Genomic DNA, 72,089 nt, shown 5'->3' with positions numbered 1-72,089 from the left:
ATGATTGCCTTTGTAGAGCATCTCTGAACAAAATAATATAAAAATAGGACAAGCATTAATCATTGTTTGTTATAGAAACTAACAAAATGCCATGAATGGTGACAAAAGAAAGAGGAGGAGGAGAAGGACAGATGTTTGCAAAAGCATCAGGACATCATGTCTTCTTAGAAGTAATTGATTTAGCTCTATAAGCTTTCATAGCTTAGAAAAATTTATCCATCTCTTCAACACTTGGAATGAGGACATTATCAGCTCGAACTGTCTAGTAGTCATGCATTTCTACCAATTCATCAATTCTGGAAACACTTGATTAGAATTTCTCTGCTTCCCTCTTTATGATTGCATCTGCTACTGATAGTTCTTAGATTTTGGACACTTGGAAGATGAGTAGGTCAACAGATTTGTCAAGAAATGCCAAGAGCTTGGATTTCATTCTTTTGATGTCCACCATCTTGCCATTAGTAGACATGAAGGACTCTATGTGCAAGATCTTCAAATGCTGAAATAAATTTTCAATGATCTATTGCACCAGGTCGTGCACATCCTTGAGTTCATTTGTAGATCTCACAAAGCTTTTTATGATAAACTCCGAGGTTTTCTTTCAGTGGAATAGTGATTCCTTACTAGTCTTCAAAATCTCGTGAGCAATGGCCACATTGGTCTTCATGTCTATCACTTCTTGCAGAAGGGCTACTTTCTCTACTAGCTTGTTTGTTTCCTTCTATACAATTTTTTGATGACATGAAGTCACTTCTCTAAGCTTGTGAGCATCCAACACTAGGCTTCCCAAATTCTCAACTAGTGGGGGACCTTGAGCCTTTATCTGATCTACCCAAGCTCGGCCTAATTTCTTGAGTTGTCTTTCTTGTTGCAGCTTTAGGAGTAAGTTCTTGTTCTCCTCTACATTCAGGTCAAATTGACTCAAAGAAGTGCTTCCAAGTGTAGACTTTATGTAATCCACTAGCTCTCTATTTGAGGCCTTCAATATTTCCTTCTTCACTTTAGGATCTTCTAGCTTATCCTAGATCTTTTCATTAGTTGACTTCCACATGTTTACCATGGAGTCATGAACTAGGATGTCAAGATCAACTATCTTGATTTGGAAATCATCCTTTGAGAGCTCATGAAATTTCTCCTCTTTCTATGGCTCAACATCTCAACTAGCATCTGGCCAGTTGTTGAATTAGTTGCCAATGCAATAATTATTTTTTCCTTCTTTGTCTTGTTGGATGGATGAGAGGAGGTGACTTGTGTGATTAAGTTCTTTGATGGGGTTGCATCCTTGTATCTCCTCTTCTTCCCATCAATGGTCTTTTCGATCCAAGACTCTCTAGAGAACACATTGATAGCAGATTGTAGTGTTGAGGGATCAAACAACTTCCTTGAGATCAATGGAGTTGGCTTTCTCTTCGAAGCAACCAGGAAGGCAGCCACCTTGGTCATCGAAAGGGATAAAGTATCCTCTTGTTGAGGTGCTTCCTGCTCCTATCCAACCATGGGGCTAGTATTTCCATCCAAATTGATGACTTGAATAGTGGAAGATGGCTTAGCCACTGATTTTTCTTGTTCCTTCCCCTTATCCCTATCATCTTCCTTCTCCCCAGTCTTCTCGATGTTAAGAAGAGGGTTAGCTTCACAAGTAGGGGTGAGTGTCACATTCTTTTCTAGAGGTTGGTCTCCACCTTGGCCAATAGATTGTAATGGCCCCATAGATGTTGATGTAGTGGTTGTAGTGGCGGTTGCTAAAGCTGACTGGGTGGCTCCAACTGATACTCCATTGTAGAGCTAGTGCTTCAATTCTTTTAATTATACCCTGCATGAGAACCTCCATGGTGTCAATGACTAGCTCTATAGGTGGGGTAGAAAGAATTGGTGTGACCTTGATCTTTTCATAAGAAGTGGGGTGCATGTAGGCTCCATCATCTACAAGATCAGAAACATCAATAGAATCATTATATAATTTAATTTCATCAATAGTGAGTCTTGACCAAAATCTCTCCCAATTTTGGTAATTGTTGAGACACCCAAACTGGAAATATTTAATATCTAGGACATTTTTGTAGGCATATCCCAACTTTAGATGATCCCTCACAAAATTAACTCAATCATATTGAGGCCTGAGCACCTCATAGTCTAACAATTTAATCTTTCTCTCAAAACTCTTCACCAAGTTCTAAGCATCTAATCTAGAGGTACATGAATACGGGCCTACCACTATAGGGAATGGAATCCTAAAAATCTTCTTCATATTGGAACTATTATGGTTTCACAACATACACCCTATTTCTACTAGAAATGGGGACTTGCTAGTATTTTTTTTGTCTCCCAAACTCCTAGTCTGAGGCTTCAGTCATTTTGGAACTCCACTTGGAGTATGGTTCCATCCATTGTTCTCTAACTAAGAAAATCTCATGTCAAAATTGGGAAAACTAAGTAAATGAGGATCTTTTTGTGCTAAACACTACACTAGCACACCTAGCACACATGTGCACCCATCTAGGGTGCACAGGTGCACTAGATGCACAAGTGTACACTTTTCTTCTCTGGAGATGCATAGGCATGCACCTCCAAAGAGTGCACACTACCCCAGGCCTATAAAATCCTGTGACCCCCTCCCCTCTCCTCATTCTTTTGTCCACACTCCTTGATCCTGCACCTTTGCATCTTCAAAGGTGCACCTCCAAACCTACACAACACAAAGAAACAAGTGTTAAGACATCCAATAAAGGTGCACATGTCTACACCTTTGTTCACAACATAAAACTAAAAAGAACCTAAGGCAACACCAAGGAAAGGTGTGCATGTGTACAGCTCCCTAAGGTGCGCACATGTGCACCTTTCAAGAATATACCTTAAGGCATAGAAAATAAGGGTGTGTACATTCACACCCCATCATGGTGTGCATGTGTGCACCATTATACACATTTTAATATGAAGTAAATTACTCCTTTGCACATGTTGAGCATGTGCTAAAAGACTCTTAGAATGCCTTATATGTGCACCTAGCACATTTGTTAAGGTACCCAAGGTGCGCTAATCTACATTCTAGGGCTCTCTAGGAGGATTTTTAGTGGTTTTTTGAGGTTTTGGTTTTCTAGGTTTATTTATTGACAATTATTAGGGTTTGTTTAGTGTTTGATTTTTAGCTTTTTGGACTAATATTTTTTTCTTGGGTGTAGATAAAATGGCATCGCCATCATCCTCTCTTATAGAGAAGATTGCTCCAAAACTTGTTGTCTTCAAATTCTAAGGTGCACCAAAGAAATCACATTTTCAGGATGGACATTTAGAGATCAAAGATACTAAGTTGGGACACATAGACAAGAACACATTCCTCATACTTTGCAATAAGCCTAAAGAGAGGTTTTTAATGGTCTTACACTTATCCAATTTGGGTTGGTCACTACAGCATCTCATCCTACATCAGTGCAATCCTCAAAACTTATCATGGCATTGGTAGAAAACTATGTCCAGAAGAAAGAGTTGTTAAAAGTGGCACAAGGGAGATAGTCTTGGACCTTAGACCTAGGAATATTGAGAAAGTATTCCATCTCCCTAGAGCTGATAAGTATGTAAAGATAACTTATGATCGAGCATAAAGATGGTATAGGGAGAATGACAAGAAGGGCACATAGACCATACAATCATCATTTTTTATTGATAGAACATTGGTAGGACGCAGAGTTGGAAAGGTAGACATGACTAGGGGATATATGAAGGATTACATTGTATATTCCATTGTACTTTTGAGTAGAGTCATGGGCCTACTAAAAATTGGGCATCTTCATATCTGGATGGTCCATTTCATAGAGACCATTAGAATGGCCAAAATTCGAATTGATTGGGCCATAATGCTAAGTGAAAACCTAGATGAATAGCTTGTAGAAGTTAAAGTTGACCCCAAGTTTTATATGACATCATATTTGGTGTACTTATTGGCAGCAAGGACAATTAATTACTCATGATTGTATAAGAAGGGAAGCATGAAAGATACCAACACCTGGCCCTATGTGGTATATCCTCGGTTGGTAAAGAAGAAGCTCTTAGATTAAAGAAAGCATTACCAAATATTGAATGATGCTTTTATATTTGCAATCATCCAATTTATAAAGGGTGATTATTCTAAATGGATGCTAGTAGAGGCAGCAGCAAGGATTTCAGAGATCGGCGCATACTATATCCAGTTCAAAAAATTCACTTACCTAAGGGTAGCTGGTATTGTGTTGAATATCCATCAGATAGGCTCATCCTATTGGAGATTGCCAGGCAACTCACATTTGCATATGACAGAGTGAGAAAGTAGCAAAAGAAGACATGAGTATGGCCTATTACTATAGGTGCATTCAAGGTATAATGACCTTTGACTTAGGGTGGGATCAATATCCTTTAGAGGACTACAACTCCCCTTGCCCTTATTTTGATAATATTTGTAGAGTTCAGCATTTGGTAGGAAAGTAGTTTGTGCATGAAGATTCTATAGAAGACCATTGGATGAACGCAATAGATGACTATGATACCCAGATAAGGGATTATTGTAGGATGACTCTATATCTGGTGGAAAAGGCCTTAAAAATAAAGATCCCACTCAAGGTTGTTTAGAAAGACACTCAAGATGTCTTGGATCCATTGTACAACCACGACAAAATCTATGATAGGCTGATCATGAATGTAGAGATAGATAGAGATGAGAATGTGGATATATCACAAGGAAAGGTGCATAATTTAGTTAATGAGGGAATGGATCAAGAAGCCTTTTAGCCTTGACCCAATTCCATGGGTTGTTACCCTTCAAGCCATAGCATGCCCAATTAAGGGTAAAGGTGCAAAAGTTATAGTACCAACTTTCCTTGCTCAATCCCCAGTCAAGCTAGATATAGTACATCAACATGAGAAGGATGTTGAGTACTATAGGGAAAATAAAGTGAAGAATAAGAGGAAAAGAGAGTCCCCAAAACAAGATGAGTCTGAATTTGAAGAGCTTGAAGATGAAGAGGTGGCTCAAGCACACGAGACCGAACAAATACCTCCTCTAGATACAGAACAAGAACTAGAAGAGGAGACAGAATAGAGGGTGCCACCAACTAGACAAGGGGAAGAAGCCTCCCCCTTAGCTCCAAAGAAGGCTCGAATTGAGTCTACTAGGGGAAGGACATGAACAAGAAGGTTAAAGAAAAAGAGTACTCGTCCCCCACAAAGTCCAAAGACCATCCCTAAGGTAGATGCAGAAGAAGATGAAGATGAAGAGGATAATCTCCCTTTGATTCAAATGACTCATTTAGCCAGGGCTACAATAGAAGAGAGGAGGAGAAGCTTGACCATAATTCCACCATCCATTCTTAGGCAACCTACTTAGGTTACAACTTTAGAAGATGAGTAACAATAATGGATTGAAGAACGGGAAGGGCAAGAAATAGATATCTTTAACATTTCTGATTTTGACTTTATGTTGGTAGGAACCAAGATGGTGAGAGATAAAATATGAGATACACCTATGAATCAACCCTTGGGAGAGGATTGGAACCAAATCCCACCTCTACCACAAGGGCCTCTAGGAATGCCACCACCACCATCTCAGGATCTCTCTTTCTTGAATAAAGGCTCAGTCACTCCTCTCCATTCTGTCAAACAGATGCCAGCTAATGAAGTATCAGATGAGGGATAGATACCTGAAGAACCTCAGCAAACTTCTTAGGATACAAAGTTAAGGACTTTGGCTACAACAGATACAACAACTCTCAACATATATCTCTCTTAGAAGGAGAAGACTCTAGAAAGGAGTGATAAAGGAAAAGGGCCAACAATTCAAGCCCCCTCTTCAGCCAAATACATGTCTATCATGGGAATTACACCAGCCTAGATGAAGAGGAAGGTTATGGTTCGATAGAAAATGCAACTCGACTTAAGTGCAAAGGAGGGAATGCATGAAAGCTAGCAAGAAGCTTGAGACACCTATAGGTGATGCACGAACATTGGCCTTCATAATGAAGAACTAACATTAGGACTTGCTTGCACATATTTCCATCCCTCCTCCACATGCTGACACTAAGGACTTTACCCCTAAAGACTATCAAATCAAGGAGGTCCTACTAGGGAGACCCACAATAGATACAGCCAAGGTATTAATGACTACAGGTATAAAGGAAGTGTTCAGACACATGGACGAAGATGAGTCTAAGTTGAAGCTCTTTGAAAGTCTTAATAGGAGGAGTTATGTTGGTGAACCATTCCATTGCTTGACCCTTAAGACTCCTTGAAAACAATCTCATAAGGTATGAGTATTCATGGTGGAATTCAAATCTCATGGTATAAAACTGATGCACTTGATCACTTGGATCCCCATTCTCATCATACTTGTCATACTAGGGTATCTCAACCTTTCTAGGAAAGTCTTTCATATAAAAATATGTGTGAAAGATGTGGACAAATAGAAAACACACTTCTATGAACCCTTACACTTGAAATCCTTCAAAATATCACCATGAAAATGCAAGATCTCAAGAATCAACTCATAGCTTCCTATCATCAATGTGCAAAGACCTTCAAAGGTTTGAAGTGGCGACTCTCATGTGAACATCAATCTTGGTCCTTGCAAGTACATCCAACGAACAAAAGATTTAAAATGGTCATAAACATGCAAGATATCTCCAAGTCTCCAAGAAAGCTTCAAAAATATCTATAATAACCTTAGCATAAGAAATCATTATGTCAAAATGGAGGAGGTCTCCTTTAAATATCAATCCAAAGAGGCGTTCCCAAATTGGAGGGAAAATGAAAATTAAATGAAAGAGTATGACCCACATAAGAGAATGTGCAATTAACATTTAATTAAGAGATGTGGACTGTAACACTCCATACAAATTATAAGATGGGGGATGTCTTTATTTGATTTAAATGTAAAATAATCCCTTTTCTTATAAAATAAAGTGTGTGATAGTTATTTAATTATTTCTTTTAAAATAATAATTGTTGCACATAAAATTAAGTGAGGAGGGGTTTTATCAAAAGAAAGCAAATTCCTTTAATTAAATAATACAAAAATCAAGATGATCAAACCATTTACTTAAAATAATTAAATAAATGAATTCCAATTTAATCAAGGAAATTGATGTAAAATAATAATGATTAATTAAATAATTCAAATGATTCAAATAAATTGAATAATTCAAAAAAATTAATTTGATCAAAGGAAATGATGATGCAAATATTGACTCAAGCTTGACATAAATTATGGAACTGGAGCAATACTCAAGGTGACCATTTTTGTGTGCTTACATTTGCTCCTCTTTGACTAATGTGTGTCCACATACATGACAAGCGCATTAAATCAAAAAACCATAAGATAAAGTGTATATAAAAATTGATTTATGAAAAAAAATATAAAGATTAAGCATCCAACTCTTGTTCTCTCAACATGCCATCAGGGGTCTTACAGTGCCTAGAACACAATATGCCCCTATGGGTCTTATAATTGTAGGTCTGCCCAAAGAGTTTTCAAAAAATATAAAATTCATGAAATATATATAAAGGAAAAAGACAAATATCAAAACCCAAAAAAATGACAAATCACATATTGACTTTCCCCAGGTATAATAATCGTCTGCCCCAAGCTAGGCAAAAAAAGATGGGTAGATTTTGAATCAAGTTTGCAAACAATGAAGCTCAATAGAGTGTTCCTGTCCCTTTAGGATCAAAATGGAAATGATGGAGAGGCTAAGCAAGAACAAGATAGATATGATCAAATTAGAAAAAGGTTCATGATGAAAAATAAGCAAGATATAGATCAAGAAACCAAGGTTAAATCACTAAGCATGAAAAGCATGCCCCAAATAAGAAGAAAGGAGGGTGAATGAAAGACAAGAAGATGGAAAGAAAAAGAGGGAAAATTGCCTCAAAAAGCATCAATTGTGCAAGATAGGAAATTTTGATTGAGATCATGAATAAGTGACATGTACTAAATAAATCACAATCATGATCACAACTAATAGTAAATAAAAGATGAAGGAGACCTCGAAAAAGGTGAACAAACAAATCAAAACTTCCAAAAAAAAGTGGGATAAGATGCATGTTCATGTTCATATGACGCTTCTATCCATTCTATGTACTTACTCATTTAGGCCAAGATTAAGATCCTAGTTTTAATCATCGAGTTGAGCTACACAACCTTCACTAGTTAGAACCATGAAGATATGAATGTAACTCTATTGGAAAGATCACACAATCATCACTAACTACCAAAGTAATCTGAAGAATTGAATGTGATTAGAAGCCTCCAACAATCATCACTAGTCACCAAGGAAACTATGATGATATGAATGGGATCCGAACCCATTGAAAAACATTGCGAGTCTCGAGATCGAAACAACACAAGCAAGAAATTAACCAAAAATGTGTCTTATGGTCCATAGTTCTCTTGATATGCATCTAGAGAGAACCACAAAGACACTCATCAAAAATTAATATTAAGAAAATCAATTATAAAATAAAAAAACATGTGCCCCTAGTGTAGAAATGACTAGGGAGGAAATTTTAAAAATGCAAATATAGTGCACTAAACATGTATATATTGAAATGAATAGTCGGCATACAAAAAGAGATAAAATCATAGCACAACATTAATTATAAACTAAAGTGTGATAATCAACACTGAGTTCTGAGGAAAAGGTCAAGATCTCACAAGTACGCAAGGACCAGAAGACAAGTCTCCCAAGTTAGTGTTGAGAAACATTGTTTTGGTGTTTAAGATATTTAAGGAACATCATTGTTGATATTGAAAAATACCATTTTCTTTTCTTTTTTATTTTATAATTTTTTTGTATTTTGGAAATATATCACTTTTTTTTCTTTTTTTTAGGACCCATAAATATGTACAATTGCCCCCAACAAGAATGGACATTAGGGATAGAACTTTTTCAAATGAAGCACATTGATAGGGTCAGGGAGCTGATCTCCCTCAAGTATAGATAGTAAATAGGCACCTAATCCAAAAGTAGTCATAATAATAAAAGGACCCAACCAATTAGGCTCAAAATTTCCTTTTTGAGCTCTATTTTTTTTATTCTTAGGACTCCCATGCAAAACAAGATCTCCCACTGAAAACTCTTTAGGGTGAACTTTCTTGTTATAAGTCTTAGACAATCTTTTCTAATAAACTCTCATGTGATCAAAAGAAACTTTTCTCTTATAATCAAGTAATTCAAGTTCTTCTAATCTCGTAATTCTATACTCTTCATTTGTCACTAATCCATTAAGAGTAACCCTCAATGATGGAATCTCAACCTCCAAAGACTCAAGATTGTGAATATGAATAACATCCTTGTTGGCAACTAAAGAATCAAAGTCTATCAAGTTCCTCTTAATTTCTCTTGAATCATAAAGTTCTCCAATAACTAGAGAATCCAACTCATGAGGAATACATAAATTCAAAATCTCATTAATTATACTAGGTTAAGCATCATAAGCATGAATTACATCAATATCCAAATCAACTATAGAAGGCTCTAAAAATAAATCCAATTCATATGTATTTGAAAATATTCTTTCATCATTATTTTCTATATTTGAATCATTTTGAATTTTTGAAGTAGAAGCTTCATTAACTGAACCATGTTTGTCTCCCAAAAGAAGATTAGTAAAAGGGATCAAATCATCACATATATCATGTTGATCAAGTACATACACTTCCTCATCATCATCATCATAAACATCAAAGATGGGTCCATCATCATTTTCTTCTTTGTAAATCCAATTTCTTCTTCCTCTTCTTCCATAGGAAGTAAAGGTTCAACCAAAGTATCACATTCAATCTTAGTAAAAGAAGAAGATTTTGTCTCATGTGAAAGTAACTCATAAGAATTAGGTGAAAATGGAAGAGTACCAATAGGAACCATCCTCTATTCTCCCTTGTGTCAAGATATTTAATTTTATTTTCACAATGTTTGAAATCAGTATATATCTCATCTAAAAAATTTGAAGAAACAAGCTCACATCCCCCTGTTTCATTGTTAAGTGTCTTGGATTCTATCACACATTCTACAGATTCTTCAACTATCTCATCTGAAACTCTATCCAAAGGTATATGTGATTTTGCTGAAATATTATTGATAGACAAAGTATTAACTCCTAAAATACACATCTCAATCCCATTATATGGAAATGTAACACATTGATGATATGTGGAAGGAACAGCTTTCATTTCAAGTATCCAAGGTCTACCCAATAAAATGTTATAAGCAAGGGTACTAGTATCAACCACATGAAATAGAATATCTCTCTCAACTGACTCAATTCAAATAGGTAAAACAACCAATCCTTTAGATTTTCTTTCACTGCCATCATAAGCTCTGATAGTAGCCTTCTGTCTAGTATCAATATCTTGTTTTGAATATCCCAACTTTTTGACTATGTTGAAAGGACAAATATTCAACCCGGCACCCCCATCTATCAACACATGTCTAACAAGAGTTTTGTGAATCATGAGTTCAATATGTAAGGTGAGATTATGTGGATGATTCAAATCCTTATCATTTTACTTAATTGCAAGCATGTTGACAACATTGTCTACATTAGAATATCCATAATTTTGATTCGAATAAGTATAATTCACTTGAGCTTTCCCATTCTTAGACCATTCACCCTTTTCATACTTAGGCAATGGATCCTTATAAGCTTGATGATCATTATCAGTAGCATGACTAAAACCATCAATTGTTAACTTTCCATTATCAATAAAATTCTAAATATCACATTTTAACCTTTGATAATTTGTTGTAGTATGACCAGTTTTTCTCTGATGATATTTACAATAGGCATTATCATCCCAACGTGGATCCTTTACAGGAGATGGTTGCCAATTCTCAATGAAAGTTAATATCTTGCTATCAACAAACTCTTTCAAACCATCCTCATAAGGTCTACTAATCTTCGTACAAGTTATTCTCTCTTGAGGATTCTTGTAATTGTATCTAGAATTTTCTCTAGAATTTTGTTGGGAAGGTGCTTGAAGTTTCATAGCATGAATACTATCTGATAACTTGTAAACTACTTGATCATTATACTTAGGTACATCGACTACACCATCATAGACCACATGTTGATTCCCTTTATAAGAAGTATTGTTATTCTTATTTCCATTGTTGTGGTTGCTCTTGTTCCTATTATGCTTGATAATTCCATGATTCTTCAAAACATCCTCAATACGGAAAGTTATTTCTACCATATTATGAAAAGTCTCTTTGCCAATTTCATTTCTCAGTTTAGGAACCAAAATACTCACAAGTATATCAATTTTCTCTTTTTCTAGAATTTCTCTAGAGTAACAAGAGCATAACTTTCTCCATCTTTGTAAAATAGTAACAAAAGGTTCTCCTTGATCTTGTTTGAGGTTGAATTAATTCAACATAGAAACTAGTTTTTGAACATTGTAAGAGAAGTTTTGGATGAATTTTTGAACAGGTTCCTCAAAATTCTTAAGTGGGGGAGTAACCTTAGTGAACCATTCCATAACTTGGCCCTTTAAACTCCTAGGGAACGATCTCATAAGATAAGCATCTTTATGTGCAAATTCCAAGCTTAAAACATTAAACCGTCTCACATGATCACTAGGGTCTCCCTTCCCATCATACTTATCAGAATGTGGAAATTTTGTTTTCTTAGGGAATTCAACCTCTAGAATACTCCTCTTAAAAGGTAGAGGACACACACTCTATAGAGAAAATGGATTCTTAGGTGTAAGTTTATCCATTAACATCTTCATATTTTCTCAGTTTGTTCTTGAAATAAAGGATCTTGTCTCTTGATATTCTTATCTACATCAAAATTATAAGGTACTTGAACACCTTTGTTGATTGAATCCCTAAAGTATTTATTCTTATTAATCTAAATATATTGATCCATGTACTTGTGAAATTTTGGGTCTTTCTCTAATAAATCATAATCCACACCAAAACCATGTGTAGCAAATTGAGGATGTTGTTGTGAATTCCTTGGAGGAGCCATTTTCCTTTTCTGATATCTAGGAGAAGGATGTGGTTGTCTCCTATTTTTCTTAGGAGATTTTGAAGGTGACATATGTCTAGTAACTCTTGAAGGAGGAGAAGGAGGTGGAGAACCACTACCACCACCAAGAAAAAGTATATCATTAAGTTTCTAATGGGCTATTTCATGAGCTTACTTTTCTGCCTCATTTTGTATGAATGCATCCATGTAAGCTTGTTTTTCTTGTAGAAGATGTCTCTCTTCATCACTTCTAGGAAATCTAGGAGGTGGAGAAACATTACTCCTCTGAGAAAGGATATCATTAACCATTTGTTGATCCATCTTTAGCCATATTTTTAGCCATTTTTCTAGCCTGTGCTTCCATATACATCTTACTCACTTTACTAAAATTGACCATTAGGGGTCCTTGGAGTTTTGTTGAGAATTTCTTGAGATTTATCCAAACTTTCATTGATTTGTTATGCTACTTGTTTCTCCAAGTATGTTATCTTTTCTAATTCATCTTGTTGGATTTTATCATCCATTGGGTGAAAAGATTTAGGTGACAATCTAGGAGGAGTAAGAAATGTAGAGTAGCACTAATTACCTCCATGTATGTCTCTATCAAAATCATTTTTTGAGGTAGTTCCATAGATATCTTCATGAGTTCTACAAGATCCCAAAGGTTCAACTCCATGTCGCCTCAATAATCTATCAGTCATCATGTCATCCATGTTTTTATCTTTGTTTCTAGTGAATACCATGTCTTGCTCAAAAAGTGAAGAGGCCCTAGGTATGTACAATTCACTAAGATGACTAGGAGTAAACTCAATTTTTGTTTCTCCCTTAAGTGATTGATCAAATATAGGTCATTTTCCTTTACATTTTTGATGAGTTGGAACTAAGGGTAATTGATTAAATTTAACTTGAGGTTTTTTACCATGACTCGCTTGAAACCTAGTCATAATTGACATGAGAGGGAAAACACTAGTAAATAGGAAGACTCCAAGAAGCGTTGGTATCACTCCAATAGTAAAGTAATCACTTATCAAATTAATAAGTTGTAATAATGTAACTGTTTGTCACTCTCATTAATTGAACCAGCCAATAGAGGTCTCACAATTGGTTAACACAATATGCCACTGTTGGTCTTACAAATGTGGAAATATCCAAGAGTTGTAATGTTTTGTAATAAAAATATAATAATATGAGACAAATTGATATGTTTAGACAAGTGAATACCCACAATCCAAGGATGAGATCAACGAATCCCAAAGAAAACCTTCTCGACTAGGGAAATCTGTAACTTAGCAAGTTTTGATGTTGGCAACAAGATAAGACAAGATTTACTAACTAAAATATAGCTATTATGCAAGTATCCAAAGTGACAAGAAGTTTAGATGCTCAAGATTAGGTCCACAATGGTCAAATCAACTCAAAAATGACAAAAACAAGGTTACCCTAGAGTCATATTAATGAATTGAACTCTCCAAATGATGAATGTTGACTAGGAAATAGGTTCACAATAAGCAAGATGGAGACTAGATAGTAAACTGGAAAGTTGGATTTGGGGAACTCAACATTGATTGTTCTTTTTAACCAAGATCAATTTTAGATTTATAAATAATAATTGGGCACATTGAACAATAATCAAGGACTCCAAGCAAACAACTATGTTCTTTCTTTCCTTAGAGTTGAAATTGAAATGTGATCTATGAAAGCAAGAAATCACTCAAGTAAGACACACAAGAGGTTCATTTTAATGAAACCAAATTTTATAGAGCTTTAAACAAAATACCTGGTAATCCACACAACGTGCTTAGTAGTTTTTACCTTATTTTTATTTTTGCTGAGCTTTTCATGCAAGCAAGCCACAAACTCTCCAATAAGCAAACAAGCAAACAAGATATACAATGTATATTCAACTTATGCAAACCCTAGGGTTAGATCTGAAAATAAATTGTTAGGAGCAATAATAACCAAAAAGTAATCCAAACGACAACTCATATCATGCATTGAACTTGTGAAAAATAAGTGCAAGCTAATCATTACATGCCCTTTTTTTTAATTTTGATTTTTGACTTAGTCAACAAGATTGGACCTATATGACATGAATTTGGATCCAAAACCCTAAATGGAGGAAAGAGACCCATATTAAAAAATAGAGAGCTTTCCAAAAATGTCAAAATTTTAGAAAAATATTTTCATTTGTGCCTTAGGGACCCATTTTGTCAAAATAAACCAGTTTTTGTAAATCAAGTGTTTGAGCCCTCATATGATCTCTAAACTCAAAACACAAAGAAACATACCTATTTAGAACTAAGATACCTTTCCAAAAATGTAGAAATTTCCAAAAACTTTGTTAATTTTTGGTCCAAAAATTATTTTTCATGAAAAATAAAGAAAAAATTATTAAAAATACTAATTACCTCATAAAACTCTGAAATTTTACCTAAAGCTTCTCTGCTATGTTGCCAACCTACAAAAACAATTTGAGACCAAAAAACCAAAAAAATTTGGAGATATGACCAAATCTTTGAAAATATAGGGTTTTCTTCTCCAAGCAAATCTGCACAAGGGGTTAGCTCCAAAAAAATCCAAAACTAGCATGTAAAGGTGGGTTGCCCCATGGTGGGTGCCAAAAATGTGTGTGAAAAATATGGACAAATAGAAAATACACTTCTATAAATCCTTACACTTGAAATCCGTCAAAATAACACCATGAAAATACAAGATCTCAAGAATCAACTCATAGCTTCCTATCATCAATGTGCAAAGACCTTCAAAGGTTTGAAGTGGTGGCTCTCATATGAATATTGGTCTTGGTCTTTTCAAGTACATTCAATGAACGAAAGATTCAAAACAATCATAAACATGTAGGATATCTCTAAGTCTCCAAGAAAGCTTCAAAAATGTCTATAATAATCATAGCATAAGAAATCATCGTGTCAAAATGAAGGAGGAGGTCTCTTTTATATATCAATCCAAAGAGGCATTCCCAAATTGGAGGAAAAATAAAAATTTAAATGAAAGGGTATGACCCACATAAGAGAATGTGCAATTAGCATTTAATTAAGAGATGTGGAGTGTAACACTCCATAAAAAATATAAGATGAGGGGTGTTTTTATTTAATTTAAATGTAAATTGATCTCTTTTCTTATAAAATAAAGTGTGTGATAGTTATTTAATTATTTCTTTTACAATAATAATTGTTGCACATAAAATTAAGTGAGGAGGGATTTTATTAAAAGAAAGCAAACTCCTTTAATTAAATAATACAAAAATCAAGATGATCAAACCATTTATTTAAAATAATTAAATTAATGAATTCCAATTTAATCAAGGAAATTGATGTAAAATAATAATGATTAATTAAATAATTTGAATAAATATAATAATTCAAATTATTTTATTTTATCAAAGGAAATGATGATACAAATATTGATTCAAGCTTGACATAAATTATGAAACCGCAACACATAGTCAAGGTGACCATTTTTGTGTGCTTACAAGGAGACCCACAGTAGATACAACCAAGGTATTAATCACTATGGGTATAAAGGAAGTGTTCAGAAACATGGATGAAGATGAGTCTAAGTTGATAATGTTGAGGAGATGAAATAAGCTTATGAGAGGCTATTTACATGGAGTAGTGGGTCCCATTGACCTTGATAATCCAGAGATTACTCTCATTGTAGCATTAGAAAGGAGAGATAAGGGTAGTGTACAAATAGATTCATTTTTGGGTGCATGTTAGAAATGGCGTGACAATTTTGAGGATAAAGGGGTACAGATTATACAAGCTAATTTAAACATGTTGCCCCATGTTCAGTCTAGTACGAAAAAGTTGTCTATATCAAACCAAGATTTTGGGCTATTGGATGACATACATACCTGGGGAAAGGACCTCCAAGAACTTCAAGCAATAAAGGGTCAAAGGCATCGTACACTTATGGAGGTGTACTCAGCTGAGGAATTGGATTAGTTAAAGGATTGCATTGAGAAGATAGCAACTAGTAATAAAGTAATGGAAACATTACATAAGGGTATATAGAAGTTGAGAGATCAAACACAAGAGCAGATTTTGGAAGCTAAGAAGTATGACAATGATGTCTACCTTGATATTTTTGAAGATGAGTCCAAGACTAAACTCATTCCAATGTAATTAGTTGTCTAACAGTTTTGAAAAACCTTTGAAGATGCTTCGTTAGAAGAAGATATTAGACAAACATTCAGGATTGAAGAGGTATTGTTGGAGCTGGACACTAAACTTGAGGATTTTGCAAACATTCATATGGAGGTTAGCAATTACAGACAAATAGTAAAAGATAACTATAACACTTTGGATTTTTCAATTGCTACCCAAGTGATGGAGATTATAGAGAAATTCAAGAGCAAACGTCGAAACATCACTCTGGTATAAAGGGGAAGAAAACCCAAAAGCTAGAAATTCAGTTTTGACACTTGGAATTTTTTTGGATTTTTTGAACCTGCCACCAAGGTGCGCAAGGTGTGCCAAAAATTTACTTCCAGTTCTATGTTTGAAGCATTCCATGCATCATAAATGCATTTTGATGGTAACTCAACTCCTAGAAACACCCAGACAAGGTCGAGCTTCCATTTTTAGAGGTTCCAGTGACTCTCAGATCCTCTTGTAGCTTCCTTCTTCTTATCTACTTCTTCTTTCATTGTTTTAATTCATGTAAAAGCTCATGCACCTATTAATTGATATAAATAGGGGTGGAGTCCTACTTAGCACCATTTAGAGAGTCAGTTTGTATATCATTAGCTTTGTTTTATTAGTTTAGAAGCATATGTTTGCATTAAGAGATCTCTCTCTCTCAACACAAATTGAGGAGATAATTTCTTATAAATACAGGGATGTAATATGTATTCCAAGCCATTATTTTGATGCAATAATATATGCTATTGGTGCTCCCATTCTGACTATAGTTATTCTTGTCGGAGCATGTTATTTTTGTGAATTCTTGTTCATGAATAGTAATGGAGCCAATAGTTTTGGTGTGTTGATTTGATTGTGCGATCTTTTAGTTCTAGTGTTTGTTGTGTGTTGACGAGTTTTGTTGATGTACAAAGTTGGAGAAGAGCTCACCCTATTGTTCCTACATATCTTCTTGTCTCGCATGAGTGCACTTTCCATGGTTTTGCGATTTGATGAGAATCCAAACATCTTTTAGTTTTTACTAAGTTCTTATTGACAATTGCATCAGAGGATTTGAGGAAGTGTTGCTCCTATTTTCATTGGTTTCCTTCCCAATATTTTTGACGATTTAACTCACAGATGTTTTGTTACCATGGTTTATGTCCATTAGGAATTTCCCTTTCATATTATTTACTTTCATTTCTCATTACCTTATCTTTGTTATTTGCTTTGCTAACACTTGGTTAAATTAGGAATCCATATAGTTGCATTATTAAATTGCATTTCATCATAAAATGGAAAATACCAAAAATATATCTCTTTTGTAGTTACTTTTTGAAACAACAAGTAGATTGAACATCTTATCTGAAATTGGTCAAAACCAACAAAGGCCTCCCTATAAACAAACACATTTATCTTCAACTGAGCGGATTTCAATAGGTTACAAGATCGCTTCGAACCTTGGAGTTGATTCTAGATTAGCTTTTCAAGAGAGGAATTTGAAAGGATTCCTGTCATTAAGCATCATGCAAAATGATAGCTCAACAAGAACAAAGGGTGTTCACTTCAAGAATATATCGATACAATTCAACTAGGACCGCCTTGTCTTCAAGATACCTTGACAACCTCTTAGGGAATCCATCATAAGCTCCTATTTGCAAATAGGAGAAACTTAAAAACTGGATGAATGAGCATCTGAACTGGCTTATGGTTGAAATTGCCTCTAGTGAGAATCTCCCTTCTAGACACCCTTGCAATTCTCAGCATAGCCTCATTGTAAAAGCATCATTGAAAGCTATGTATTCATCATGGCTCCTGTGTAGTTGCATATGCAGGTAGAATTCATAGACCTTGGTGTGCTCATCATAATTTGGGATGCTAGGGAGTCCAGGCCACAAGTGGTGGGTTGCCAAAGCATAACATCAAATAAGAAGACATGTAGAATTGCTTGAATCCTCTGGCTGACTGCAACCATGAGGTGAGCTTATCACAGATGATTTGTGCCCAGTCAATTTGCCTATTATCAATACAGATTACTTGTACTAGGAAGAAGTGGTGCTTGATGAACTCCAAAATCTCCTCTTTTCCTTTCAATCTAAGGAGGAATGTGAGGATATCCACAATCTCTCACTTCAGATTTGTGTCAAATAGAGTCTTTGACATTTTTCTCTTCTTTGAGCGGGCAATCTAGAACCAGGTACTCTACATGTCCTCCTGTCTAAGGGTCTTCTTCTCATTGAACATGGATGTGGAGGACCCAAAATTGATATCATAATATTGCTCCTTTACAGGGATTCCAAATGTAGACTGCATTAGCGCCTTATTAATTGATATGAGAATGGACTAGTCAAGAAACAAAATTTTCTTTGTTTTATGGTTGTATCTCTCTATGCACTCCTTCACTAACTCATGTGCATGAACTGCCATTGGAAAATCAATTGCTTCTATTATAAGATTCAAGAATTGACAGATTAGCAGATTTCTGGATGATTGATTGATTAACAAAGGAACAAATGTGTTCCTTATAAAGAATTACAAGGATGTTGTTTCTAAAAGAAACAATGTAGACTGAAGACGAAATTAGAAACAAAACTGAAGACAGGATAGGAAACATTCCTACCTAGACTAAAAGACATACTATAGACAAGTAGTGACCATTATAGAAAGTATTTAACTAAGGAGATAATATTTTAATACCCTCCCTTAATGGTCAATATATGGATGTCAGAATATTTTGGGATAACTAAAACCCTCCCTGGATCTATAGAACACTAAAACCAAGAAGCTTTGCCAAAAGAGTGCTATGCCTCAATACGTATTGCAATTACAAAACTTCATTTTTGTCCAAAAAAAAGGGTAAAACCTAGAATCTCACACAACCTTGTCTATTACAGACAACATGAAATGATTTTTAAGGAAAAAATCAACAAACCCAAAAAGAATAGAAACAGATTCAGAAGGTGAAAAATGCAGCTTCACCTTGATCAAGAAGCTCAACAACTTGTGTTCTTGGCTAGGAAGTAGTTTACCTTGCTAGGGTAGCCAAACGTTTCTGACACTTGAACTTTATATGGCCAAACTTGTGACAGTAATTACATTGTACATTTTTCTTCGTAAAGCCATCCAAGGATTAAGCAGAAGGTTGATGCTAGAAAAGCTGAGAAGACTAATGGTTGCTAATGTTTTGTTGAAAGAATTTTGCAACAAATGCCTACTCTAAGGAGGTTGTAGAAGCACTACTACCAAACTATTGTTTCCAACAATCCTGTTGTAGAATTTTGGTGCATAATTCTAGAAATATTAGATCGACATTAGTTGATGTAATGTTGAGTGTTTCTATGAAGTGCTCATAGGATGATTGTAGACTTTTGAGAGTGATGACTACCATATCCTCTTCCTCCATTTTTGAACCAATAGCTTCGAGCTGATCGCGGATATCCTTAATCTTTGTTACATGCTCTTGAAAGGACATACGTTCATTCATCATAATGGAGAACAGTTGATTTTTCAGAAAGAATGCTCGACTCTTGTCAAATGTTTAATCCAGCTCCTTCAAATATTTCTAGATTTCTGCAGTTGACTTGTCGAAAGGAATCTGTGGTAGTTGATCATTGATAATAGAGAGCTTAAGAAGCATAATAGCCTCTCGATTGTGATCATCAAACTTGTCTTGTTCTGTTTGGTCGGAGGTTAGATGAGTCTTTGAGCCTAGAACAAGCTCATCCAAATGATGATACTCAAAGATAGTTAACATGCATTGCTTCCAGTGGTTATAATTGTGGCCATTGAATCATAAACTGCCCTCCAACATCAAATTAATCGAAGATGCCATTTCGAAGAATTTAGGTACAAACTTCAAGACTGAAATTCAACAGGCATGGATTTCAAGGCAAATTCCTAGTTGACCCAAAAAAATTGACAGGTAACAAGAGGAACTGATAAAAACCTAGAAAGAATCTAAAGTCATATTCCAAATCTATAGGCTCGAAAATTGAGGCACAAAAAATAAGGCACCCACAAAAATATGATGAAGGGCCATTTGAGATCTTGAAAAACCCACCAAGAATATGTGATCAAAAAAAATTTCAAGCTTAAAAGTTAGGGTTTTCGAACAAAAACCTCAGTTGGCAGCCATTGATGGAAAAAAGTTGCAGAAAAAATGGCAAAAACTACAAAACTAGTCGGATTTAGGGCTACAGTCTTCGGCTCCAAACGTGTAGGAGAATACCTAACACGAGTTTGAGAAAAAGTGTGAATTGCAAACCTAATTTTCTCCGCAAATCGCGTGGAAAAGCTTACTCAAATTCAACGACTTAAAAAATGTGATATGCAATCCAGATGACTAGCAATCCAGATGCCTAGCAGTCATGTGAACTAATGTGATATGTAGCAGTTACGAATCTGACGTGAGTAGAGAAATCGCCATACAAAAAATGGACACGATTTTGATTTGTAGACAAACCTAAATTTAGGATTTGCAGACAAACTCGAATTTAGGATTTTTTCTCTAGGATGAAAACCCTAGGTAGGTTTGAGAGAAAAGTTGACAAAAAAAATTGTGAAAAAAAATTAAACAAATAATTTCAAGAAGAAATTATAATTTTTTTCAAAAAAATTCAAGTATTAGCTCTGATACCATATTACAAGATTCAAGAATTGGCAGATTAATAGATTTATGAATAATTGATTGATTAATAGAGGAACAAATGTGTTCCTTATAAAGAATTACAAGGACATTGTTTGTAAAAGAAACAACGTAGACTAAAGATGAAATTAGAAACAAAACTAAAGACAGGATAGGAAACATTCCTATCTAGACTGAAAGACGGACTACAGACAAGTAGTTGACCATTATAGAAAGTATTTAACTAAGGAGATAATATCTTAATAGCTTCTACAAATCCGCTTTGTTTAAGTTTCTGAGTGATTAGGTGAATGGGTTGGGAATTAAGCCTCCTATGAAGATCACCCAAATCATAGAACTTGAAGGATGTATCTATAAAATCTTTTAACTCACTCTCCAAGCTAATTAATCTATTGTAACCAACAAATCTGATTGTCATTCTCTATGATTGCACTTTATGCAGTTCTTAATAAATAGTCATTAAATTATACTTGAAGAAACCAATTACATGCAACTCCAATGAAATAGCTTTAGGAATTAGAACGTTGGCACCATACAAACAAAATTAAGTTTGGACAACAAATATAGTGGCTAGATTTGCATTTAATTCCATGAATAATGGTTATTTAAACTTTCTATTCATTTGCACATAAGACACTAAGTTCCTGAAAGCACTCTTACTTTGCTCAAAGTAAAGTGATATCACTAAGAATCACTTAACATTACCATTACTTTAGCTTTACAGGAAGTGCCTTACTTCGCTTCAAAATTCAGAAAGTAGATATACTTAATAACATTAACACATGTAGGAGAGAGACACACACACACACACACGCAAAGACTTAGCTTCTCCGCAAACCCATTTTCCTTTTATTTAGAATCATAGCATGAGGAGTAATCCTTTGGCTAGCTTGTGCACTCCGCTCTTCCACTTTCTGCCTAAGGCTTTTAATACTATTGTTCCTTTGTATTAGGTTCACCTTTCCATCACTAACTTCTCCAGAAGTATCTTCTAAGCATCTCCGAGGGATATTCGTGTTTTAGAATGACTTAACTTTCTATTCTCGAATCATTCAAAGAAGTGATCTTTTGAATCGCCTTGGGACAGAAAACCCTCTCAACAATGTTTTCCAGAATGAAGCACAAAAAACAACATTCAACCTTTCACTTCAGTCTAATGGCTCTGATGTTAAAACTCGAGCATGCCTTACTGGTTATGAGACCTCAAATGGTTCTTTTTAGCATTATACTCATGCTAACTTATCATTGGGCTTGAGATTTGGCTCAAGCTTTCATAGCTTCAAAAAAAGCAATTAACAACTTCATTTCCATGGATATGCTACAATGTATCCAAAACTCGTGTTTCCTCGTGGTACTTGATCTTATCTCTCCAAATGTTAATGAGACTCACTCTAGCTCTTATCCATAGCTTCATAGGTCTTTGAGCATTGACAAAATCATATTCACAAACTATTAATCACTATCAGGGCTTTACGCTTCAAACTCACACCTAATGTAGTTCGCTCAAGGGGAAAATCAACTCGTAAGCTCGAAATTTGTGAGATCTAGAAAATTAGGGCAAGATAACAAAGAATGAAATATGGAACACTTACTTCTCATTGGGAGGATGCTAGAGAACACCCCAATCATACCTTAATCACTTAAACCCTGTGCATACCAAAAAAACAAGAAACTCGCTTAGAAAGATAAGGTAAAGGTAATGCAAAGGGAGACCCAAAAAATACAAATAGTAGAGTACTTTGAGAAATATGAGAATTAAGTAACCTAAAACAAACTTAGACACTACTCTCTACATAACACACTCACTTTAACCAATGACCTCAAGCTTTAAAAGGGGAAGACTAAAACATGGCAACACATTGATCTATACTCTAATGAGCATCAAATAGGGGAATCACCCCTAACATACCTCTTAGATACAAAAATGTATCCTTAGGTAATGGCTTAGTGAATATGTCATCTATCTACTCCTTGGTGTTCACATCTTCCAATCTTACCTCTTTGTCTTGAACCAATTCCCTTAGGAAATGATATTTGATTGCAATGTGTTTTGTCTTAGTGTGCATAGCTGGATTTTTTGATATATTGATTGCACTTGTGTTATCACATTAGATAACTACTAGTTCCTTGATTTCTTCCTTCATTCCTAACATTAACTGCTTGATCCACATTATGTTAGAACAATTAATTGTTGCAACAACATATTCTGCTTCTGTTATGAATTGAGAAAATACAATAATGCTTCTTATTTGTCCAAGGCACTAGCCTATTTCAAAGAGAAAATGCTCCTCCACTAGTAATGTTGTCACAAAATTTTCCACCCTTGCCTAAAGTTTGACCTAAGGGAAACCTTGTGAAACATGGAAATAATCTCCAAGTTGTGGGACTTAAACAATGAGATTGAGTCTCTGGAGAAGGCCGACTTCCTTACTATCAAGGCACACCTAACTACTTCTTGAGAGGAAAAGGGAGAAGGAAATGCATGAAAATCAAAGTAACTAATCTAATCTAGAGGGAGTGATACACCAAAATAGTATGTTCAATCTTATCCCTACCTGGAAATGCATCATTCATCAATATAATCTCAAAATACACAAATTCAATCCTTTCTTAACTCAACACCACATGAAGATCAGAGACCAATAAAATGCTATAAGGAAGGAACTTCACTCTATATCACTCAAAGGCCAAGTAGATACAATCATACGATCGAAGATTGGAGGCAACACATCAACATAAGATGAGAAGATATTGCAAAATATATTAATGGAGAATGAGGTACAATAGAGAATTACATTCATTCAAAGGAAAAAGGAAATTACAGTAGCAGAGCATGTAATACAACTATTATAGAATCAAAGAAAGAACAACCCTGTGAAGGGTTACAAAACTTGCTTTTATAGCTCAAACATAATTGAAAAAACTTCTAATGAAAGCCAAAACTCAACTACTACCATTAAGAGAACAATCACTACCAATCCGGAAAAGACTTGATTAGGGTACACTTCCATATGCATAAATCAAATCTTACATGCAATTTTAGCCTTGAAGAGACAGAAATGGTGGTCATAACGGCATGGTTGGATAAATGGATAACCCAAGGTGGCAAAATGAAGAAATCTACATTTGATAAGCATAGAGAACACCAAAAGGTGGTTGCAGACAATCAAATAATCAATTTTCCATTAAGGAGGTGCTTGATACCATTTTCGCGAATGCCAATTCAACCAAGTTAGCAAGTCAATTAAATTCATCCATCTTCCCTCACCACATGGCCCAATATTATTTAAACATTCTTCCACCTTGCCCAGCATTCTTTCTGTTACGATGACCTGCTGACTGCCTCTGTTCGCAGTTTCACAAACTATTTTCTTATCTAATTGTTTGGTCTTTTGAAACTGCGACCTCCCATTTTATGTTTTATCGTTGCTTCATAGATTGATGTCTCCTCAGCTTGTTAACTATCGCGACTTGCTATTACCATGAACTTGACTGCAAATGTTTGACTTTGACACATGTCGCATGCTCGCTTAGCCACATTCGTTAAATATTGTATATCTTCAAAAAGAGGGAATATGCCAACCGTAGATCTACCAAGATCTGATGGTCATGATATAACTGAAAACCTTTGGCATATTCAGCCAATCTGTCATTGACACATCTTTTTTGTGGCCTACAAACTAAATTTGGTCCCACATGTCCACGTGGTGAGTGCTCGCTTCCCCACTTTGGTTAAATCTCTTGCATCTTGAGAAAGCGAAAAAATAACAATCGTAGATCTACCAAGATCTAACGGTATCATGAAAATAATAGCTCTTTGTTAGAACTGACACATACAACCAATAGAATCGTGCCACTTGGACCCTATGCTGACACAACTCCATCTTTGCATCCTACAAACAGGTGTGGACCCACCAACTCCATGTGGCAACTGGTCATTTCTCTGCATTCATTAAATCTCCTACACCTTTGAAAAGTGGGGAAACACCAGTCGTCGATCTAACAAGATCTGACAATTGGGGAATTTATATCATTTAGAAACCAGAAAGGGGCCTACAGAGACAAGTGTCAACTGCTTGTATTCTTACTTTATATAAACCTCGTGTATTTCAAGAAAGTGGTAATATGCCAATCGTAGATCTACCAAGATCTAATGGCTGGGAGAAATATCTTTAGATGCCTTTTGACGTCCACAATTTGGAACCTGATGTTAGTGCTTAACTGCTATGAAGTCACACCACCATAAACTTAACTACATCACAAATTGTGGCTTAATTGATAGTTAAGTGACAAACTAGAGTGATAAACCAAAAAAAGGTTGCTGCATGATCGCAACTTGAAATTTCAAAAGACCATACCATGCAATATGAAAGATTTGAAGACCTAGGGATATAAGGATAAAAGTCAAAGTTTTACGTATCCCTATTAGGCTTGCATGACAAATATAAATAATTCTAAGGATGTAAACATGGTCATCACCATAGGTTCTATGAGACTTTAGCAATATTGAACAAATGGGGGGGGGGGGGGGAGGGGCTAAAATGGTTAACAAGTACTTTTTTGTCATCAATGCTTCCTGGCCAATCTGCATCAATGAAGGCTCTTAATTCAAGATTTTGACACTTCAATCTAGAAATGCCACCTTGTTGGAGGATTTATAAAATGATTGTTAAGTCAACTCTATTAAGAGATTTCTTCACTGCTACAATTGTTAGAGTAACAATTATTGACCTGATTGATGAATTAACTGACTTTGCAAATTCATATCACTATTATGGTTTATCCTCTTGATCCTTCTTGATCATAATATTCTTTGCAGCTTCTTGGATGTTCTATTATTTTGCATCTTTTTCATACTTCTTATTTCATAATTCAATCCACAACTTGACCTTTCATATATATGAAACCCAATGTCAAGTCGGCTTGAATATCCTTTCAAACAAACATTTAACATCCACTTAGTCATCTTGTACTAACCATTTAATTAACAAAAGTATTATGTTTTTTATTAAGAAAAACATGTTTTGAAGGGTACCTGAAACCCTATACAAAATTAAAGATATTCAATAAGCATTATCTTAAAAGAAACAGTGGACCTAGGCAAAACAGGTCACCAACCCAATAGAGAGGCAAACCTAGTGACAAAAAAGACAATCACCAACCAACTCAAAACTTAAAAAGGCCTGTCACAACAAGGGAACATATAATTTACTCTTTGATTTAGAGCCTCCCTTGCAGGACCTAAGATTCATATCTAGAGGAGGAACAGAGGAATTAGATTTCATTCTTTTTATAGTAGTCCATTCGTCCTCCACCTTTGCGGCTTGTAGTTGCCAAAGCCCCAAAGACACTAAAGAGATAGGAGGAGCAGAAGCAACCATCGTAGCTTTCTCGTTTGGAGAAACTGAATTAAGCAAGCCCACAACAAGAGCAAAAGGAACAACGGAGTCGGGGACAGGAGAAAGGACAAGATCCTGACCGGCAATGAGGGCAAGATCCATACCAATAGTTTGAACATCCATAGTAGCCTCAGGCAACAAAGCAGTGAAAAGGACAGAATCCTGACAAGCAGAAAGGACATGATCCTAACCAGAAGATCGAAAATCCTCAACAACCACAGAAGTGGCCGCGAGAAGAGCCCCCCACTAACCCCTGAACCACATCCTGAGACTTATGCACCATGTAGTGCTCGGAAGAGGCCCCTGACCACCAGGAAGGTGATTGCTTCCAAACATTCTTAATAGAGCATTGAGCTGCCAAGTGACCTTCCATGTGACATTTCCTACAGCAAAAGGGGATTCCTTCATAATCCAAAATTTGTGTCCAAAAGCCCCGCAAAGAAGACAAGCAAATCTTCTTAGGAAGACCCTTTGAGACATCCAACTCCACAAGGATCCGTGCATAAGTCGAATGGAGAATGTCAGAAGTAGTCAAGTCCACAAATAGAAAATCTCCAATAGTGTTCCCCACAGATTCCAAAACACAATCCAGCTAGAGATGCATAGGGAGATACGGAAGCCAAACCCAAATAAGGATTTTATTGAAGGACTCTATAAATGGATCAAAATCCATATGCCATAGTTTGGCCATAAGAGGGTAACGATCATGCCAAGAGAAGTTGTTATTGTTAGAGTAATTATTTGTTCTAACTTATTAATTAAATCACTTTGATTTAATTAATTAAGTTTCCTATTACTCTAGTTTTCTTAAGCTATCTTGTAGGTGCATATAATTAATATTTTATTAATTATATTGTGCAACCCTAGCTTTTTTAGGCTTTAGTTTCCCTTTTCGAGTTTCGTGGTTCCTTTATAAGGATTCACCTCTTTGTATTTTAAAGATTCACTTATTAGATTATATGAGATATTGCTCTTTGCATGTCCATAAGATGGATCTGGCTTTTTGGCCTCCTTGATTTTTCCTTGCCTCTGTTCTTTGCTTCATCCATGTGACAGGTTTATGCATGCAGGTGTTCTTGGGAGATTAGTTTTTCACCTTATCTTACAGTTATCACACAAGATAGACTTCCTATCTTCAGCAGTTGCAAACTTAACAATGAAGAACCCTTTAGCAACTGGAAAAATCTAAACACCGTAATCTAAAATTGGTTTACAATGCTTGGATATCTGAGCCTGAAGGTTAGAAAGGGAGGGCCAAAATCCCCGAAAATGAAAGATAGCAGCTAAGGAAGAGAACTCCTCTGTTGTATTGCAGATTTCATCAGCAATTTCTTGATCTAAAACAACCCTTACAAGATTAGAAACACTCATAGGTGAAGCCTCTTGGGGACGAAAAGACCCAGAAGAGAGACCAGCAGAAGGGGTGACACCATGCAAACTGGCCTCAAAGGTAGCAACATCAACATAAGAGGCTGCCTTACCCCAAGGGGAAGCAACACCAGAATCAATAGAAGCCCTCGCCCGAAAAGCAAAAACCAAAGCAACTTCCATAAAGCTGGACGCAGGAGCAGAAGTCGAAGCAATCGCAAGAGTTGAATCCAGACGTAGGGGTCGGAGCTGGATGTAGGAGTTGAAGCCAAAGCCAGGCGCAGGAGCCAGAGCCGGAGCTGAAGTCGAAGCCAAGTGCAGGAGCAAGAGTTGTAGGAGCTAGAACAAAAGATTATGTTGATAGTTGGCTAACACTGAAATGAGTCACTCGGTTAATATTGAATTCCTTTGGTAACCAACCTAACTCGATTAATACTAACACCCTTCATTGACATACCTAACTCGATTTACACTGACTTTCTTCGATGACCAACTGAACTTGGCTCCTTATGAATTCAACTTGGTTGACATTGGAATCTCCTTTGGCGACCAACTAAGCTCGATTAACACTAGCTATGCTCGATTAAAGTGTGACAATTGTGTAACATCAATGACAATATACAATTGAATAATTGTTTTCAACATACATACATACATATAGACAACATCTGATACATACCAAAATGCAAGAAGCTTTGTGAAATTATATGAGAAGAGGATTAAAAGGGAACTATAACACACCTAACTACTAAAGACAATATTAATAGGGAGTAAAGCCAAGATAATTGATCCAATGTGTTATTTGTATATAAATACCATTATTTTACATATCTCCATCCCTATATGATTTTAATTGGCATGTTGATAGTATTTTCATCTTATGTAGAGCCCATGTTCTCCATCAATTGTCATTCTATCCACTCTAAATTACCTTCCATATATATATTAAATTAAAGGTTATTTTCTTATTAAAAAAAAATTGGTTACAAAGCTCTACATAATAGTGCATTAAGTTTCTAGTTTTGCATTGAGCTCTTTCTTAACGCGTTTATAACTATTGCAAAATCCCCATCTATTTCCAATTGATCCACCCTCATTTCTTTAAAGATTGATAATCTCATAACTGAATCCATGACCTCTACAATGTTATGGTTTACATGCCTATTGGTTTTTCTATTCTTGCAACTTTCTTATCATCTAAGTTCTTAATACAACATCCTATATTCACTTGCCCCGAGTCACCCCATTAGGCATCATCAATGTTAAGCTTAAACCATCCCTCTTCCAGAGGACTTCACTTGGATTCAAATCTTAATAGCTTATTCCCTACTTTTCCAAATCCTACTTAAGGAGGAATCTTCATGTCTATCCATCTACCTCTCATCCTTTCATCCCAATAGGTCATCCTAGCATCCAATTTGGGTTGATTCATAATCCTACTATTTTAAGTCTCAATAATAATAGCTTCAATATTGTTAGTTAGTTGTTCATATCCCATTTTCTTCTCCTTGAATAAGCACAAGTTCATTTCCTTCCATAACTCTTAAGTTACTATTGAATGGTCCAACTTTGGAACAAACCCAATACGGTGTTAGACATAGCTGAGATCCAACCTAATTTACCATATAACTATTCCTAAACTTGGCTATAAAATTTGTAGGATAGTAAAATGTGATCAGCACTTTGTTCCTCCTCTTTGCATAATGGACATCTTCTAGGACCTTTGTGACCTATCTTTTTGAATCAATGCACAGTAAGAATCCCATTTTACAGTGTTATATAGGAGAAAAATACTTCTTTTAGGAGACAATTTTTATCCCAACATAGATTGAAAGAAATACCAGTTTAAAAGGAATACCTTCTCTTTGGAATCAATTGTTGACTTAGACTCTTTGGTGATTCTACCTCATGTTTCTTTTGGATCAAGAATAACATTAAAGTCACCTCCTTTGATACACATCTGGTCTAGTTTGTTTTCTAGGAACTGTTGTATTTCCTTTCATATCACTTTTTTATCCTTATTTACTATTGGTCCATAGACATTAACCAATAACGCTATAAGTTACTTCTTATACTCCTAACCAAACCGCACATCCAATTTCCTGTTTCTCGTGCTTGGTGGAGAGAGGTCTAGGATCTCAAATTATTGCTAGGCCCCTCGAAGCTCCATATGTTGGACCACTATCAATCTTCCATAGAATCAATTTTATCCATAAAACTACAATGTCATCTTGGTTTGATTTTGTTTCTTGTAACCTTACAATTTCAACTTTTGTTGCAGAGATGTAGCATTCCACAATCTACTACTTGTTAAGGGCATTCATGCCCCTAACATTCCAAGTTGTGACTTTTATGGCTTTGCAGGAAGGATCTTCCCCTTCTCAACATTAAATAGAGATGTGATCTTGGTTTGATCCTTAGGAAAACAATTGTTTTACTTAGGTCTAATCCTTAAGAAAAGTGTGACACTTTCATTTTTTCATCTTTGGTGAGTGATAAGTTATCAGTTTATGCATCATGTCATGACTAAGACACTTGCCATAATCTTACACATTTGTATGTCTCACCTTGGTTTATTTAACCAAGGGATCTCCTTTTTAATATTAGTCTAGTTGATCCATTCTATAACATTATTGATCTAGGAATATAGTTTAGTTTTGTCATATTATTTGTCTCTTGTTATTGTGCTTTCCATTAGGCCTCTAGATCTTGAGTAGCTACCTTCAAAATCTTACAATCTGCATTATTTTACATGATATTTTCATTTAGAAAAGTTATTTTCATTGGGAGTTTATTTTTTACATCATGGCAATCATTATGTGTTTCTCCTTAGCTCATTATATCTAGTATAATATTTGTATATTGGGAGCAAATTTGAATGAAATTGTTGTTTGCTTTTTTTTAACGAACTTGTTCACATCTTTCACAAGAAAATGTATATAGTTGACAAGGAATTTCTATAACATGCATGATTTAATTGAAGATGTAGTCACCCAAGATCTGCAAGCTTCAATGAGAAAACAAGAGACGTAAATTATAAAACAATAGTGTTTTTAATTATCTATCGAAGGTTGCAAAGAGTGATAATGGATTTCAACAAATCGATTAAGAAATAATAACACATTGATTATATAGACCAAAGTGAGATACGACACGTGATTTCATCTTATGAATTGAAACAAAGTGACAAGTATTTGTGTATCATAGTTACTTAATAGTGAGAATTAGACCTAGGTGATAAGCCAATTGGGTGAAATATTGTATTAACGCCAACAAAGATCCAGAATTTTCTATTGTTTATGTCAATCATCAAAATATCTTTCCCTTAGCTCAAATCAATTCATAACTTTGTATCAATTTGGGGGAACATATATTCCATTCTACCTCATCACACACATATCATGCAATGGTAAACATACTATGTTCATGGGTCCTACACACCACACCTAGGTTAAAGTAACTCTATGGCATGAATTTACATTGTACAATAGTTAAAATGGAATCTTACAATGTGCACCAGTTTAAGTGATTATACCACGATTCTTGCACCACCAACACAAACCATGGGTAGTATCCTACATGGGGGCAATTTGGTACCAACTTCTGAATATTACATACAAGATTATTCCTTCTTTTTTCTAGTCAATTTTCTAGAACCCAATGCAAACCAACATAGTCAAATCTCCATGTCTCTCTCCCACAATTTGACAAATAGGATATTATTCTCTAGAATTGTGCAGATCGTTATGATAATACATTTTGTTCCAGTGACATTATTAATTCATATGCTAACATTTGCTTGATTTGTCTTGAAAAACTAGAGATTATACTTAAGCAAAGAGGAAAAGAATAACATAACACAATTCTTGTATCTATTTTTTAATTTTGTAAAATATTTACAATTACTTTTTCCTTCACCACATAAATCACTTAACTTTATATGGGTGCCAAATCATAGGTAAAATGGAGATATGAGAAGTGTGTAGCATATTTCCATCTTGGATAATGCTTACTCTCAGCTCCTTTGTTTTAGTAAGAAATCCAATAGTCTCTATAATCATTTGGCGTAAAAGCTACCCTAGATCTTGTAACACAGTTTGTATTCATCCTTTATGGACAAGAACGCCTTAATTTCAGTTTTGATTATATAATCACCCAAGGCATTGTCACCCATAGTTTTACCTTGGGCCAGCCACATGTGGTCACATTCTCAATCTGCAAAATAAAATTCTTTAAATCCCACGCTTGCTTTGTACACTCCACTTCATGCCCCTACCCTTTCTATCGCCAAATGGTTAACGAATTGCATATTTATTAATTAAAGATAAAAATAGTTTCATGAAAAGAAACAAGACAAAAAAGTGCAAGCCATAGCAAGAAACAATATGTACAAATACAAGTCACAACATAAAAGCTACAAGGACACATTGATAGATAAAATTGCACGCACCCACATTGGCCACTCAATACTTTATATCTTCCTAATGGGAAGAGTCATCAATCTTTAAAATCTTCTATGGGGTTTGGTTGGAGTCAAGTAAATCTTGAATTTCAACCTCGTGACAAGCTCCCAAAGGTCCAAATCCTAGGTTGAATCGCGGAGGACAAACTCGTGGCCATACAAAACACCACCATAGTTGAGAGACATGATTATGGTTGAAAGGGCGCTACCAGCTGAAAAGGGATAGAACTACACACAAGCACATCCCACAAACACACCAGTAATGAGCAAATATATATTAAAAAGATAACTCACAATTCTAATATCAATTTCTAATGTAAAACTGTTTCAAGTGAAAGAAGAGAAAATCACCAATCCCTACAAGTGACTAAGCTTCTCTAAACCCCGTCCTCTTATTTTATAATCCATGAGCAATCTCTTTTTCTAATCTTTTTAACTTATGTTCCAAAAGCAATTTTTTCTCTCTTTAATTTTGCATAATGTTAGTTTGTTGTACCCTAAATCATGGTAGATTCGAGGATAAATAAATGAATTAGAAAGGAAATTCAAAACTTTTTTTTCTTCTCAATCTGAAACCTTACGACCAAATTTTGAGAAGTATCAAGATAATGGATTTCTAGTAGTAGAAGCAAATTTTGAAACACGCAGTGGCGTATTTGAATTGAGGGAAATGCATTTAGAAAGCATGTAAGAACGACATTGTTTTAAAATTTTCCAATAATTATAAAGAAGAGGGAATATCCAAGCAAGCATACAAAGGGCCAATTCCCTTGGAATTTTTCACAAGGAATCTTGGTCTCCAAATTGGTGTATTGGCTTAGAAATCATCTATTTTATAAACTTTACCTTTGTTTGTGGCAGAACACTTGCATTCAAAATAAATTGATGAAGAAGAGAGTTAGAACATAGTTAACAAGCACAAATTTAATATGGAATGGGAGTTGGATCTTAAGCGTGTTCTGACATTACCTGTGTTCTCAAAGTTGTTGAGAATTGGACAATACGCACAAACACACTCAAACTCATGGCTACCGCATGAATTTTGAAAGGTCTTCTATAAATACAATTGTTACAAAGAAAAATGATTACCAGTGGTTCACAAATGCAACATTTCAGTTGAATGCCTGAATTCTACACTTTGCTAATCAAACAGAACCCTGATCACTTAATTCCAAAACTATTTGTTTGATAATTCCTGAATGTGGAGACCTCTCAACCAAAACAGAGAACAGGCGATTAAACACAGGAAAAACTGAATTGAAACAATGGAACCTTCTGTTTGATTTTCAAATTGTCTTTATTAATCCCCAGAAACATAGAGTAGTGAAACTTGATTGCTTCCGCTAAGTGTCACAATCTCAAAGCAAAGGAAAAACTCAGAACAAAGACTCCAAACTTATTTCATCATATCAATTTGAATGACAGTTACAAAGAAAAGTGATACTTCAGAGATCAGTTCTATCTTCATTTACAGACTCACTTTTGTCCCTGACTAGAAGGACCAAACCACAATTATCGACTCAGCGAAATATCATCATTTTCCCAGTCTGTTCTTCCCTGATTCTTTGTGCCTTTCCCTTTTCAATGGTCGACCACATTCACGTTTTCATCTGCACAAAATTTAAAATAAACAATATTGAAGAGTTCAATGTCCTCGAAATGGTTCACATTTTCCATATGTCACTCTTATTCAACAAAGTCATTCAGTCTGATATAAATCTGCATTTATCATTTCATATTTTTCTTCCTCAATGACCTACCTGTTCAACGAATCATCTTGGAGGCCATCATTCCCAACATAAACCCCAATGTTATTACTTAAAAGTATTGTTCCATATTCTTATTCATAATTCTCATTGTTTTAACTTGTCAAATGAAAACAAAGCATTTATTAGAAACTTTACCTCTTCTTCATCCACTACAAAAACTTCTCTATCATAGACTGCCATCTGTTCTCCTACATTTTGCAGTCCTGTCTGTCTTCATATCCTGATGATGCTTCATCCATTCTTGCTCTATTATCGTAAATTGTGTCCACAAATCTACATCACTATTTCTATTTGTTGTACTCCTTTCCATTTCCATCTTTATAACTTGTTCATCATGTCTTTGTTTGCCTTTGCCCTTTTTATTCATGGCTGCTCCAACATTGTCTCTCTTCACCATCTACAAACTCTTTCTCACTTACGAAGACCACCTTACTATTGCCACAATGGTTATTCTCTTTTGGCTCTTGCAAAGGCAACAAGGTATGTTTGACACCACCATTTTCCATAGTATAAATGTTATTTCATCCATCATGTATGGCCTTCCAATCAAACTGCCAAGGTCCACCAAGCAACACATGACATACATCCATGGGCATAATATCACACATTACACTCACCGTTATAACTTCCTATTTGAAATTCAACCAAAACTGACTCATCTACCAACAATTGATGACCCTTTGGTAACTAAGAAACTTTGTATAGTCAATCTTCTCAAAACCTACTAGTTTATCCACCACTTCAATAGCCACTAAATTATCAGTACCGCTATTGTCTATAAGCTTGCAACACTTATCTTATGCCTTATGCTTTGTTTTGAATAATACTCTCCTTTGCACTAGTTCATTTCTTTGATGGCTTAGCAATACTCTCTTTAAGAGCAAAGATTCTCCAGACTCAGGCTCTTCATTGCGATGATAAGGTGATCCCACACTTTCTTGATCTACTTGCACAATTTGATTGCTTCATTTGAGCCCTATTCGCCCTTCATATAGAAGCTCAAGACACTCCCAGCTTTTATGACCAACATACTGATTACACCTAAAACATTTACACAAGAAAACTCTTCCCCTTCTTTGATAACCCGCTCTTCTAGATGATCTACCTCCTCTATTATGATAACCTCCTCTTTCTTCATTGGCTAGTCTAATAGAACTACAAGTTCCCTCATCTTGTTGCTCTTGTTCTTTATTATCATACTATCATCTTCCTGTGTAACCTCTTCCTCTACATTTTTCTTCCTGACTTTGTTTCCTCGTAAGCTTCTCCTTGGGCCAATTGATAGGCCTCCTCAAGAGTTCAAGGAATTGCAAGACTCATCTCATCCTGCACAATATGCTTCAAACCATTCACATATCTTGCCCATTTCTCAAACACTAACTTAACTCTTCAGCATAATCTTTTACCAACTTATCTTCTTACTCTAGGTTCTGCAATCTTTTGAAAAGATTGATTTGGTAATCATCTCGAAGGAACTTGGCCTTCAACTCAGTAACCATTCTATTCCAAGGTTTAATCATTTCCTTATTCTTCTTCTGTCTCTTTGATTGAATATAATACCACTGCGTTGCAATATGTCCTTTTTGAGTCTCGTGCAAGAAAATCTGATTCTCTTCTGCCAATCCTTAAACTCAAAATATTTATCACATTGATGTATCGAATCAAGAAGTTCCTCTCCATAGCGACTTCTGGAATACATAGAAACCTCTACCTTGGGCGTGGCTCCCACACTCATAATTGCTCTTATCAACCTTTAATATTCTCCAATCAACTCTGCAATAGCACCATCATTGATTTGGGCTTCCTCTTTTTCGTCCATATCACTGCCTTCATCAATCACAAAACCTCTTCTTTGTACCCTCTCCATGGCATCCAATCTTTTCATAATGTTCTACATCATCTCAAACATTCCCTCATCGTGACCTCTTCTACCACCCCCCAATTTGCTCTCCTTAGTGGCATATTGTCTTTACTTCAAACTCCCAAGTATGTGATGTCCCCTTCTAGCTAGAGACATCACTTTAGCTGGTGATTAGCCTATCAGAGACCCTCGTAGGCTAATAAGATTGGATAGAGGGTCACCTTGGTGTGGAGATCCTCCAAGGACCAGAGCAGAGTACTCTTCTGGGTTGCCAGAGTTTGTTTATGATGAGTTTTCCTTTGAGTTTGGCTTGGTCAGGCTATTTTTAGCAGTTTTTGGAGTTATAAAGATAGACCCCTGCTATTTTTAGAAAAGGGGTATGGTCATATGCAGTTCTATCATGTTAGCTCCCAGTCTAAACGACATCCAAAAATGTTGAGTAATAATGGAGATATTAATGTTTATTTAGTTAAAATAAACATTATTGGTTTTAAGCCTATATTGTTAAGTTATAATATATAACTTAAGTGAGGGTCATGATATCATAAAAGGGGCCATCGTTTCAATTAATTGTGGGTCCAAGCTTATGGAAAAATTAAAAGGAATTTTCTAAGTTTTAATGTAATAACATTTTTTATTTTATTATTATATCTTTTATCCCACATTGAGCGTGGAGACTCATTCTAGAGTTGAGGAGTCCTTATAAACAAACCTTGTCTTCCTTCAAGAGCAGTTTATGAGAATTGCTTAAAAACTTTGCCTTGTGAAATTTCTTGAAGTTGTGGCAACAAGGGTTTCTACAAGTTTGAGAAGAATTCAGACTGTGGAGAACGTAGTATCTTTAGAGTTGATGCAATTTGAGGGTGTGAAATATCACTTGAATTTTGCCTATGAGTTGACTTCATTCTGGAGTCAATATTGTGTTTCAGTAGGAAAAAAGTGGATGAATCTGTTTACAGGTTGGAAGGGGTTATAACAGCAGCTACAATGCTGTGAACAGTACAGCACTACAGCGAATTAAAAATCAGAGATTTAATATTGCGGTTTTTGATAGGCGCTGCCCAAGGAGGAAGCAACCAGCAGCGTGATTGCATATTGGAGACAAAAATCAGGTTTTTTTCAACTATTAATGATGATGTTTTTAATGTATTCTTCCAGCAATAAGTATTGTACATACATTAGGAGCCATCCGAATAAATGAATTTGATTAGCATTATAACCAGATTTGAGTTATAATTTTAGGTAAGATTAGTTTTCAATATTTGTATTTTCTTTTCATCAACTCAAAAACCCAAAAACAGCTTAAAACATTCAAAAACAAACCAAAAACAATCATTACACCCAGGGAAACAAACACTGATCAGCGTAGAGCCTATTTGGGGTTCTTACATTGGTATCAGAGCCTCATTCCTGCCATCCTGAGGGTTTGGGGAGTCATATGCAGCCACTGAAAATTGGACCACACAGGTACCATACTCCTAAGAGAGCTCTGATTGAAAGAGAACAGTTACAGGAAACAGGAAATATGGAAGAGAGGCATGATGGTAGTCCACCTAGAAACAGGAGGAATAATGATGATCAAGATACCAGAGAATTCTACCGTGCTATGGTTACAGGGCAGCAGCAGATGGCACAGGCATTACAGGCACTCACTACTATGGTAGAAAGGATGAACCCACCTGTTAGACAAAATGGGGAGCCGGGAGAACAGGGAGATAACAGGAGTGCTACAGGTAATCAGAGACCACAACAGACCCATTCCAGAACAGCTGATAGGCCTACACGCCCTACATTTGTTCCGGAGGAGCCAGAAGAAGCTCCGGTAGAGGAGGCGACAGGAGACCCCATATTCGCAGATGCACTCATGGCTGCAAATGATGAATGGGAATTATTAGCTCTGCAGGTTCGGGAGAGGATGACCTTTGAACGCTTTGTAAATCAGAGGAGAGAGCATTACAGGTCACTCAGACAGGATAGGAGGCCTAGAGGTCAAAATAGTGAGTTGAAGAGGGCTACAGGCATGCTTACTATGCCTACATTTGATGGGAGTGGTAAGATGACAGCTCAAGCTTGGATTCATAAGCTTGACACATTTTTGGCACTGAGGCCAATGACAGAGATTGAAGCTATCAAATATGCCACCTTGCATTTGGAGGGAATAGCACATGATTGGTGGTACCATGGTATGATAACACTTCAGCATAACCAAGTGACAGAATACCAGGACTTCGTGGATAGGTTGGTTGAAAGATTTGACAAGAAAGATCCAGAGATTTACTTCCGGGACTTAGCACAGCTGAAACAAACAGGCAACTTGGAGTATTTCATTGGTGAATTTCAGCGGTTGGCAGTCATGGTGCCAAACATTTCAGAGCATAGATTGATAGTTCTTTTCATTGAGGGCCTATCCGAACCACTGAGAGGTTGGATAAAGGCATTTGATCCTATTTCTTTACAGGAAGCGATGAGAAAGGCGAGAAGTATGGAACATGCAGTCCCAACAAACAAATTTCAGTCCAAAGGAGCATCTTCTAGTAAGGATAACAAACCATTTTATAAAAAACCAGAGAGGACTGATTTTTAAAATGATTCTAAAGATAAAACTCCAGCACCTTTTGACAGGGAAACATTAAACGATTTGAGGAAGAAAAAATTATGTTTCTACTGTAAGGGACCCTATGATGCAAACCATGATTGTCCTCGTAGGCCAAAGGGAAAAGCTAATAGAGTTATGTGGGCATACTATGAGGAATCAGAATCAGATAATTCAGATCAGCAGTCTGATATTGAGGAAATAGATGGTGAAAAAGAGGAAGACAAGGCTGAAAACTTGTCTAAAATGGAGTCCAAAGATGGGGAAGGAGATGGGCAACTTAGGGAAGCTCGTCTCACTAGTATTAAGCAAGAAGGGTCATTCCGGATGAGAGGAGTACTTGCTGGACAGCGAGTCATAACCTTGGTTGATACAGGTGCCACTCATAATTTCATTGATGCTAGGATGGTGGAGAAGCGTGGCATACAAACAGAGGAGTTTGGGGGAATTAGAGTGAGGGTAGCGGATGGCTATGTCCTCAAATGTGATCGTAGGATCATTGGACTCCCATTGAAAGTTAATAATTATGACTTTAAGGCAAATTTTTATGTTGTACCTATGGGAGATACAGATATAGTTCTTGGAATGAGTTGGTTGCACGATATTGGTGAGTTCACTCTTAACCTCAAGGAGATGGAGATGAGGTTTAAAGTGAATGGGAAGACACATATTCTTAAGGCAATCAGGGACAGTGATCTCAGGATGGTCTCTTTTCGTAGAATGGCTAGATTGATTCGACATGATCAGGTAGAGTGGGCAGCAGAGTGCATGTTGATGCCATCATAGGAGGGACAGCATAAGATTGAATATCCTCCTGATATTCAGGAGCTTAGAGTTAAACACTCTAAGGTGTTCAGTGACATTCCACCAGGTAGACCACCAGACAGAGGTATTGAGCACATCATTGAGTTAGAGGAGGGGGCTAAGCCCATCATGATTACACCTTACAGGCATCCGAAGAGGTTGAAGGATGAAATTGAGAAAACCATAAAAGGAGTTACTTGCTATGGGCCACATTAGACCAAGTAAGTCTCCTTTTGCTTCTTCAGTGGTGTTAGTAAAGAAGAAGGATGGAACATTGAGGATGTGCATTGATTACAGAGTGCTTAATAGGAAGACGATTAAAAACAGATACCCCATTCCCAGGATCGATGAGTTGATAGATGAGCTACATGGAGCTTGCTTCTTCTCAAAGATAGATTTGAGATCAGGTTATCACCAGATCAGAGTTAGAGAGCAAGATATCGAGAAGACAACCTTTAGATGTCATTGTGGCCATTTTGAGTTTGTAGTTATGCCATTTGGGCTAACTAACGCACCTGCTACTTTTCAGGCAACAATGAATAGGGTTTTCCATCCTCAGTTGAGGAGATTTGTACTTGTCTTCTTCGATGATATCTTGGTATATAGTAGATCTTGGGAGGAGCACTTGGTTCACCTGGACACGGTGCTGGGTATATTGGACAGAGAATCCTTGTATGCAAAGGAGTCGAAGTGTGATTTGGGCATGACAGAGTTGTTGTACTTGGGTCACATCATCAGTGCAGAGGGCGTGTGCATGGATCCTGAAAAGATTCGTGCCATTGTGGAGTGGCCTTCACCGGTGAACCTTACACAGTTGAGGGGCTTTCTAGGACTATGTGGTTTCTACAAATGCCTTGACAAATTTGATGAGAAAGGGAGCTTTCTTGTGGACTCTTGAGGCACAGGAGTGTTTTGAGAAATTTAAGGGGTTGATGACTTCTTGTCCAGTGTTAGCATTACCAGATTTTAGCAAACCTTTTGAGCTACATTGTGATGCTTCCGGAGAGGGCATTGGAGCGGTGCTTATGCAGGAGAAGCACCCTATTGCTTATGAGAGCAGGAAATTGAGAGGGCCAGAGCGAAGCTTCAGCATATATGATAAGGAGATGTTAGCCATTATGCATGCTTTGGCCAAATTCAGGCAATATTTGGTAGGTAGCAAATTTTGTATCAAAACCGACCATAATAGCCTAAGACACTTTTTGGGGCAGCGAGATCTCAATGATAGGCAGCAAAAGTGGGTGAGCAAGTTACAGTCCTATGACTTTGACATTACATATTTTAAGGGGACACAGAATGTAGTTGCTGATGCCTTATCACGTAGGCCCCATTTGAGCTTACTGACAGACATATCGGAGGATTGGAGACACTTGATCCTTCCAGAGTATGCAAAGGACACTTGGGCAGTTGGATTCATAGATGGGACTATTCAGGACAGCAGATACACCCTTGTGAATGAGCTCATCATTTACAAAGGACGAATATTTTTGGTCCTAGGATCAGTAGTGAGGAGGGTGGTTTTGAAATCTTTTCATGATTCACCTATGGCAGGACATCCTGGTTACTACAAGACATACCGACAGATTAGAGAGCGATTCACATGGAAAAGGCTCAAAGCAGAGGTACTTCAATATGTTAGGGAGTGTCCCACTTGCCAACAGAATAAGCAAGAACACTCCTATCCAGCCGGTTTACTTCAGCCACTTCCGATTCCTGATAGGAAGTGGGAGTGTTTGTCTATGGACTTCATCACAGGATTGCCTAGAGCCCAAGGCAGGGACTGCATATATGTGGTTGTGGATCGCCTTACGAAGTTTGCACACTTCTTTCCGATCACTACTACATACACTGCTACACAGGTGGCAGAGTTGTTCTTCAAAGAGATATTCAGATTACATGGCTTACCTCGGAGCATTGTAAGTGACAGAGACAGCAGGTTTATGAGTCACTTTTGGCAAGAGCTATTCAGGTTGTGTGCGACAGAGCTCACTCCGAGTACTAGCTACCACCCTCAGAGAGATGGTCAAACAGAGATAGTAAGCAAATGGGTGGAGGGATATCTCAGAAATTGTATAGCAGGGCAACAGAGGGCATGGGTAAAGTGGATTTATCTTTGTGAGTATTGCTACAATACCACTTATCACATGTCTATTCAGATGTCACCCTTTATGGCCCTGTATGGGTATGAGGCACCCAATTTTATGGATATGCTTTTGAGTGACAGTAGAGTGCCCAGTGCAGGTGATTTGTTACAGGAGAGTCAAGACCTTGTTAAGACTCTCAAGGATAATCTAACTAAGGCACAAAATCAGCAAAAGCAGTATGCAGATCAGAAGAGGACTGAGAGGACTTTTGAGGTTGGAGACATGGTGTATCTTATGTTGCAGCCTTACCGTCAATCCACTCTCAAGAAGAGTGGTGCCGAGAAACTCAAGCCACGATACTATGGTCCATTTAGGATTATCAAGAAAGTGGGAGAGGTGGCTTATGAGTTAGACTTGCCGGCGGAGAGCAAGGTGCACAATGTTTTTCATGTGTCACGCCTCAAAAAGGCGCTAGGGCGTCATATTGTGCCTTCTACAATACTACCACCCCTGGATGATGAGGGAAAACTTGTTTTGATACCGGAGGCTATCATGGATTTTAGAGAGAGGAACTTGAGGAAACGTACCATCCGAGAATATTTGGTGAAGTGGAAGGATTTGCCGGTAGAGGATGCTACTTGGGAGAGCGAGGAGATTTTACAGCATCCAGAGTTGAGATTGCTTGAGGACAAGCAATTTCAAGGAGGGCGGACTGTGATGTCCCCTTCTAGCTAGAGACATCACTTTAGCTGGTGATTAGCCTATCAGAGACCCTCGTAGGCTAATAAGATTGGATAGAGGGTCACCTTGGTGTGGAGATCCTCCAAGGACCAGAGCAGAGTACTCTTCTGGGTTGCCAGAGTTTGTTTATGATGAGTTTTCCTTTGAGTTTGGCTTGGTCAAGCTATTTTTAGCAGTTTTTGGAGTTATAAAGATAGACCCTTGCTATTTTTAGAAAAGGGGTATGGCCATATGCAGTTCTATCATGTTAGCTCCTAGTCCAAACGACATTCAAAAATGTTGAGTAATAATGGAGATATTAATGTTTATTTAGTTAAAATAAACATTATTGATTTTAAGCCTATATTGTTAAGTTATAATTTATAACTTAAGTGAGGGTCATGATATCATAAAAGGGGCCATCGTTTCAATTAATTATGGGTCCAAGCTTATGGAAAAATTAAAAGGAATTTTCTAAGTTTTAATGTAATAACATTTTTTATGTTATTATTATATCTTTTATCCCACATTGAGCGTGGAGACTCATTCTAGAGTTGAGGAGTCCTTATAAACAAACCTTGTCTTCCTTCAAGAGCAGGTTATGAGAATTGCTTTAAAACTTTGCCTTGTGAAATTTCTTGAAGTTGTGGCAACAAGGGTTTCTACAAGTTTGAGAAGAATTCAGACTGTAGAGAACGTAGTATCTTCAGAGTTGATGCAATTTGAGGGTGTGAAATATCACTTGAATTTTGCCTGTGAGTTGACTTCACTCTGGAGTCAATATTGTGTTTCAGTAGGAAAAAAGTGGATGAATCTGTTTACAGGTTGGAAGGGGTTATAACAGCAGCTACAGTGCTGTGAACAGTACAGCGCTACAGTGAATTAAAAATCAGAGATTTAATATTGCGGTTTTTGATAGGCGCTGCCCAAGGAGGAAGCAACCAGCAGCGTGGTTGCATATTGGAGACAAAAATCAGGTTTTTTTCAACTATTAATGATGATGTTTTTAATCTATTCTTTCAACAATATGTATTGTACATACATTAGGAGCCATCCGAATAAATGAATTTGATTAGCATTATAACCAGATTTGAGTTATAATTTTAAGTAAGATTAGTTTTCAATATTTGTATTTTCTTTTCATCAACTCAAAAACCCAAAAACAGCTTAAAACATTCAAAAACAAACCAAAAACAATCATTACACCCAGGGAAACAAACAGTGATCAGCGTAGAGCCTATTTGGGGTTCTTACAAAGTACTTTATGCTTTGATACCAAATGATGGCAGCCCTCTCAGTCACAACAGGGAAGAAGAGATTAAATTGAGGTAAAAATTAATTGAAACAATGGAACTTAAGGTGGAGATTCAAGTTATCTTTATTAATCCCCCAAAAACATGGATTAATAACACCTGATTGAAAGGTAATCACACAACAAAAATGAAGGTGACATACTGCTTTTCCTGAGAGCCACTATCTCAGAACAGAGGAAAAACTCAGAACAGGGACTCAGAACAATATTTCTGCATATCATTTTAAATGACAGTTGCAAAGAAAAGTGATCCTTCAGGATTGGTTCTATCTTCATTTACAGACTCGCTTATGTCCCTAACTACAACCAAACCACAGCCGTTGACTAAACAAAATAGCTCCAGTCTCCCACTCTTCAATAAGTCTGTTCTCCCCTTATTCTTGGTGCTTTTCCCTTTTTCAACGGTGATCCAGATTCATGTTTGCCTACACATCCCACCAGCTGCCCTTAAAACAAACTCCCATGTTTTTGAAGTGATTGTCTTTCCTACAGATAAAACCACCACCGCAGTCAGTTTCTAACTATCACAACTGAAACTGACTTCGCAAACTGTTTTACAACCTTCCCAACAGTCCCTACAAAGACAAAACAAACATACGACAAACCAAACTTAACAGAAATTAAACAAGAAAACTAAAATTAGAAATTAAGAGGCATGATGCTCCTGCATCACTTCCTCATTGTCAGAAACTTATAAAACTTGCACCTTCTATGTCAAAACCAATATCTGATGCTGTTATCACCTAGATTTGATTTATTTGAACCCATTAGTTCATGTGGTTGCCAAGGTTCCAGCCAACACCGGCTTGACGCTACAAAACTTTCCATCCACTTAGCATCACAATGATTTTTTATAAGTTAAAATCTCAGTGCCTTTTGCCAAAGTATCCACTACAAAGGTTGTTAAGTATCCACTACAAAGGTTGATGCTGAACTTTCAAATGCCCATTAACATGAAATTCTAAAGTAAATTTCCACTTCTCAATAATGGATATCAATCTTACCAACAGCATGTTGCAAGGTTGATAGTGCGTGATCCAAAACCATTAATGAAAATTAACTATTAAAAAGATTTTCCAAGAAGCTTTGTTACTCTACTAAAGTGACATTCATTACCATATATGCTCATCTTTTAATTGTGGATAAGGTACAAGATTGTTTCAGAATATCTACTTATTCCATATGAGTGTTCATATTCATCTACACTAAGCACAGCATAAACATGTTTTTTTGGTAATGGAGAAGATTTGAAATCAGCATCATTTAGGTGCTTACAACATGGACTTTGCCGTTACACCAAAAATCCTTAAAATGGACTTTGCATACACATACTCAAAATGTAAATAACAAAAATTGAGCATACTCACAAAATTTTACTGTTATATATAGCAATGTAATGTATATAAATTGCCTTCTACAACCAGTACATAGCCAAGCACAAACCTTGAATTAACCACTTGATACATGGACTTAGCAAAAAACTACTTAAAATGTAAATGACAAAAAAATTGAGCACTCACAGAAATTGTTTGTTATAAATATATATAGCAATCCAATGTGTAAAATCATCTTCTACAACCAGTACATGGCCAAGCACGAAACTTTAACTAGCCACTTAATCTCCCACAATAACAGATGTGAAGACTCAATTGTATAATAAAATGACATCATCATTCCTATTCAATTGATTCATAGATAATTGTAATTTTTTCTCCTTAATCTATTCAAGTAGCCTAATTAAGAGTCTAGACACTACAATAGCTGAAAACCTACTGAGATAACCTCAAACTGGTGAACCAAAAAATAATTCCTAGGTTTGTGGTCATTTCAGAAATGGTGTAGTCTAAGATAATAATGCTTAATGTTAAATATAATTATCAAAAAATAATCGTCAAATATAACAAGATTGCAAAATATATATTATTCTTATTTTAAAGCTTCTTGTGCATGCAATTGTGAACTAAGAACCATCGTCTTCATTACATTGCTTATCAAACAATCAATGCGGGTTTGCCGCATATCTTACAATTAAAACTGCTTTGAAAATTTCTCTCTCATTTATTGTACATATTTTTCAGACCAAATCTAATAATTTGGACAACAGAAAGTCAATGTGTCAAAACTCGTGTAGTCAAGAACAAAGAATGTCATTTTGAAATGTACAAACCTTATGGCTTGCAGTAATGTCAAATGATACAAATAGCCTATTAAAATGAACATATCCACTCCCATGAACTTTGGAGTTTCACTCCAGCTCACACTTTGCTTTACCCATACATATTGTAACAAGTTTAAGCTTATGTAAGTTTGCAAAATAAAATCTCAGACAAATTACCGAATATTTCAGAACATTCTCATTGTGTCGGTGAACGTCAATTTGTCTGTTGATCTGGAAAGACTATACATCTTTCCAACCCATCTGTCGGGCCCTCTGTTCCCATAGTGCGGTTGATTTCCTCTCAAGTACTAATGAAGCCTCTGCTCTCTCTCTAGCTCCTTCACATGTTTCTATTCCGGCATTACATTTCTCTGCTTCTTTCTGGTACTGAGAAGCCAGTTTCTTGGCATCAAGTAACATCATCTCAGCATGTTGCTGATTTTCCTCTGCTACAACTTCCTGTAATCTTAACTCTTCTGAGACAAGATCAGTGGAATTCTTTTCCATCTCCTCCCGAAACTCAGGCTTCCCGCAGTCTGTACCATCCACAATACATTTGAAAGAAATCAGCAGACAAATATGATACCCCAACATTAAGGTCTAGCAATAATTAAGCTTTTCGGACCAATATACTAATGTAGATTAGCATGTTATCAAGAATGCATTGCTCTTACATAGCATACATGATAATAACTAATTGTAGATAACAATGACTATTGAAGATCACTCATAAATTTCCACAGTGTACGCATTGCATATATTGCTCTATACAACTAATATTAAATTCATTTCATAATATGGTATTTCCAAGATAATTCAAGCAGTAATAGTTTGTTTCAAGACAATCACCATTCGTAACATCTATAGAACCCAACCGGTAGGCTAACAACTGCTTACAACACTCCTTTCAGCTTTACAATTATGCCATTTGGTACTGTGCTACCATCATCCATAACTCACTAGCTCTAAGTGTCTACCATATGATTAAAATTTTGCAGAAATCATGGTCAATTTGATAGTGCTAATATGTGTTTCACGATTTTGTTGATGGTACAGTTTTGGCCTGGTGAAGTCAGATAAGGTATTGTTACTTTCGAGCTAGTGTCCTTTTGCCATTTTCTCTGTTTTTTGTGATAATTGTGCTATTGGAAAGGTCTCTTTGAGACCTTCACATCTATCCATGCATTTTTGCTAGATGATGCCCCAGGTATATCTTATTCAATTGTTCATGTTTTCACAAAATGGATGATTACTTGGACTTTTTGGCATGTGGAGACTTTCTGTTTACGTTGGATGACTTGACTTGGCTGTTCTACATGTGTTTCTAGTACTTTTCCATATTTAACATTTTGAGCATCCTTTGGATGCACTTCTCTATTTGCAAATGTACTGAGATAAAGTGTCGCTCATATTTGCTTTTTGGAGATTTTGTACATTTTGTTGTGGCGTACTTTGTCCATCCACTGTATTATAAAGTACCATGGAGAGTGTTGTAAGGTTTTCACACTGTCACCCCATTACGTCTGTCACCCCATTACGTATGGAGACCTCATCTTTTCGTTTTGCAGTAGGTTAGGTGGTTGCCTTAGGCTTAGGGAGTCAAGTCTAGGTAGTGTAGTCTTCCCAAGAGTCGAGCCTTAGGGGGGCTAGAGAGAGTAAGTTTAAAATGAGTGATGGAGAAAAATGAAAATCTCCATCAAAAAAGGGATGAATGCATAAGACTATATGAGAAAATCAGATCTAAGTTGAAGTTGGAACCAAAACAAACCAGCAATAATGAACAAAATTCAAAGTTGAACTAGATTTGATGAGAGAAGCAAGTCTGAAGGGGGGAGTAGGGAGGTTTCAACATTCAAGACAAAGAGGTCAGAAATCCTAAGAATCTGAAATTCCTGCCCAAGTCTGATCCTAGCTTCTCTAAACCTCTGCCACAAGCTCCAAAGAGTGAAATTTCTCTAAACATGGGAGTGCTAATCCTAGCAACTCAAAATCTCTGCCTAAGAAAGCAAGTTGAAGTTGAAAGAAGGAAGATAAAATCACAAGAAGACAGATGGAATCAATTGAACACTTGGAGATATGGTGTGGGCTGAAAGTGTAAATGAATTGAATACCTATGACAACCAACTTTCAGCCAAATCAATTTGCGAAGTGGACCAAGACGAATGAAAAAAAGAGCCTCACAAGACATTCCAAACATAGGCTTGAGCTTAAGGATGGCCAAGAGCATCTACAGTAGGAGTTGGCAATCTCAAGAACCTGGAATTTCTGCCCTTACAAAATCCTAAGAATCTATAATGAGTTCTTATTGAAAACTGTCAACTCCAAATGGAACAAGGGAATAAGAGATGCAATTTGAAGAAGAAAATTTGATAAGATTTGAAAGGGAAGTCAAGTTTTGCACACGAAGAAATAAATAAAAACTAGACTGGAATAAGTCTCTGTCGGACCATAATGCAGATCACATGAGTGATATTCACCATTGGTGGACATGGATTGGTGTTTGAATGATCGAAGAAGAGTTGAAGACCATAGTATTGATGCGAGTTTTGTATAACTTACATAACATATTAGTAATCGAATATTTGATACGAAGTATCAAACATACAATTCCTCTCTTGAAAAATTCTCTCTCTTGAAAAATTATTGCTCGTGGGATATGAGAATAACTCCAATGTTCCTTGCACTTGTGGATACTCACTCAATTTTATCGATGTGATTTGCTAGTAATCACGTAGGTGGCCTTACGCTATTCATTCGAGGATGACTTGGGTTTTTGGTGAGATGGTGATGATTTTGTATGAGTGTCAGGTAATGTTGATGGTGACGGTGATGGTGGAGGATGTAGCGCCAAATAGTGTTGATTGCGCGAGGAGGTAATAATGCTTCTAATGATTTCTACCTTCCTAACTTTCTTAGAGTGAAATTCGACTACCCAACTACTCGTTATTCTACTCCTACTCGTTCAACTACTCACTATTCTACTCCTACTCCTATGAATGGAAAGGTTAGCAAATGGATGAGGATCGAATCTAATGAAAGCTAACCAATGGCCCCACCTTCACAAATGCAATGATTCAAAGGAAAAATAAACTAGTTTGCCACACAAAGCTTCCCAACAAGCCGCTAGGATGCTAGTGGTCTCGTATTGATCCCTATCAAACATTCACTAACATCATCATACAATTAGCCATCTACTTCTACTCTAACAACATGAAATGAAATCCTACTTTAATTTGAGAGATGAGAAAAACCATGCAATACACCAAAATGATCATGTATATCCACCATGCAAGTCACAACAATGAATAGAGAACAATTTTGATAGTATCTTGGCAACAATCCTCCAACATAACTCCCTCACAAATGTTACTCTAACTATTTGGAAGTAGAAATCATGCAATAATACCAAAGGCTCTTAATCACCATGCAAGTCACAACAATGAGAAAGAAATAGCGAATTTTGGTATTATCTTATGCAACAATTTTCTTTGAACCTTACAAATGAGAGCAAATGGCCTTTTATAGATGCCAATATTACAACCGACAGTAGAGATCAAAGGCAAAACCGACAATCTAGATTGAATCCTAGAAACCCTAATTAGGGTTGCCACCCCATCGGCCAATGAGAAGATGTCACCTCGTCAATGGACCAATGAAAAAAGTGTAAAAGTGGCATCCAATGAGAAAGCACCAAAATGGTGGCCAATCGGAAATAGACACTTGTCCTATTCTAGAAGAAAGAGAAATTACCACTTGGGCTTACACTAAATGATCTTCTAATATAAATCTCCCTTTTTTTTCATTCTTTTAGCTAAGGCAATGAACCTAGCTAGCCTCTCATTGACTTCCTCCATGGGAGGACAAGGTGTATACTTCATCTCGAGTTCAACTGATTTCACCATGCTACTCGTTGCTTGTAGTGTCTTCTCATATTCTTTTGCGTATCCAATAAAGGTGTTGAGAGAGGAAAGTGTGTTCAAATGTTTCTTCTTGATAGCAACCTTTCCTAACTAATCCAATCTTGATCCAAGTCTTGTCTCATTGATATCCTCTTCTCTGATGTCTTCAAAATCAAGCACCACTCCGATGTCGCTCATCATGGTTGTAATGGAAGTGTCGACGCCTGGGCTGTGATGTGTAACTGCCTTCTGTATATCTTCTTTGCCAAAAGGGATTGTCCTTCCTTTAGGAGGGCCTTTACCTGTATCATGTTTACTGTACCGACATTGGTATCAGTTATTCACCTCATTTTCGAGAAGAAAGTTGTTGTGGGCATCATATCCTCTTTGTCTTTCTTAGTGTTATCCTCTTTCTCTTAGGATTCTTAATTGCACTAACATCCTCCATCTTGTCGCCCTATTAGGGAATGGTAAAGTGGTGGACAATGAATGCAAGAAGAACCAAGGGAGACAATATCTAGACAAGAACGAAGGAAGGAAATCAGCTTAAGGACCCCTTTCAAATCTAAATGATTTGAAATTACTTTTACCAATAGTTGGATCTTCTTTTTGGAATTTAGGATCAGACTTTGAAAATTTCAAACTCCTTGCAAATCTTGAGCCCCTAGCTCTAAGAGAAAATCGCAGCACCTCTTGAAAATCAGAATTTTATCTTCCACAAATTTCGGCTCCCACAAAATTCGTCAAGCAAGAAGAGTGCAGATCTGCTCTTGCAAAAAAAATCATCCAAGGAAAATACCAATCTGCCCTTGCAAAAATTGCCCAAGGAAGAAGAAATCTGCCCTTGCAAAAATTGTCCAAGGAAAAAGAAATCTGCCCTTAGCCAAAAATCGCCTAAGCACCAAAGAGGAGGAGTGAGGAATGAAGAGAAAAGGGGAAAGAGTTTCCTCTTATACCCAATTCCTATACTCTCCTTAGCTTGCCGACTGGAACCCTGGGAGTAAGAAAAATATTAATTAGCACACAAAACTGGCCCCCAATTAAATGCTTAGCTAAATATTAACTTTGCCAAGATGAAATTTACTTTTTTAAATTGCCAATTAGACCAAAATTGCAAAAAGAAAATAAATTATGCCTTGGAGATGCTAAATGTTTCCATTTAATGACAATTTAGCAATTAATATATCATTAAAATCGGATTTTGGCTAGCCAAAAGCCATTTCTCAATATTAAATTACCAATTTCATTAAAGGCTTAAAAATTTTGAAGGCAATTTTAATCCATTACAGCCAATTTTTTTGCAATTTGATTTCATCTTCACAAAAGAAAATTTTTCACCAAAGAAAATCAAGATTTTCCAAAAAGTTCAAATCTAACAAAATTTCATTTTTTGAAAATTATCCAAATTTACACAATTATATCCAAATTTTCAAAAGAAATCGTCTAAGTAAAAATTTTACAATATTATCCTGCCCAATGTTGTTTTTGAAAATTTTGTCCGGCTTAAGGACGAAATTGGTCATTCTGGAAAATCAAGTTGGAACTAGGTGAAAATAAGCTAAGCCTCTCCCCATTGGCCTGAAGGTGTCCATGGCTTAAAAAATCTCGAAAAATCAAATCAAAATTGTTGGACAATCCAAAAATTTGCCAAGGCGATTAAAAAAAAGGGGGTCCCCAAAGTTTTGAGGCGATGGTGTGAGAACCTCACAACACATAGAACAATCAAGATTAATCCCAACATTGAGTGGGTTCCGCCCAATGCCAAGATTCGCAATGCGCAAAACTCTAAATGTCTGCCATCATTTCAAGACCAATCTGCAATGAGGTCGGAAATCTCGATATCATAGGATTTCAGCCATGTTTCTAAATGAGGAATATTCAGAAAGAAGACAATAGTGAGGTTCCTTTATAGGCCCAAAATTGTAAAAATTGGTCAAGTTTCATAAGATTGGCGATGAATGGAAGCCCACAGCAAGGGCAGAGTTTTCACAAAGTTGGGACTTTTAATCCCAACATCACAAGATTTCCACCATAGAAAGCTTGGGATGGAATATTACAAGACTTGGGACTTGCAATCCTGAAATACCTAGAATCTCCACCACGCCTCCAAGATGGGCTGTGAATTGTGAAACAAGACGGTGATCTCTCATAAATTTCGAGCTACAAATTAAACTCGCCCTTCAGCAAAATGATCAAAATTTTAATTGATGAAGGCTAATCAAATGCACGGCAAGCTTTCCCAAACTTTTGTTTTTCTGAACGTTTCTAAATCTGCGCCATCAAAGGACAACAGCAGAACTTTCATCAGCATTATATTTTTTAATCTCTTCATTCCCAAACTTCCGCCCCAAGAAATTTGAGCACTCGCAAAGCAAAAAAAGTAGAAAATCAATTTGAAATTGATCCAAAAAAGAATGGAGATTCATCTTATTTAAAATGCTAAAACAATTCAAGTCAACATGATCAGCCTATATGGTTGAAAAGAGCAAAATTTCAATTGAATTTTATCCACAAGTAAGTTGGCCTATTAAGAGGAGTCTTATTTGTTTAGATAAATTAAAATGATTGGCCAAACCTTAAAAAGTTAGCCCTGTTGAGAGAGGTCTAATTATTTAAATAAATTAATGTGATTGGCCACACATAAGCAAGTCAGCCTTGCTAAGAGACATACATCTTCACAATAAGGCTAAAAGACAAGCCTCTTCACAATACAGCCAGCTATATAAGAAAGGAGATAGTATTTCATTCGTCAATCAATCTAAATTGCAGATTGACTTCTCCAAATAGTAGATACTATAAAGAGGTAGGAATTTGAGAAGGTCCAGGGAGCTATTCAGGTTTTGCAGGAAAAAAATGAACAAAAAGTTTGGAAAAAAGAAAAAAATCAAAGATTCAGTGAATACCTCAACCATATAGTCAACCCTATTTGGCAAAGAGACCAAACATTTGCACTACCTCTCACCCTTGAAAGAGAATTAGTGGATTTGGAGAATTTGAAAATGGCATTTCATGAATTGAAGGCATGGATGGAGGATGTTGAGCAAGAAGTGCTCACTTTTCTTCCAGGATTCCTAAGGCAATATTATGCAATTACATCAATCAGAGTGAGACTCCAAGCCATAGATGCAATGTGCAAGGAATTTCAGCCCATCAAATTGAAGATCACCCTTGATTGCAAACAATAACAAGAATTCCAAAGCAGCTGTTGGAGAAGAGTAAAGTAATAAAGGAAAATGGGATGAAAGATGCTATGAGTACTCCTTTGCATTAGTGTCCATGCCGGATGCCCTTTAAATGGTAAAAGGTGATTGTTGCAGTCTCAATGCCACAGTTCAAGCAAATCGGGATGAGGTTCAAGAAGCAGTAAAGGTAACATTTCAACTTGATGAGAGAAAATAAGTGTTAGAAGTTGTAATCTTTCCTTGGTGTATTTATAAACCAAGGTTAGAACTCTTTTCTTTATTGTTGTAATATATTAGGATATAAGCCAAGGTATCCTAATATATTTCTTTTTTGTCCTTTTTCCACTACATCTTATTTTGTCATCTAGTGGAATATGTGAGGACAAATATATATTGTAATTTCTAATTTTAGATTATTCCTCCTTAAGAGGAATCTCACACTTGGCCTCACACACTTATGAATGGTGGCATTCATAGACATGGGAGTTACATTCTAACTCCTCTCTCTCATCTCTATTTAAGAGATGACCCTCTTCTCTCATTTAACAATGAGGGTTCTTCCTCTTCTCAAGTATTGTATGAGCCATAGCTCTCTTGCTCTCTCTCTCTTTCTTCTTAGGCTTTTCATGCCTCATTCATAATGTCACAAGGGGTTTTCTTTGCTTTCCCCTTTCCAAATATCTTGTCTCATGGTGATGGAGCTTGAAGCTTTCTCTCTCCTATTTTATGGTAATATCTTATCATGCATTTACTCTTAGATTCTTTCCTGGTATTGCTTATTTACAGATTTCTTTTTCCATTTCTAACAATAAGAAAATATGAATTTGGAAGCGATAAAGGAGAGGATGAGAGCTCTCCACTTTGAAGATTATAACATCGTCAAGAGGGAACAATTGAGAAAGGTTGCGGCATTCAAGGCCTTTATGCCCTCAAGGAAGGAAAACATGTCAGATTGGCAAAGATTCATCATCACAAGAGCATTTGAGATAGATATGGCTGATTGGAAGATACAAAGGGCACCTATGCCTCCAATGGATGAACTTAAGAACATTTTGTCTAGGTTCATTGAATTAGCAAAGGAAGAAAGGATTAAAGGGAATTATATCCTAAAGGATTACCCCACAAATTCTCTGCCTTTTGATTAGTCAATAAAACTTTGTAATTTTACTATTGGCTCACATTGTGTTGCTTTGATCTCAATGGATAATAGGAGTGGGAACCCTAAACAGAGTTTATGGTGGATTAACCTGGGTCATTAATTCTATATAATCTTGGTCATTCATTGTAACTACACCCATAAGGCATGCTCTCCCCATTTGTAAGAGAAAATTGTTATTAAAATATTGTCAAATTTACTCTACTATTCATTGTTGTGTCTTATATGGTGAATACTCGTGATCTCTTTTGGAATTATTGCATGGTGATTTACATTCCTCACTTAATAGATTTGATTTCAAGTTGTTAAGTTAGAATCTGCTTTGAGTAATTTAGTTGGATAAGAGTAATTGTGAACGCATAGTTGAATTGACTCGACCAAACCATTAACTACATACTGATTGTGAGTATTGCCTGGTGTGGTTGAATGGCATTTGAAAGCACTTCAATTCACACTCAATATTTAATTTGCATCCATTGATGAGACTAGAGAAATGGTATGGATTTAAAAATCACTAGAACACGCCTTAGAAGCTTGCACTAGGTGAGTGGAGTTAGTAATAAAACTGCATCTATAAGAGTCCAAGTGTGTTCACTCTTCCTTACATCCTTAGAAGTAGAAGTAGTTAAATTTGTAAGTTTAAGTTAGGTTGCATTTCAAAAGTTGGAAATCAAAATATATTTTCATTGTACATTCTGAAACCAAATCTACTGAATCAAGTTAACAAAATCTTATAAAACAGTGTAAGTCCCCTTAGTGATCCAATAAATCACATTTTTCCAACCGAGTGTCCAAATTAAAAGGAAGCTTGAAGTCACCTTATGATCTTTAGTTGCAGTCTTAGCATAAGAAGTGTCTTTATTCAAGAGAGGATTTGATATTTGGTTTTTCATCTTGAAACATTAAGAGTTTTGTCATGTATATTTGGTTTGTCATCCTGAAACATTTAGAGAGGGTTCTTCATTTATCACTACGGTAGTTATCATTACTTGACAACTACCTACAATTTATTTGTGCTTCAAGGATGTTCTTGTTGTTCCTATATTTTTTAGACATTATCTTGGAAGCTTCGTAGTTCTTAATTGTCTTTCCCCCTCTTTTGTAGATGAGTTTTTTCCCACTAGGCTTTTTCCGTTCCTCCTTATGTGAGAGTTGCATTGCTTTGTATATATGGTTTCTCTTCTTTTCTATGTTTTGAGAAACTTCCTTTATACTGGGTCCATTATCAAACATTAGTTGCTCAGACCTTTTCTCGCATTTCATGCACTTTAAGTTTTTTACTTCTCCCTAAGTTTCACTTAAAGGGGGTGTTAAAACGTGCATATTTGTTGCATCATACACATGTTTATTACATCATGCACATTTGCATATTGTTGCATTACATGTTTGTGCACATGCATGCTTAGCTTAAGCTAACTTTTAGAGCTTTAGATGAGCCTAATTTAGCTTGGTTGAGCTTTAGTTTTCTTTTTTAGCTTTTTTTTTGGTTTACTGAGGACTTGCTCTTTATAAAGCAATTATTTGTGCATTGTAATTCTCATTCTATTATCTTTGCTTTTGAGGAATAAGGAAAATCTTTCTTGTTGCTCTCATGTGTGGAAGGTGTTCTTTGTATATTGTTTGATCTTGCAAGAGCGTGTGGCCGCATTTGACATAATGTTACCAAGGAAACTCATTGTACTCATTAATCCTCTTCTAAATGGTCCTACGTGACTCACTAATGTATGGACAACCAAATAAACGTTGAATGAGATAGATCTTGATATATATGATATCTTGAATTAGATGATTATAATGAGTAGGATCATGCATGATATGAATCGTGATCAATATCAAAATGAGTACAAAATCATGTCAAAATGACAAAATGTAGTGAGAGGAAGCCTCTAATCATCCCCCAAGCAATAGTTCTCATCACTAGAACTACTAGATTCCTCAACTCCCCAAAAGAAACACCAACCAACCCTACATCCATTCTTGTTGGAATCTCATCCTTGTCAATATAAGATAGATCATTTGGCTCTACATCCCATCCCGTTGAGATATATCCTCTAGCTCTTCATCCCATCGCATTGCTACACTCTCTTTGTACACGTGTCTTGCGATCTATGATATGCAAGACACTGTGTACAATAGCTAGCTTCTTTGCTCTCTTAGAGGTAAGTTTGTTCCTCTTTATAGAGTGGATGAAGCACCAAAGCAAACAAGCACTCAAGCCCCAATTAGAGGTAAGTTTGTTCCTCTTAATAGAGTGGACGAAGCACCCAAACACTCAAGTACCCAAGCGGTGTAGTGACACTTGGGCAGTGGTGGGGATACTTGGGTACTCCAAGTACCCATCTAGGAGTACCCGGGGCCCAAGTACACGTCCTAGGGATGTCCCCGCACCGGGTACTCCTGGGTATTGAGTTGGGTGCGCATGCCCAAGTTTCACTAGTAATTATTCTAGCCTTAATGGAATTGCAAAAGAAATGTATTTTTGACCCACCTATTAACCATGTTTCTCTAGATTTAAGTTTCCAAAAGATTTGTTTACCCTAGCTAAGACCTTTGCCTACTTTTAGTTTTTCATTTTAGATTTCATCTCTGGCTAGAAAGATGCTAAATATTCATTCAGTGGTTCTTTTATGGTCTCTACTTCCTTATACAATGTTTTCACATATAGAATAGTCTCATCAGCAAATTGCCAACAGCCAATAGAGAAAATATGGGACTTAGAAATACAACTTGGAATCATGTCTCTTTGGGGAGAACATAGGCTAAAATGTTCATTAAAACAAATATCTAAACTAACCCATCAAATGTTTTCTTATATACAATTAGCTCTTAGATGGTATAAGCAAGTGGATAATTACATGTAAAATGAGGATTCTATCAATAATGGATCTTCTAGGCAAAAACCTATCCTGTTCTTCCTAGATCAATTCAGAGAGATTGAGATTAAATTCAATCTACTAGCTATCGCTTTGGAGATCATCTTGTTTATTGTGTTCCAAAGTGAAATAAGAGGAGTCAGCAAAAGCCATGATCTACTTTTTAATGAATAAGAACCCCATAAGTATTACTGAAATCCTTTGACATTTTTTGGACTATCTTGATCTTCCACCTCTGAGTAAACATCCTTCCCACAATGTTCCAAATTTTATGAACTAAAATGGCTAGTACATTGTCTAACCCAGGGGCTTCATCCAAATGGATCTGACAAAGAGTATGCTTAACCTCGTCCTCTATGAAGGAAGGCAATACGGCCTAATTACAATTGATAGTGATCATGTACAAAATATTTTTTAGAAGTTTGATGAGGTAAATTTGAGGCATCCTTGCACCAGATCCTCAAAAGAAGTTTGTCACTTTATTAATGATGTCCTAGGGCTGCACTAAATCTTTGTCATCCTTGCTGAATTGATGAACTTTTTGTGTGAGTTCTTCTAGACTTAAACGAATCTCGAAAATAAAAGAGTATTTTTGTCCCCACTCTTTAAGCATTTTCACTAAATTGTTGTTTCTAGGATATTTCTTTGCTGCTAAAAATCTCTCAATGCTTTTCCATTAGAAAGATTTGCCTGAGAGAAGCTTCCTGATAGATAGTTGAGTTTTTAACAATCCTGTTCAAATTTGCAAGTTGGATTTATATTAATGAGCTTGAGACCTTTCTCAGAGACTCCTCGCTCCCCAGAGACGATTGTTACTTACATCAGATCTTGATCTCCATCCTTTTCCCAATGATGTGGTTATTTTGGATTCTTCTCCTAATGTTCTTGAGAGGCTTCTTGATGGGCTCATGACAACTGTTCATGAATCTAGGCAAGACTCAAGTCATGGTCTTCAACTATTTGAAGACCTCACATTTCCATTTCTACTTTCAAGGTCAAGAAGTTGAGATTGCTTCATCTTACACATACTTTGGTGTTAAGTTTTCTAATCCCAGCTTCAGCTTGAGATTTGCCATTCAACCTCGGGTTTGTAAAGGGTTGGGTTCCCTTTCCATGCTAGAGAGATAGCATTTCAGAAACCACTTTCAAGACACTTTGACTAAGCTATCCCTCCTGGATTCCTTAGTCAGACCCATGATCTTCTATGGTTTGGTGGTGCGGGAGGCCTTCTCTTTTGGACTTTGATAGGACCTCGATTGAGCATGTCCAGACTCTATTCCTCCGATGTATTATTAGATGTCACTAGTCCACCCCTCACAGTTTACTCTCGCCGAGTTCAGAGCCCATCCTTTCAGTCTTGTTGCCATTTTTTATTTGATTTGGTTTAGACACCACCTTAGTGGTTATGCAGACTCTATCGACGACTGCCACAAATACCCTTACTTGACCTACTGCTCCTATCACGGACTCTGACCCCATCACTAGGGCCCGTTGTTGGTACACCCAAGCCACTATCCTATTGAGATCAATTGGGGTTGAGATTAACTGCCTACCTCCCTATCAATTCTCATTGGATGCTCCCACTCACCTCCTCCCTTCTTGGCAAGAGTTGAAAGGGCATGCCAGACTCGACATTTATAGACAATCCATTATCACAACCTAGACTAATCCTCTAGGAGTGTTACATTCGAGGATGGCTTTCTATGTTGAGCACTTCTTGGATATTTGAGATGGGATTATTTTACACCTTGACTACTTGCATACACGTTGGAACCATGCCCTGCATATCTCTCTTGGTTCCTTCAAAGTGGACTCACACTAGCTTTGAATTCAAAGTGATCACCATATTGATAGAGAGGATCCATTTACTACAACTCACTTCATTTTTCAATGCCCTATTTACTACAAGATTCGAGGTAGATTTTATTGTCTGTTCAAAGAGTGCAGATCTCTCTCAATTATTTTTAGATACACGGATCAGCAATGCATTGCGCTCTAACTCTATGAGACTTTACAACTCCACGACCACACTCTACAACTCTTATTCCCTCAGAGTCAAGCCCTTGTGCAGCTTATCACAACCTTCTACTCCCCCTTGTCTCTAGCTTGGGGTGTGAAGAAACCATTCAGTGTCCCCATTACCGGTCACTCTAGATCTGTGAGACCCTGCAACGGTTTTCTTCGGCAACGACACTCCTCCAAGAGTATTCAGCAACAACTCAAGGTTCATGGCCGCCCCCGTTAGTATCTTTTGATGTTGGACTTTTTCTCGTTGAAGAAGGATCCTTAGTCCTTGCATTGGTGGTCCTCTCTTCCTCTTTATTTTTCTTTCATGCTTGCACTTTCACAGACACCGTTTGGTGCTCCTATTGTTGGTTGTCTTCTTGGTTGTAAGCTCTCAATCCCGTGGACCCTTTTGGTGCTCTTTTGTTGGACATTAATAAACTTAGCTTCTCTAACTTCACAAACAATTTTGTATGACACCCAATTGTGTTGTTTCAGGCTAGCTTTCAAATGGATTAACTTCATTGTTGGATTGAAGACCTTAGGGCCTTCCATTTTGGAGCACTTTTTAACCAAATGCAACAAGGTTCTCTATACTAAATTTTATCAAACTTAAGAGGGCACTGAATGGGGGATGATCTTCAAAATTGATAGATGATTCTAATTATGCAAATGTGAAATGGGTATTATTTTGCAATAGCTATGAGGAATCCAACCAAGTGAGATTGCATAGAAATCTGTAATAGCTTTAGATTGTGATGCTGAAAACCACCCATTGACCAATCTTCGATTTGATCAAGTACGTGCACAAGTTTTGGGAACAATGTCTACCAAGACACAAAGCTCCACAAAATTGGCGAAGTCAAGTTGATCTAAGATAACATTTATTTATGGAGGCACCACCCCTTTGTTAGAAAGGCCAGAGTTACCTTTGCACCAAAAGATCAACCCGTCAATGCTCGATTCAACCAATAGTCTTATAGAATCACAAGAGTCGGTTAAGCCATGTCATGAATACCGTGAGGGACATTGGCCCATTGCCAACAATCCCCCTCCCAGCATCACTCGTCGTGGCTTGAGAGATTCGAACCTGTGACCAAGCTATAATACCAATAGTTAGAAAGGCCAAAGTTGCAGTTGCACCAAAAGATCAACTTGTCAAGGCCCGATACAACCAATAGTCTTATAGAACCACAAGAGGCGGTTAAGCCATGTCGCGATTCCTGTGAGGGACACTAGCCCACTGCCAACACCTTTCTACCCATAGAGGACGAAAAGGAGTTAAATTCTCTACCCAAAATGACCTTTCACCCATCAAAAGGCAGTAGAGCTCAGGGATCTGATCCAAAATTTAGATTTTTTAAGCTGATCTAATGGACCATAAGCATTGATCAAGAAAAGGGAAAGATTGAAATAAGGACTTTCTATTGTAAAAACTTGTAAATTCTGTTCTGTACCAAGCTCCTTGAACTTGAAAGAATGGGGGGGTTACGAAGTTCTCAATCCTCGAGAGGCTTTAAGGGCCTCAACAAACTCTCCGTTGCACCTTAGTAATTTCTTCATCATAATTGAAATATATTTTTATCCAATTTTATTTCTTACAATAAAAATTAAATTTGTCAGGCTTTTTCTAGGGGCATTTATACCCCTAAAACTCCAGAGATGATTTTTATTGCTCTCAACAAGGGGAAGGACACCTTCTAGACCTAAAATTAATGTAGGGGTTTAATTTAGTTACCTGAAGCTACAATTTTCTCTCAGAGACTTACTCCACATTTTCTCCACCTCTTCCCTGTACTACTACAGTTCACTTTAGAAATTTGGCAGGCATATTCATTGGGGTGTGCTTAAGGTATGAGTTCATTGTCTGCTGTCAAACAAGTGTCCAACAAATCATACTTATCGAGATCTGGCTCATTCAACATCTTATATTCCAACTGTTTGTTCCCTTAGGAGAGGGAATAAGGGCATCCTTACTGATCTTGGGGAATTTCCATTCTCAATTTCAGCCCTTTCAATGGCCTTCAAAGCATCAAATTTTTATCAATGCACTCATCCAAATTCACCTTATCATTTATGGTGGAATAGAATTTGTTGTTCAGAATTATTAATCCATTTCCAAAGTGACTGTGGCTTTGACTTGGGAGTCGAAAACAATCATTGTAGTTATTTAATTCTTGGCACCAATGATAGAGGAATCCTACCTTCCAATTCAATTAATTATTTCTAACACCACACATCTGATACAAGTAAAATGTGCTCTAGAAAGCAAGAGGCTGGTGGTTTTGTTATACAAATTCATGCAAATACTCTCAAATCCTACCAAGAGGTATCACCATCTGCACATAAATGTTTTTTGAAAGCATTCTCAACCAGTTCAAGAATGACAAGACCCCAATACCAATATCCGTCAGGAGGGTTACCAAGCTGGTGCGAAACCAGAATTTCATTGATTAATAAATCAAAATTCATGCAAATACTCTCAAATCCTACCAAGAAGTATCACCATCTGCACATAATTTTTTTTAAAGCATTCCCAACCAGTTCAAGAATGATAAGACCCCAATACCAATATTCGTCAGGAGGGTTACCAAGCTGGAGTGAAACCAGAATTTCATTAATTAATAAATCAAAGTTTGGACCCTATTCCTGGAGACAGATTTCCATTCTCTTGAGAAACTACTGGTCCCCTTAAAATTTTTGTCATCTTGGTTGCAACAAGAAGCTATGAAGAAGCTTTCACCCTAATTTTCATGAATCCATCTTTCCACACCAGTGCATGTTCGCTAATGCCTTCAAATTTGCCTATAAAAGAAGTACTAATAAGGTGAGATTTTTCCTTCCCCGATTCTTCACATTAATGGCCTTTAACAGAGTTTGCAGCAGCAGAAATAAAAGAGCTTTTACTGCTACCAAGGGGTATGACATTTGCACCAGAGAGAGGGGGAATGAGGGATGAAATGAGAGAAAAATAATTTTCTGCACAAAGGAACTTCTTGTGGCAGATTGCCATCCTTCCCACCTTAATATTCTGCTCGCTTTGGTCTGCTGAATTTGCTCTTCATTGCAAATTTTATTACAGTTACTAAAGCTTGATGAAATCACTTTTGTCTTCTTACACCCAAAGGTTCAGGCCATTTAGCTGCACTTATAATGATTTTCATGGGCAACCCTTAATAGCTTCTTAACTTTTCAAAAATAGATTTGGACGAGATTAAAAAGGAAAGGGTCTCCTAGAAATTGTGTTTTTGATAACAAATACAAAATAATTGAAAGGATTCATTTGAAAAATGGTTGGAGTGACTTTGCTTTTGTATCATTTTTCATAAAGTTGTGGTGACTCTATTCTCCACGTGCTTTGAAAGGATTGAGTAAGCAGAATCCCTTCTAAACCAACTGACCTGCTAAGGTCTATCAGGTAGATTCCCTCTAACATCTTAACTTTATGCGGTTGTATGCTCTGGAATGTTAGGGGAATGTTACGTGTGACTCAACTACAGAGGCACACCAAGGAACAATCTAGCTATGAGGCAAGCTAATGGTCAACAAATATTTTGCAAATAACTCAGCCATCACCCTGGATCTAACTCTGCAAAAAATGAGTGAGCAAAAAACCAAGATCTTCTTATTGGAGAAGAAAACACACCTCTTTGAATGAACAGGTAGTGGAAATAATGAAATTGGTGCTTGGTAATCCCATTTGGGAATAATCTCTCTACAATTGAAAGATGGTGTTAACATGTTAGGTAATGGCCATGTTTCAAAATCAAAATGTAAAAAATGCCAATATCTTCTGTTGATTGTGAAGACGACCATTGTCATCAAAATTCTTGAAACAAAACAAATTTATTACAGCCGTCTTTCCCACTCTCAAACAAGGTACAAATGATGAATAACATCCCAAAGACTTCTATGGGAAATCAAGGTAGCTTGGATTATTTGAGCTGCCCCAATGTATAAATAAGATCTCAATATCACATATACAGTTATACTAGCCAACATGTATTTCTACAGGAAAACAGATAGTCATAGAAACTGGTGAAGAGGCTGACCATGCGACAGATTCTAATCCAACATCAAGTACTGACAACCCAGCACAACTAAGGAAAATGGAGCTTACAGCAATTAGTAATAGAAATGGGCATGCAAGGGAGTTTAAACTTTAAACTCTTATATTCAGCATTCCGTAGAAAAAATTGCATTGCCTAGCAAATCATGATAGACTGCCTTCACTGGAATCATGAAAAGACAAGTGCAAAAATTTCAGCACTGGGCTTACTAAGAGTTTCCATTTCCCATGAGAACAGCCTGGCTTCTTCCCTTGTTATGCTAAAAATATGATTGGCATTCATGGTTTTTTAATTTCCTATTGTAAGGATCTTCCAAATAGGAATTATGAAATTCATTCAAATTGAGGGAACTGAATTTTGACCAAAAAATAACTGAATCTAGGAGTTATGTAAATTGATGCCTAAAATCTGCCCTTTCTAACTTTAGTTTGAATGTCCAAGACTTTAATAGAGAGCCGGGGGTTGAGATAGAAAAGTTTATTTTTATAATTATGACAGAAAAATAAACTATCAAACCTCTGTTCTGGTACCAACCTATTAATTGGTTACTATCTCATTCCACCCAACCCAAGAGAGCACAAGCAGAGCACTCAACCACACCAGCCACCCACTGATTGGTACTGGGTTGAGTGGGGGCCTCCATTTTAGAAAGGGGGAGGTCTGATGCATCCGGCAGAGAAAAGTGCTCCATTCTCTTTGCATTGGCCAAAGCCTATAGCACTGGCATCATCTCTGGCATAAATACAAGGAGTGTGTTGAAAATTCATGACCTAGGCAAAAGAAAGCAAAAGACATGACAAACATTCTGAAGCCAAACTCAAACCTTAAGTATGATTTCTGCTTCACCAAGGTCTTGAGATCAAATCACAGCTCAGAAGAGTTGTGAATCTGATTCTTCACATGTCCAATCTGGAAGAGAAAAAAGAATATAGTTCATTTTTCTGGTGATGTCCATCTGTAAAGACTTTCTGATTCTTGTTGCAGCAAAGTTAAATAACTTATCAACCGATCCTCTACACTGGTGATGCCCACATTTGGATGATTAGAGAAATGCAACGATTTGTGGGATGTGGTGCCACTGTCTACTACTAATTTCATCTGGAGGACAAGATGCAATAAAACTCTTCAAGAAGATTATTTCCCTCTAAACTTTAAGCATTAATAACTTAAAAAGGGATCTGGTTATGCATGTAAAGGCTGGATTATTGTTCTCAACTCTTATCTTTTGGGCTCAACCCAAATATTAGCCTTTCTATCTTTCATTAAACAATGCTTTAATCTTGGCATTTCATGAAATTCTGATGCTCAATGTAAATGTCATTCTTCATCATGCAATATAAGATGCATTTCTGAAAAACCTAGAGCAAATATTAAAAAATCTATGAGTGGCCACAAAAATATAGTCAGCTATTTAAGGGCAAACAAATACTGTAGCCGTGCTGCTGCCTGTGACATCTGACAGATAACAATATTTGCCTTCCTGAGTATGATTTGGCTCCTGATTGGGTGCGAAGCTCTAATGAAATCCCTTTATTCAGCTGATATGTGAACAAAGAAAGAAACATCACCACACCCATCCAAATATGAGTGCCACAATAGCTCATTACAGTTGTTTTACAATTTGTGGTTTCCTTGTACTTCTATAGGTAGCTTTCCATTTTGTAATTTTTCTTAGACTATCCTCTTTTATGCTTTACCATTGTGCTTTATGGTTGATGTTAAAGCTTATAGTCCAGAACAAAGATACATGACTAGCATTCCTCTTGAGTTTTCTGTGCATTGTAATTTTTAAATTGCTTCCTTTCTAAAATGTTCTTGAAATAGATTAAAAATTTGTAGATACCAGTTCACCTTGGACATCATAAGAAAAAATGTTGTCATCGGGAATACCAAAATACATGCTCCTGAGTCATCTAGTGATTATTCTTATCCAAATGATATATGAGGCAACAGTAATCAGATAACATTGAATGATAATAGAATTAAGCCTGGATTTAAGAAAACATAAGCTCATTTATGAAGTTAACCTATATGAATGCAGCAAAATATACAACAGAAAAATTTAACAATATTCCATAGTTGCGAAAAATGCCCCAAACCATCATAAGAGATAACTTGAACTAACCTGTTAAAGAAAGATTGTTGAAACCTGCATAAAATAACACAAAAGCAAAGGCATTAGATCATATATTGAAGCTGCAATGAGCTCAAGAATAGAACTATATGTATTTGGATAAAATATGCATTCTCTTGATTATTTTTCAGTAATCTTACTACTGTCAAACCTCACTCAGTATATACATAGCATTTTAAAGTGACATACAGTGTTTGTTGAGATGATGCATTAAGGATGACAAATTTATGCATATATAACAATTCTTGCGAAATGCCAATTTTAAAAGAAACATACAAAAATAGATCTCAAATTCTATTCAAGAATGTGATTTTCAATGTATTTTATAAGCTCGTGAAACTCAGGGCTCAAGGGTAGCTCCATGCCTATGGTATACAAGCAGATACACATATAAATCATAAAGCAGTTGACCTGTTATTTCTATTTTGTTACCCTGTTCTGCAATTTCTGAAATGTACCCCATTGTGTTTTGGGAATCAAATATATTAAATGTTCCAGAAATAACGAAGAGTTTTTTTTTCCTCTCTATAAGTTTTTCATCTATAATAACTCTTCCAAAGCATTTAACCTTCTGCTTGCTTTGAAACAACCTGCTCAAGTTTGATATGAAGAAATTCTACGACAACTCAAAATAATACACTTTGGAATATTACCTAAAAGGTAGAATCTATCCTTACCAATTAGCCGTGTGCACATGTAATAGCTTTCTTAATTTAATAAATTATTCAATTAAAAATCAATCCATCAAAATAGGAAAGCATGGGCCTATACAATGTTTTCAAAGCATTTCTTAATGTCCATCTCTTGTTCATTTTTCAAGTTTCAATTTTATTAGGATATTTTGTAAATGGATGAATGTAATTCACTCTTTTCAAGCCTCTTGTGTTTCAGCAGTCTCTCATCAAACATTATTTCACTGGTGAATTGAAATTAAGCCCAATTCTCCACAAACACCTGCTTACATTTTTTAACCTTTTTTCAAAGCACGTCTAGACAGACCTAAGTATGGGGCATTGCCTATCTTGTATTAGTACAGATAACACAGAGAACAAATAGAACCCCACTCAGATTATTTTGGCCTCTTCCGGATTTTCAGAATGATCTCTTTGAACATTCTAATGTGCTTAATGTGCCATTCACGTCTAAGACATACTCCACTACCCATGTGGCCATGAAACAAAAGGAAGATAGAATGTTTTGATATAACAGAAAAACAAATTTCTACGACCAATCAGAAATGCATTTCACAACCAGAAACAGTGATTACAGATACAAAAGAAATAAGAGAGAACTAATTTTATAATGGACTACCTATGCCACACTCTGATAGATTTAACTGCCTTAAATCCAAATACTAAATTGAAAGCAAGAAGACAAATATTATCAAGAAATGCCCACGAATAACCAAGATTTTTGCCCTTCCCAAGATGCAAGGATTCGGATGAAGAAATCTGAAAAATTAACCTCAATTGATAGAGGTTCAGATTCCACGTGACTGGATCAAAGTGCCAAACTATTGGATTCATGATGCTCGTGTGTGACCATGTGCCAAAATATTAGATCTCACTCACATAACTAAACTACAGTTGATTAAAGAAATATGTGTATCACCGGGTGCAGCTGCTGAAAAGCAGAAACCTATGGTAAAGAAAACGGGTAATGTCAAATCAAAGAGATGTGAATTAGGCATCCAATCCTTCTCCACCATACATCCTCCCCCTCCCCCCTACCCCCAACCAAAGTTCTTGTGTGGAAGAAAATGTGATCACAACATGAAGGATACTAAGAACTATTTCGCTTTTCAAAACCCCCTAGCTGAAATAGGATGTATTGCTAAACCCAAAGGAAAAAGCGTGTGCATTGCCCTGAATATGCTCACATATGCAGCATATTTGAGATCCTTGGTAATAGAATCACCCTTCAACGACAACTCAACAGATAAAAACTCCCAGATAGGATGCCTCGTGAAAGGATAAGAAAGTGCGGGGCTAACAGATATAAAAATTATACCAATTGAGGCAAACCCTCATGCCGAGCACTTCGAGGTGAAATAATTGGGTTCTTACTGTTAGCAAGGTTGCGGGTCATTCCTCGTAGAATTGGTGTGATACGTGGATTCTTCGAATCAAGTGGTATAGAGAGCGAACTTTGAATGTACCCAGCTAAAATTTATCGGTAGCTGAGCTTGCAAATAAGACGTCAAGAAGTATGGGTTACTTTAAGGGCCCTGAGCCTCCTCGTCTCGATCCAAAAATCTAAGATCTGGAGTAGCATGCCAAAAATCATTGTCTACAATTCATCTTAATAATACTTACACCTAGTAGCCGTTGACAAATCCTCTACATCTATATGGCCATTTAACTTATCCTTCACAAAGATTCCTGGTTTAAGTTTGGGAAAGAATTGGCAATACAATTTTTACAGTAGGGATTGCATACCTGGAGGAATAATGCTGAGTCTTGCTTCTGAAGGGCAATCACAAACACAAGGAGAACAAGAAGCTGAGTGCAGACCCTCCATGAATTGCCAATACAAAGGAGGACCCACAATGTATACCGACAGAGCTAAGGCCAACAATACTAGCAGCAATTTAAGTAGCCCTGCGGTACATGATTTGTGTGTTGTTTGTGCCATCTCTTTAAATTTGGGTAGAGATTCTTTCTTCTTTTTCCTGATCTGGGCAATGTTTTACCCTCTTTTATACCCGATTTAGGTTATCTTTTGTTGAGATTTATAGACCTCGGATGCTCATTTTTCACAATTGGATACCTGTCTTTACTAGAAAACAATGCTCGATCCTAGGATATGTGCGAGACAGAATTGTGATCTGCTGAAAACCAACAACAAAAATTGATCAGAAAACAATCGTGTAATGATACCCTTTCGAAATTTTTAATGCAGCCATGTATGTCAATCAGGGATGTGCTGTTTACAACCAGTGCTGGTGACGCTGACATATATATAGACCCATATTGAAGAGCTGACAGTGAAAACGTGTGTTTTTGGTAACACCGAATAGGAGATTATAAATTTACCATTTGACTAATGTACACCTAATACGAGATTATAAATTTACCATTTGACTAATGTACAATATTTACGCGATTCTCTTTCTCGACAGAATAATTTTTTAAATAGATTGAAGTTAGGGAGATCATAATTGGGAACAACTTCTTCGGTTTTCTAGTGGGGAGGGTTACAACCAAGATATTTCGCCTGGTCGGTACAACTATTTAATGTGATATGGTGATTAATAACTAGATATATAAATAAAATGCGTTAAAAAAAATTATATAATAATTTTTATTTTATTTTATGAATACCCTTTTATTAAGATATTATTATAATGATATTTTAATAACCATATATATTGTATTTTAATAGTGTTTAAAATAAAATATCTAAATATATTAATTGTAAAATAGTTATTTGTAGCTACTTTTAATAAGTGAAGTTCAATAAAGGCAAGTTAGAAATAAATGATAATACTAGTAATCTCACTTTAAAATGGGTACGTCAGAGATATGTGGAAGGAAAACATAAAATATGAAATTCACAAAGAGTTAAAAGAAGGTGTAGTGTCAATAATGTAAGAAAGAAGTATTTAATTTTTTTGTAAGAAGTTATATATTATTCTTGATGATATTACCTTATAGCATTTATAATACAAATGGGAACAATGTTTAGTAATGTGATTTATTACGAGTCTTGCATACAAAGATGTCAAATTTTCATAATCCATAGTCTAAAATTCGAAATGCTTATGTATTTGATCATGCTAAGTTTTTTCATAAACATTTTGGATCAGGTGTAATCCATTGTCAGAATTGAAGAGCTGATAACTTCTTCATTTTTGCATCTCCTTTGTTACACAACTACCTCGTTTTAGGATGACCATATACCTAATAGATTACCATGTAAAAATATAATTACACTACAATAATTTGAACTTAAATAGAGTAAAAAAAAATTATAAATTGAACTTTTTATACTTTAATTATTCTCAACCTTTGTGCAAGAGACTGATGACTAATGTTTTAAAATAATCAATAAGTTATTAATTGCTCTTTTAGAACCGACTATATCATATGCTCTCATGGTATGTTTTTCGTTAGCTTATTTTTTCTAAATTGTGCCTTTTTTCCTTATTGGTCTTCAATATTTTGCTTGAGGTTTTATATTTTTTATTTAAATTCAAAAAACAAGCTAAAATTATGGATCCATATGCTTAGTCTTTTCTTCCACACTTTTCATACATGCATGTAAGTGGCACACTAACAACATTGCATGTGCCTTGTCTGTCGTTTGAAACTATAATGGCCTTAGGCTTGTGCTCAAGTAGTTGTTTTGATCTCAATGGGTGGATTGATTATTTTTTAACTAGATTGGTCTTTCAATTTGGTTTTAGGGTTTGGTTTATGTTTCTTATGCCTTGTGAGTCTACTTGTTGAGGATGTTAGTGTTTATATATTTCATTATTCCTACTTATAACAATATATACATAAGCATGCATATATGGGTGCATACATATATGTTGTTAGCATGATTATAGTAACTGAGAGGGGCAGGGGGTGAATCAATTATCCTCAAGTCTAGATGTACAAATTACACTTTGAACAACTTTAAACAACTTATTCAAACTCATAAAACCACTCGGCCAATATAGCAACTCATCAACAACTCAATTTATTCATTCATCAGTTAGCTTTGTGTTTTATATATGTTGACTAACAGTAAATAACATGCATCATGAAAATAACATTCACACATATATGACACCAAGATTTAACATGAAAACTTAATTTGGGAAAAACCACCAAATAACTTACTACCATTTTTCACTCTTATGAAGTGAGCTCGATTAAGAGCCAACCCTGTTAAAGGTTACAAAAGACATTGTTGGATGTGACCCTATTAAAGGATTTAATCACCCTATTAGGAGTGGTCTGGTTAGAGGTCTTTAAATCATTCCATTAGAATTTCATCTCGATTAAAGGATTTACAAATGACTATTAGGTCAACCATGATTAAAGGATTTTACTACCAATGGTTAGAAAGAAATAGCTAGGTTTAATCTATTAAGATACAACTCACTTTGCAAATTTAGATCTCCATTTGGCTCATTTGTTGGTTCATTGGTTGGACTTCATTATGTTCTTCATCATTTATCTTCTTGGCAACCCTTCAACCAATCATACTTCACCAATCTTCTCATTTTTCCTCTAGTACTTTATTCTTCACTATCCTTCACAAAATCACCAATCAACAATGAACCAACCTTGCAAAACATCTCTTGTCCATCCTCAAATAGGTGGCTTTGATATTTTTTCACTTAAACATCATAATAGATCTTAGGGTTTGATCAGATTCATTGAATTTATCCATCATTTTGTCCTTCTGCTCCTTTCTTGATTCTAGAAACATCTCTTTAAATCCTTCCCTTTGATTGCTTAACAAACTCAATTCATGCATTAAATACGTCATCTCATTAATCCTTATCATTCACATATTTTATCTAATCCAAAAAATTAACTATGTCGGACTCAAAACTCAATTCTTTCACAAATTGTTATTTTGTTGACACTTGGTCATCACTTTGTAGCTCGGTCTTGACTAGTTTGTCTCACTCAGCTTACACTAGCTCACTCAATCTTTGGTACACTTGGTCACTACTATATTTTCCTCCTTCATCTTGCTCAGCCATAACTATCACTCAACTAATGTTGTTATGGTCAACTATGTCTTAAGTTCCTTAATCTTCTACTTTGTTGGCCTAGTAAAATTGGTACTCGGTCAAGCTTGATGTTTTACTCAACTTCTTGTCTTCTCTTCTATACATCAACTCAACTAATATTACACGAGCTACACTATTAATAAATATCTCACCAATAAGTTTTGACATTGATGATAACATAACAATTGTTCCAATTGTCTCCCTATTTGGCATTGATGGCAACACCTTTAGTTACCATGCAAATGCAAAAGACTTTCTCATGATGTATCATTATCAGCTCCCTCTTTATTATGTACTAGATCTTCATTAGCATCCTTAAATCATTATGATTCTCATCTATGCACTCTCTTACACTTCTTCCTCTATGATACCAATTGTAGATTCTTCAATCTAACACTAATTGTAATATGAACTATATTAGGACTTGTAATGACTCCCTCTTTGACATCTTTTCCTATCACTTGTCTAGTAACTATCATACATACTCTCCTTTTAGATATAGGATGGTAACTTGAACACATTCTCCCTCTTTGACAACAATGACAAAGACATCATCCATTACATAGACATCATCCTTCTTGTCAATGTTCTGACTAATCTTGTAAGAATCACTCTCTCTATCATCTTTGACTTGCAACTTCATCTTCTCATGGTTCTTGTCCATCTTTTCATAGCTTTAGGAAGCTCCTAAAGTGTGACCTCTTGCATCAATGTGTAAGATATTATGATCACATGTGAGATTAAAGTAGTTTTCTCATCTTCATCAAATTCATCTTCCATTGTAACATAAACAACTTCTTCATCATTTTCATCAGAACCATCTTCTTTAGCAATGTAACAAGATTTCTTACCTTTAACTTTGTAATCTTTGTTACCTCAATTGACTCTGTTGTCTCTCTTTCCTTGGTATTTGTTATCTTTCCTTTGTTCCTTATCATACATGTCAAGACATCTAGCAATAATATGACCAACTCTATAACTTGTAAAAAAGATTATAAGAAGTTTACCTTTGTATTTGTCTTTTCCTCCTCATAGTCTTCTTGCCAATAATACTTCTAACTCATAAAGGTCATCATCTAATTCATTTTTATTGTCCACATGCTTACTCTTTTCTTTCTTTTAGATCCATCAAGGTTTAGTTGAGATTTGAAAGAAAAATCAACACTAGAAGGTGTATAGTAATAAAAATCTGACAATTCAAATGCAGTGAGTCTACTGATTAGATTATCCAAGGTTGGATCATTACCAAGTGTACATCTCAGTTCTTGGATTGCAGATGCTCTAATTACATAGATAGGAAGTAGAGTCCTCAAAACCTTGCTTATCACTGTCTCATCAGACATGTTTGCTCTAGGTCCTCTAATAGCATTCACAATCTCCTTGATTCAGCCACAATAGTGTGCAACAGTTTCTCCTTCTTTCATTCTCATGTCATCAAACTTGCCTTTCAAACTTTCTACTTTATCCCTTAACAGATTTTTGTCTCCACCATGGATCTATGCCAACTTATCCCACATTTTCTTTGCACTAGTGCACTCCTTTATGTCATCAAATTCAACATAACTCAGGGAAGATGCCAAGTCTATCATCATTTGATTAGGTTCTTGCTTCTCCTTTATCTACTAAATAGTCACGGGTCTAGGAGCTTCAATGTATTCATTTTCCAAGTAGTATAGTACAAAATCTCCAACTCCAGATGGGTGCAATTTCATCAGTCATTGCCATG

At 36.2% G+C, this 72,089-nt stretch overlaps 1 protein-coding gene across 1 annotated transcript; it reads right to left on the bottom strand.

The window, feature by feature from the left end:
• Positions 1-45,188: 45,188 nt before the first annotated feature.
• On the bottom strand, positions 45,189-67,679 carry LOC149557665 (uncharacterized). Its single transcript, XM_089832254.1, has 3 exons — positions 67,068-67,679; positions 64,621-64,644; positions 45,189-45,847 (listed from the first exon to the last, which is right to left on the bottom strand). Exons 1-3 carry the CDS (start codon positions 67,261-67,263, stop codon positions 45,552-45,554), a joined length of 516 nt encoding a protein of 171 aa, XP_089688380.1. The 5' UTR covers positions 67,264-67,679; the 3' UTR covers positions 45,189-45,551.
• Between the last annotated feature and the right edge of the window lie 4,410 nt (positions 67,680-72,089).

This window comes from Cupressus sempervirens, chromosome 5 (genome assembly GCF_028749045.1).
Source record: "Cupressus sempervirens isolate cs-2001-9-10 chromosome 5, ASM2874904v1, whole genome shotgun sequence".
Lineage (NCBI taxonomy): Eukaryota > Viridiplantae > Streptophyta > Pinopsida > Cupressales > Cupressaceae > Cupressus > Cupressus sempervirens.
The sequence above is the reverse complement of the archived record's forward strand: the minus strand, read 5'-3'. Positions and strand labels throughout refer to the sequence as shown.

What these genes read in the sequence shown, in the direction of transcription:
- LOC149557665 (XM_089832254.1), bottom strand. Translation starts at nt 67,263, where the DNA reads ATGGCACAAACAACACACAAATCATGTACCGCAGGGCTACTTAAATTG. An exon ending in ACTCAGCATTATTCCTCCAG is followed by an intron (nt 64,645 to 67,067) that starts GTATGCAATCCC and finishes TATTTTATGCAG; the next exon opens with GTTTCAACAATCTTTCTTTA. An exon ending in CAACAATCTTTCTTTAACAG is followed by an intron (nt 45,848 to 64,620) that starts GTTAGTTCAAGT and finishes TGGATGGTACAG; the next exon opens with ACTGCGGGAAGCCTGAGTTT.